At 45.4% G+C, this 69,338-nt stretch overlaps 4 protein-coding genes across 4 annotated transcripts; 3 read left to right on the top strand and 1 right to left on the bottom strand.

The window, feature by feature from the left end:
* The first annotated feature begins 12,392 nt into the window (after positions 1 to 12,392).
* Positions 12,393 to 13,150, top strand: LOC123115959 (calmodulin-binding protein 25). The gene has a single exon (XM_044536986.1). The coding sequence runs from the start codon at positions 12,441 to 12,443 to the stop codon at positions 13,017 to 13,019; it is 579 nt and encodes a 192-aa protein (XP_044392921.1). The 5' UTR covers positions 12,393 to 12,440; the 3' UTR covers positions 13,020 to 13,150.
* A 13,760-nt stretch (positions 13,151 to 26,910) lies between these two features.
* On the bottom strand, positions 26,911 to 30,650 carry LOC123111296 (protein sym-1). The gene is made up of 8 exons (XM_044532052.1): positions 30,327 to 30,650; positions 30,135 to 30,222; positions 29,234 to 29,328; positions 29,071 to 29,143; positions 28,875 to 28,967; positions 28,701 to 28,787; positions 28,470 to 28,558; positions 26,911 to 27,227 (listed from the first exon to the last, which is right to left on the bottom strand). Exons 1-7 carry the CDS (start codon positions 30,581 to 30,583, stop codon positions 28,478 to 28,480), a joined length of 774 nt encoding a protein of 257 aa, XP_044387987.1. The 5' UTR covers positions 30,584 to 30,650; the 3' UTR covers positions 26,911 to 27,227; positions 28,470 to 28,477.
* Positions 30,651 to 30,697: 47 nt separating this feature from the next.
* Positions 30,698 to 33,213, top strand: LOC123111297 (uncharacterized). Its single transcript, XM_044532053.1, has 4 exons — positions 30,698 to 30,973; positions 31,933 to 32,055; positions 32,519 to 32,621; positions 32,751 to 33,213. Exons 1-4 carry the CDS (start codon positions 30,879 to 30,881, stop codon positions 33,009 to 33,011), a joined length of 582 nt encoding a protein of 193 aa, XP_044387988.1. The 5' UTR covers positions 30,698 to 30,878; the 3' UTR covers positions 33,012 to 33,213.
* On the top strand, positions 33,158 to 33,950 carry LOC123114738 (uncharacterized). Its single transcript, XM_044536166.1, has 3 exons — positions 33,158 to 33,164; positions 33,320 to 33,468; positions 33,706 to 33,950. Exons 1-3 carry the CDS (start codon positions 33,158 to 33,160, stop codon positions 33,913 to 33,915), a joined length of 366 nt encoding a protein of 121 aa, XP_044392101.1. The 3' UTR covers positions 33,916 to 33,950.
* Positions 33,951 to 69,338: the final 35,388 nt, after the last annotated feature.

Here is a 69,338-nt window from a genome sequence, read left to right as displayed (position 1 = left end):
TCCCTCTCCCTCTCCTAATAAGAAAGGGGGGAGTCCTACTCCCGGTGGGAGTTGGACTCCCCCCTAGGGCGCGCCACCCCCCTTGGTCGGCCCCCTCCTCCACTCCTTTATATGCGGGGAGGGGGCACCCCATAGACACAACAATTGATCCTTGAGATCTATTAGCCGTGTGCGGTGCCCCCCTCCACCATAGTCTTCCTCGATAATATTGTAGCGGTGCTTAGGCGAAGCCCTGTGACGGTAGAACATCAACATCGTCACCACACCGTCGTGCTAACGGAACTCTCCCTCGACACTCTGCTGGATCAGAGTACGGGGGACGTCATCGAGCTGAACGTGTGCAAGAACTCGGAGGTGCCGTAGTTTCGGTGCTTGATCGGTCGGGCCGTGAAGACGTACGACTACATCAACCGCGTTGTGCTAACGCTTCCGCTTTTGGTCTACGAGGGTACGTGGACACACTCTCCCCTCTCGTTGCTATGCATCACCATGATCTTGCGTGTGCGTAGGAATTTTTTTGAAATTACTACGTTCCCCAACAGTGGCATCCGAGCCAGGTTTTATGCGTAGATGTTATATGCACGAGTAGAACACAAGTGAGTTGTGGGTGATACAAGTCATACTGCTTACCAGCATGTCATACTTTGGTTCGGCGGTATTGTTGGATGAAGCGGCCCGGACCGACATTACGCGTACGCTTACGCGAGACTGGTTCTACCGACGTGCTTTGCACACAGGTGGCTGGCAGGTGTCAGTTTCTCCAACTTTTGTTGAACCGAGTGTGGCTACGCCCGGTCCTTGCGAAGGTTAAAACAGCACTAACTTGACGAACTATCGTTGTGGTTTTGATGCGTAGGTAAGAACGGTTCTTGCTCAGCCCGTAGTAGCCACGTAAAATTTGCAACAACAAAGTAGAGGACGTCTAACTTGTTTTTGTAGGGCATGTTGTGATGTGATATGGTCAAGACATGATGCTATATTTTATTGTATGAGATGATCATGTTTTGTAACCGAGTTATCGGCAACTAGTAGGAGCCATATGGTTGTCGCTTTATTGTATGAAATGCAAGCGCCCTGTAATTGCTTTACTTTATCACTAAGCGGTAGCGATAGTCGTAGAAGCAATAGATGGAAAAACGACAATGATGCTACGATGGAGATCAAGGTGTCGCGCCGGTGACGATGGTGATCACGATGGTGCTTCGGAGATGGAGATCACAAGCACAAGATGATGATGGCCATATCATATCACTTATATTGATTGCACGTGATGTTTATCCTTTATGCATCTTATTTTGCTTTGATTGACGGTAGCATTATAAGATGATCTCTCACTAATTATCAAGAAGTGTTCTCCCTGAGTATGCACCATTGCGAAAGTTCTTCGTGCTGAGACACCACGTGATGATCGGGTGTGATAGGCTCTATGTTCAAATACAACGGGTGCAAAACAGTTGCACACGCGGAATACTCAGGTTAAACTTGATGAGCCTAGCATATACAGATATGGCCTCGGAACACTGGAGACCGAAAGGTCGAGCATGAATCATATAGTAGATATGATCAACATAGTGATGTTCACCATTGAAAACTACTCCATCTCACGTGATCATCGGACATGGTTTAGTTGATTTGGATCACGTGATCACTTAGATGATTAGAGGGATGTCTATCTAAGTGGGAGTTCTTAAGTAATATGATTAATTGAACTTTAATTTATCATGATAGTCCTAATAGTATTTTGCAAATTATGTTGTAGATCAATAGCTCGCGTTGTTGCTTCCCTATGTTTATTTTGATATGTTCCTAGAGAAAAACTATGTTGAAAGATGATAGTAGCAATGATGCGGACTGGGTCTGTGATCTGAGGTTTATCCTCATTGTTGCACAGAAGAATTATGTCCTTGATGCACCACTAGGTGACAGACCTATTGCAGGAGCAGATGCAGACATTATGAACGTTTGGCTAGCTCAATATGATGACTACTTGATAGTTTAGTGCACCATGCTTGACGGCTTAGAATCGGGACTTCAAAGACATTTTGAACATCATGGTCCATATGAGATGTTCCAGGAGTTGAAGTTAATATTTCAAGCAAATACCCGAGTTGAGAGATATGAAGTCTCCAACAAGTTCTATAGCTAAAAGATGGAGGAGAATCGCTCAACTAGTGAGCATGTGCTCAGATTGTCTGGGTACTACAATCACTTGAATCAAGTGGGAGTTAATCTTCCAGATAAGATAGTGATTGACAGAATTCTCTAGTCACCATCACCAAGTTACTAGAACTACGTGATGAACTATAGTATGCAAGGGATGACGAAAACGATTCCCGAGCTCTTCGTGATGTTGAAATCGACGAAGGTAGAAATCAAGAAAGAGCATCAAGTGTTGATGATTGACAAGAACACTAGTTTCAAGAAAAGGGCAAAGGGAAAGAAAGGGAACTTCAAGTAGAATGACAAGCAAGTTGTCACTCCCATGAAGAAGCCCAAAGCTGGACCAAAGCCTGAAACTGAGTGCTTCTACTGCAAAGGAAATGATCACTGAAAGCGGAAATGCCCTGAATATTTGGTGGATAAGAAGGATGGCAAAGTGAACAAGGGTATATTTGATATACAGGTTATAGATGTGTGCCTTACTAGTGTTTATAGTAGCCCCTGAGTATTTGATACTTGTTCGGTTGCTAAGATTAGTAACTCGAAACAGGAGTTACATAATAAACAGAGACTAGTTGAGGGGAAGTGATGATGAGTGTTGGAAGTAGTTCCAAGATTGATATGATCATCATCACACACTCCCTATACTTTCGGGATTAGTGTTAAATCTAAATAAATGTTATTTAGCATTTGCGTTGAGCATGAATATGATTTGATCATGTTTATTGCAATACGGTTATTCATTTGAAGTCAGAGAATAATTGTTGTTCTGTTTACATGAATAAAACCTTCAATGGTCATGCACCCAATGAAAATAGTTTATTGGATCTCAATCGTAGTGATACACATATACATAATATTGATGCCAAAAGATGCAAAGTTGATAATGATAGTGCAACTTATTTGTGGCACTGTCGTTTGGGTCATATCGGTGTAAAGCGCATGAAGAAACTCCATAAAGATGGACTTTTGGAATCACTTGGTTATGAATCATTTGATACTTGCGAATCGTGCCTTTTGGGCAAGATGACTAAAACTCTGTTCTTCGGAACAATGGAACGAGCAACAAACTTGTTGGAAATAATACATACTGATGTATGCAGACCAATGAGTATTAAGGCTCGTGGAGGGTATCATTATTTTTTGACCTTCACAGATGATTTGAGCAGATATGGGTATATCTACTTGGTGAAACATAAGTCTGAAATAGTTGAAAGGTTCAAAGAATTTCAGAGTGAAGTGTAAAATCATCGTAACAAGAAAATAAAGTTTCTGCGATCTGATCGTGGAGATGAATATTTGAGTTACGAGTTTGGCCTTCATATAAAACAATGTGGAATAGTTTCACAGCTCACATCACCTGGAACACCACAACGTAATGGTGTGTCCGAACGTCATAACCGCACTTTATTGGATATGGTGCAATCAATGATGTATCTTACTGATTTGCCACTATCGTTTTGGGGTTATGCATTAGAGACAGCTGCATTCACTTTAAATAGGGCACCATCAAAATCCGTTGAGACGATGCCTTATGAATTGTGGTTTGCTTAGAAACCAAAGTTGTCGTTTCTTAAAGTTTGGGGCTGCAATGCTTATATGAAAAAGTTTCAACGTGATAAGCTCGAACCCAAATCGGAGAAGTGCGTCTTCATAGAATACCCAAAAGAAACTATTGGGTACACCTTCTATCACAGATCCGAAGGCAAGATATTCGTTGCTAAGAATGGATCCTTTCTAGAGAAGGAGTTTCTCTCGAAAGAAGTGAGTGGGAGGAAAGTAGAACTTGATGAGGTAACTGTACCTGCTCCCTTATTGGAAAGTAGTTCATCACAGAAATCTGTTTCTGTGACACCTACACCAATTAGTGAGGAAGCTATTGATATTGATCATGAAACTTCAGATCAAGTTACTACCAAAACTCGTAGGTCAACCAGAGTGAGATCCGCACCAGAGTGGTATGGTAATTCTATTCTGTAGGTCATGTTATTAGACCATGATAAACCTATGAACTATGAGGAAGTGCTGATGAGCCCAGATTCCGCGAAATGGCTGGAGGCCATGAAATCTGAGATAGGATCCATGTATGAGAACAGAGTGTGGACTTTGGCGGACTTTCTTGATGATCGGCAAGCCATAGAAAACAAATGGATCTTCAAGAGGAAGATGTACGTTGATAGTGGTGTTACTATCTACAAAGCTAGACTTGTCGAAAAAGGTTTTTGACAAAGTTCAAGATGTTGACTACGATGAGTTTTTCCTCACTCGTATCGATGCTTAAGTCTGTCCGAATGATGTTAGCAATTGCCACATTTTATGAAATTTGGCAAATGGATGTCAAAACTACATTCCTTAATGGATTTATTAAAGAAGAAGTTGTATATGATGCAACCAGAATGTTTTGTCAATCCTAAAGGTGCTAACAAAGTGTGCAAGCTCCAGTGATCCATCTATGGACTGGTGCAAGCATCTCGGAGTTGGAATATATGCTTTGATGAGTTGATCAAAGCATATCGTTTTATACAACTTTTGGAGAAGTCTGTATTTACAAGAAAGTGAGTGGGAGCACTACAACATTTCTAATAAGTATATGTGAATAACATATTGTTGATCGGAAATAATGTAGAATTTTCTGGAAAGCATAAAGGAGTATTTGAAAAGAGTTTTTCAAAGAAAGACCTCGGTGAAGCTGCTTACACATTGAGCATCAAGATCTATAGAGATAGATCAAGACACTTGATAAGATTTTTCAATGAGTACATACCTTGATAAGATTTTGAAGCAATTCAAAATGGAACAGTCAAAGAAGGAGTTCTTTCCTATGTTGCAAGGTGTGAAGTTGAGTAAGACTCAAAGCCCGACCACGGCAGAAAATAGAAAGAGAATGAAAAGTCATTCCCTATGCCTCAGTAATAGGTTCTATAAAGTATGCTATGCTGTGTACCAGACCTATTGTATACCTTGCTCTGAGTTTGGCAAGGAGGTACAATTTTGATCTAAGAGTAGGTCACTGGACAACGGTCAAGAATATCCTTAGTGAGGACTAAGGAAATATTTCTCGATTATGGATGTGATAAAAGAGCCCGTCATAAAGAGTTACATCGGTGCAAGCTTTTACACCGATCCAGATGACTCTAAGTCTCAATCTGGATACATATTGAAAGTAGGAGCAATTAGCTAGAGTAGCTCCGTGCAGAGCATTGTAGACATAGAATATTTGCAAAATACATACGGCTCTCAATGTGACAGACCCGTTGACTAAACTTTTCTCACGAGCAAAACATGATCATACCTTAGTACTCTTTGGGTGTTAATCACATAGCGATGTGAACTAGATTATTGACTCTAGTAAACCCTTTGGGTGTTGATCACATGACGATGTGAACTATGGGTATTAATCATATACAGATATGAATATTGGTGTTAAATCACATGATGATGTGAACTAGATTATTGACTCTAGTGCAAGTGGGAGACTGAAGGAAATATGCCCTAGATGCAATAATAAAGTTATTATTTATTTCCTTATATCATGATAAATGTTTATTATCCATGCTAGAATTTTATTAACCGGAATCATGATACATGTGTGAATACATAGACAAACATAATGTCACTATTATGCCTCTACTTGACTAGCTCATTAATCAAAGATGGTTATGTTTCCTAACCATGGACATGAGTTGTCATTTGATTAACGGGATCACATCATTAGTAGAATGATGTGATTGACATGACCCATTCTGTTAGCTTAGCACTTGATCGTCTAGTATGTTGCTATTGCTTTCTTTTTCATGACTTATACATGTTCCTACAACTATGAGATTATGCAACTCCCGTTTACCGGAGGAACCCTTTGTGTGCTACCAAACGTCACAACGTAACTGGGTAATTATAAAGGAGCTCTACAGGTGTCTCCAAAGGTACATGTTGAGTTGGCGTATTTTGAGATTAGGTTTTGTCACTCCGATTGTTGGAGAGGTATCTCTGGGCCCTCTCGGTAATGCACATCACTATAAGCCTTGCAAGCAATGTAACTAATGAGTTAGTTACGGAATGATGCATTACATAACGAGTAAAGAGACTTGTCGGTAACGAGATTGAACTAGGTATTGAGATACCGACGATCGAATCTCGGGCAAGTAACATATAAATGACAAAGGGAACAACATATGTTGTCATGCGGTTTGACCGATAAAGATCTTCGTAGAATATGTAGGAGCCAATATGAGCATCCAGGTTCCGCTATTGGTTATTGACCGGAAACGTGTCTCGGTCATGTCTACATAGTTCTCGAACCCGTAGGGTCCGCACGCTTAAAGTTTCAATGACAGTTATATTATGAGTTTATGAGTTTTGATGTACCGAAGGTTGTTCGGAGTCCCGGATGTGATCACGGACATGACTAGGAGTCTCGAAATGGTCAAGACATGAAGATCGATATATTGGATGACTATATTTGGACACCGGAAAGGTTTCTGTGAGATTGGGACAATACCGGAGCTCCGGGAGGTTATCGGAACCCCCCGGGAGGTATATGGGCCTTATTGGGCCTTAGTGGAAAGGAGGGGAAAGGAGAAAGGGAGGGGGCACGCCCCCCCCCCAGCCCAATTCGAATTGGGATGGGGGGCGGCCCCCCCTTTCCTTCCTCCCTCCTTCCTCTTCCTTCCCTCTCCCTCTCCTAATAGAAAAGGGGGGAGTCCTACTCCCGGTGGGAGTTGGACTCCCCCCCTAGGGCGCGCCACCCCCCTTGGCCGGCCCCCTCCTCCACTCCTTTATATACGGGGGAGGGGAGCACCCCATAGACACAACAATTGATCCTTGAGATCTATTAGCCGTGTGCGGTGCCCCCCTCCACCATAGTCTTCCTCGATAATATTGTAGCGGTGCATAGGTGAAGCCCTGCGATGGTAGAACATCAGCATCGTCACCACACCGTCGTGCTGATGGAACTCTCCCTCGACACTCTGCTGGATCAGAGTACGGGGGACGTCATGGAGCTGAACGTGTGCAAGAACTCGGAGGTGTCGTAGTTTCGGTGCTTGATCGGTCGGGCCGTGAAGACGTACGACTACATCAACCGCGTTGTGCTAACGCTTCCGCTTTCGGTCTACGAGGGTACGTGGACACACTCTCCCCTCTCGTTGCTATGCATCACCATGATCTTGCGTGTGCGTAGGATTTTTTTTGAAATTACTACGTTCCCCAACAGTCGCCAACACTGACCGGCTGTCAATCTCCGTTGCGAGGAAGGGAATTCCAAGATCGCCAAGGTCTCATGGACCCGCTTCAGAGCTTGAACAGGGTCGTAGCCATCGCGCTCATGAGTCTAGCAATTGCGTGAAGACCAAATGTTGTGCATAATCATAATTATCTTGCATCTTTCCTCATCTGTGAACATGTGGTCAAGCAAGATATCACGTGCCCAAGTATCCCGATGCAGCCATGGGAGATGTAGCTGGAATCTGTCCTGAGATGCAGTCCAGAACTTATTTGCATGTGAGCAATGTACCATCGCATGTAGCATGTCTTCCTACATCGCCTTGCAGATGTCACACAAGCCAAGATGCTTGATGTATCGATGTCGCAAGGTTACAAAATCAGGGAGTATCCCTCGGAGTATTCTCCACCAAAAAACTCGGACCTTGGGGACAACTTTAAGTCTCCGCAAGGCAGTCCACAACTGCGTATTAGCTGATGATGTTTTCGTAGTCGCCCCTTCCTCTAAAGAGCAAAGCTCGTTGTGAGTCACAAGAGAATGATACGCTGATTTTACAGAGTAGATGCCCGAGTTCTCCAAAGCCCAAGCCAAAGTATCTTCACCGCCCGAAGGGTTCAGAGGTATATTTAAAATTACCACCACAATCGGATGCAAGAAATTCTGATGGACAATCTATTCATTCCAATTCCCAGTATAATCATCAATGAGTTCAGAAACTCTAGTGAGTGGAGCTGTGCTGAGGCGGACCCTAGGTTTCAAGGTGTGCTTGGAATCCAATTGTCTGTCAATGTTGATATGGTCGTTTCGTCGCCAACTCGGCGAATAAGACCAACAATGAGAGCGTCTCGCCCTGCTATGATGGCCTTCCAAGTCGCCAATGCTCGAGACGGGGTTGTGGCATTCAGAAAATCCATATGAGGGAAGTACTTGCCCTTCAGCACCGAGTCCGGTTTTGTGAGAAGGCACCATCCATGTTTTTCAAGCATCGCAAGTTAAAAAACTGCAAATTTTGGAAACCCATGCCGCCCTTCACCTTTGGTGTCGCAAGTTTGTTCCATGATAGCCAATGGAGAGAACGCTTGTCAATTGAGCTCCCCCACCAATATTTTGCCATGCGTGAAGTAACACTCTTGCACACCTTTTTTGTTAGAAGGAAACAACTCATGCTGAAAGTTGGAATAGACTGGATAATTGTCTTGAGAACCTCTCTCGCAGCGCAAGCCATGTTCCGCTCTGACCAGCCTCGCATTTTATCACGACATCTATCCATCATATGAACAAATGTCCCACTCGTGATTCTACCAATAGCAGTTGGGAGTCCCAGGTAGCGTTCTGAAAATGCTTCTACATGAATCCCGAGAGACTGTTTAATAGTCTGTCGTAGGGGTTGTCTCATATTGCCACTGAAGTAGATGGAGCTTTTCTCCCAATTTACCGCCTGTCTAGAACATTCAGCATATATCCGAATAATCTCATTAAGCCTCTCTATACTTTGGGTTTTTGCACTAAGAAATATTAAGCTGTCGTCAACAAATAGAAGACGATTAACCCAAGGTGCATGCGGACTCACCATGATGCCTCTATCAATGTATGCACCGCCAAAATTATTCAGAAGTGAAGTAAAGCCCTGGGCACAAAACAAAAAACAAGTATGGCGACATGGGACATCCTTGATGGAGCCCCCTCGAAGGAGTGAAGTAGGGGAGAAGCTCTCCATTTTCCATGATTGTGAACCTCACCGAGGTCACACACTTCATGATTAAGTGAACAAAGTTATCACCGAAACCCAACTTAAGTAGCATCGCTTCGAGATAGTGCCATTCCATTCTGTCATAGGCCTTGAGCATATCAAGCTTCACCGCGCAACATGCATTCTTGCCTTTCTTGCGTCTTTTGATCGCATGAATGCTTTTGTACTCCACAAGTACATTTATCCATGATTAATCGTCCCGGAACAAATGCACTTTGATCTTCTCCAATCACCTCATCCAAAATCCCTCAGACTCTATTGGCAATTGCTTTGACTGCAATCTTGTATAGAACAGGGCATAAGGCAATTGGTCGGAATTGAGATATTTTTGTGGATGTCGTACCTTTGGGATCAAAGTTATGGATGTGTCATTCAGTCCCAATGGTAATTCCCCTCCGTTCAAAAACTCCAGGACGGCCACTGTGATGTTCTCTCCAAGAACTTCCCAATGTCGTTGATAAAAACCTGTGTGAACCCGTCGACCCCCGGGGTCTTTGACGGTGCCATGTCAAATAGAGCCTTCTTTACTTCTTCCGCAACATATGGTTTGTTGACATGGTCGTTCATTTGATTAGTGACACTCAGTTGCACACAGTTTAGTAATTTTTGCATCAAGTTGAAGCCTAGTGTATGATACAAGGCGTGATAGAAGTCACTGATTTCCTTCTTCACCTCCTCCGGGTCTTGCAAAATCCGACCATGTATGTTCTCCAGATAAGTGATTCGGTTGATTCCTTTACGATGATGAGCGGCTTGAGCTTGAAAATAACCAGTATTGTGATCTCCCTCCCGTAACCAAAGCACTCGCGATCTTTGCGTAAGCCAGATTTCTTCCTGTCTCATGGCTTCTCGCAGTTGCGCTGCAAGAACGAGCTCTTCCTCCGTAGGCCCTCGACCCATTGAGACGCTCCTTAGATGTTCTAGGCGCTTCCGTAGCTTGCGTACTTTCTTTGATAAGTTTCTGAATTCTCGCTCACCCCAGGCACCAGATCCTGTTGGACGACTGCCAGCGCATGCACGACGCCCTGCAAGCCTCCTCGACCAACCCCCGCATGCCACAAATCGCGTACAATCTAGTCATACTGACCATGGGACTGCCAAACGTTTCATATATGAAACTCCGTTGGGCTTGAGGCTAGTGATTAGCCATGCTAGTTCTGAACTCAACTGCAACATAACAATGATCTGATTCCACGCTGCTGATATGCTTGATAGCAATGTATTGGAACATATTCAAAAATCGGCCGTTAGCAAGGGCCCGATCAAGGCGAGCCTTTATGTTTGTCGATCCGGCCTGCCGATTATCCCATGTATAGGGTATACCTCTCCATCCCAAATCCTGTAGGGAACAGTCATCAACCGCATCCCGGAATGCTCTCATGTGGGGCTCCGGCCTAGCATTGACACTGAAGTGCTCGTCTGCCTACATTGTCTTGTTAAAATCTCCCATGCAGATCCATGCGCCATGCGGGACAACAAATAAAGTGCTAAGAAAATGCCAGTTGTGGTGTCTATTTTCCACCCATGGCTCTCCGCAGAAACCAGTGAAACGCCAAGTTTTATTGTCTTTCTCAACCGATACATCAATGTGTGACCGATTGTAATTTTCCAACTTGACTTCAACATCTTTTGACCAAAACAGGCCAATACCACCACTAAGCCCATCACTATCGATGGCAAAACAACCAGAAAAGCCTAAAGAAAATTTCAATTCTTCCACCCTTTTGCCCTTGATTTTGGTCTCCATTACGAACAGAAGGGCGGGACCTTCTTGCTTCACAACCTTGCGAAGCTCTCGAACTTTCTAGGGGTTCCCAAGCCCCCGACAGTTCCAACTGATAGTACTCATTGCGACGGGCAACGCTGACTAGCAGCCGCTGCCGAGGATTCAGACATTGGTGGTGTCGGTTTCTTCTTCTTTGGTTCTCTCTCAACAAATATATCACCCAAGTTTTAAGTCTCTCTCTCTCTGGAGCCGAACCCAGCACACCATATGTGCTCACAGGCCCTTCTCCTTTCTCTGTAATGGCCAGAGGAGTGGGCGCCACTTTTCGGTAGACTTGGATCAGTGGCCCTCCTTTCCTCTTGTTCTGGACTTGATTCTTGGCTGGGAACGTCACCTCGACCCCCTCCTTCTGCTTGGAGCTTGACGAACGTGATTCACGTGTGCTGCGCTGCGTATATTGCTTTTCCTTTGTCGAGTTCTCACCAGAAAAACCTTTCTTCCGTTCCTCAGCAGCCCGAAGGCTAGCCTTGAAGGGAAGATCACCATTAGCATCCCGTGTCCCTGGAGTGGGACAGAAGAGACCGAAGTGGCCCAATCTTCCACAAGAGAAGCAAAAGCGGGGGATCTGTTCATACTCGATGTCATAGCAGTCCACCTTGTCTCTCTTGGTTGATTCAATGACAATCCATCTACAGAGGGGTTTGAGCACATCAATAGCGACTCTCGCTCTCAAGAAGCCCCCCACCGGATCAATTTGGACGATGGATGTGTGCTCGTCAATTTGTCGGGCTATCGCCAAGCCCCGTGTGTCGTTCCTCAAGTTATATGGTAGATTAACTACCCTTACCCAGACTGGCAGCCGGCCAAACTTGAGCTCAAAAGGCTGGATGTGTTCTTCAAAATACTCCAAGATCACCGCGTTTTTGCTGATGTGCCAGGGTGCTCCTTCCCAAACACGGTCTCGATCTCGCTTGGATTCAAACTCAGCATCAAACATATTCTCTCCTAGTGGGCGGAAAGTCGGGCCCCTAGGGTTTCCCCAAGCAGGGTGAAGGGCATTGCAGATCGTCTGGATGTGAAGAAGATTGCGTTGCAAAACCTTCCCTGCTAGCAGCCACTTTGTCAGAGCATCGTCGTTGGCGTCGTCGATCACCAGGGGTGTCGCCTCCTCCTTGGAGATGTCCAGCTTGCCGAGCGTTTCCTCCATCTGCGCTCGCACGGAGCGAGGGGAGAGAGCGCCGCTGCGCTTCCAAAGCTGTTCCCAACACACCATCAAGGCATCAACACAAGTTCGACTCTGGTCACATACTCTGATTCTTCTTGGTGCATCGCCGGTCATCGTGAGGAACCCCATGCCTCCCTTCTCATTGCCACGTAGCAGAAATTGCAGACCCGGGTGTACCTGACAGTCTGGACCCACAGGTCAGCGCGCTCGCTGACCACCGAGCCCATCGGCCCGTCCACACCCACGTCATCCTTCCTCTCTCTATATCAATCCTGCGAGCCTTCTTCCTCTCAGTTCAAGCCACGGCCGCAGCAACAGCAAGCAAACGCAGCCTAGCTAGCTCTCACATCACACACGCATGATGCTCACGGCCATGCAGCACATGGACTCCTCCGCCTACGCATCCTCGCCCTCGGCGTCACCGTGGCAGCAGCTCCTCACGGCCCAACGCGGCCACCTGTTGCCCTTCGACTACGAGGATCTCGCGTCCGTCCCCGCCGCGGCGCACGCGCCGGCGGCGCACCAGCAGCACAGACCCGCGCGCCGCGTCGCCAGGCGGCGGCCGCGCCCGTCGCGGCGGCTGCCCACGACCTACATCAGCGCCGACCCCGCGGAGTTCCGCCGCATGGTGCACCAGGTCACGGGCGCCGACGAACTCCTCCTCCCGCCGGCCCAGCAGCAGACGGAGGGGCCCCTTCTCCCCGCGCTCGCCGCCCGCGCAGCGCCTTCGTCGGCCGGCGGGGCGCTGCTGCTGCCGACGCTGGACACGTCGGCGTTCCTGCTCGGCGGGTGCAGGGCGAGGCCGTCCACCGCGCGGACGGATGCGATCCTGATGCCACCGCCGACGTCTCGCGACGGGTCCCTCCCGCTGGACAGCACTAGCGGCAGCAGCAGCAACTGTGGTTTCCCGACCTTAGAGTCGTGGGATCTTCTCTGAACCCACCCGCTCTGCCCTCTCTGCGCACATATGCATGGTGCTTCTGCCTTCTGGTTGTGACTAGAGCTTGATTGTTGGCAACCATATATGTGTTCGTCTTGTTGTTAATCTGAGCTTAATTATTCCGTTTATGTTGTGATTGACTCATGCTGTGTCTCTCTGGACGGGTTTCAGTTTCATCATAGATATTCTCTTTGCTCTAGGAGCAGAATTCAGAATCGAGGACATGGATTGTTTCTTCTCTTTTCCTACTCTCAAACCCGTCTTGTCTTCACCAACCATATTCTCTTCCGGTCGGGTCAAGATCAACCGTCTTTTGTTGGGTGCTCAGTGCATTCAGCGCAATTAACCAGCTGAGTGATTAGTGCGCCAAAGCAGCCATTAATTATAAAGCAGGGGGAGCATGTAATGCTACTTAGACCCTACGACACGTCGAGATGAAGCCAAATACGACTGAGACGTAGTACGTCACGTGCATCAGCCCTTCGCTTCAATAATCTACCATAACCTGTGAAATCGGCTAGCACTTAGGCCAACTCCACCGCGCCAGCCAGCCATCCTGTCCCGGTGCGTCTGTTTTGGCTCAAAACGGACATACCAAACGGTCCAGCGTGTGGGCGTAAATGGACTTTTATCCGTTTTCTGACCGCTTTCGACCCATCACCGGCCTAAGTTTGGGCCGCTTTTAAGGTGAAAACGCGCAGACGGGCGAGACACGTGCGCTTATCCTTCCCTGGCCCGCCCGTCAGTGGCACAAAGCACCCGCCCGGCGCCTCATTTCGTGCCATTTCCCCCCAAACCCTCTCCCACGTCCCGCCCACCACCTTCCCACCATGGCCGATGCCCCGCCGAATTCCAGCGGCTAGGCCGCTGACCCGCCCGGAAAGGTGAAGAAGGCGGCGGCCAAGGGTCCGAAGAAGCCTAGGTCGGAAGCCACGCCGGCAGAGCTCGCAAAGATGGACGCGGAATTGGCCAAGAAGAAGAACCGGAGGGCGGTCGTCAAGGGCAAGAACGCCGCAGCCAAGTTCGCCGTCGAGCGCGCTGCGTTGGAGGTCGCGCGGCGCAAGGTCGACGTCGACGAGAAGGAGGACATCATCAACAAAACGCATGGCCCTCCTCATGCTTGCGATTCGCCGTCCAGCGAGTTTCTCGCCAGCGCACGTCGGCCCAGCGAGCACAGGCTCGTGGTCGCCCGACCTCCGCAGTGCCCCTCGCCGACGTCGCGGACCACGTCTTTGTCGCCCTGTTTTCCTCCGGCAAGGTGCGAAGGCCAGACCCGTTTCTCGGGGTCGCCGAACGTTGGCGTGATCGCGCCGTCCAGCCCGCGCCCCTCGGCCGTCATCGACCTCAACGTCACGCCGGGGTCCAGCAGCGGCGGCCGGCCGTCCGTTGAGATGCAAAGAAAGCAAGCACGGCCGACGTCTATGGCCACCATGCCGCCGCCCCGCGTCCCGTTCGACGAAATGCCAACACCAACACCAACGGTCGACGACCCCTACTACAACCAGTTCATGGAGGATGTCATCTACGAGGGCCATGGCGAGGCCTTCCAGATGGGTGGGCATGGCGATGCCTACGATCCCGAGGAGACCCAGAGTCAGGATGGTCGCGGCCAGTACGTTGCCGATGAAGACATTGAGGCCCATGACCATGCTGAGTACGACCATGGTGACTTGTGGCATGAAGATGATGACATCTATTGCGAAGGTGATGGTGATGAAGAAGAAGGAAGCACAAAGAGTGGAAGCATAAAGAAGGAAGAAGAGCATTCGTACGGGATCATACTCACAAGAGGAGGACAAGTTGATTTGCCAAAGTTGGATGGAGATTGGCCAAGATCCGAGGACCAGTGCGCAACAAAACGGGCTTGTTTTTTGGACAAGAGTTCACAAAACATTCCATGAAAGAAAGTTGTTTTCGCCCTACCAATTTACGAGCGACCGTGGCATCACCTCAATTCAAAAGAGGTGATTGTTCATCCAACAAGAATGCAACAAGCATGTCCCGTGAGTGGTCTCGGCATTGGGGACATGGTATGGTCTCTTATCTTTTCGTTGCTACGGCCATGACTTTCGGCCTTCTATATGTTTGCATGTTCAATTCTTGTTGATCATGTAGGCATTTCAATCTTTGAAAGCATTCAAGGCCTGGCACAATGACAAGTCATTCACTCTTACGCATTGTTGGACGCTCATCAACAATTACCCTTAGTTCAAAGATCAATACCGTGAACTTCAAAGGAAGAGAGGCAAGAAGACTGCCGTGTGTTGGAAATATGCCCTAGAGGCAATAATAAAAGCATTATTATTATATTTCCTTGTTCATGATAATTGTCTTTATTCATGCTATAATTGTGTTATCCAGAAATCATAATACATGTGTGAATAACAGACACCAACATGTCCCTAGTGAGCCTCTAGTTGACTAGCTCGTTGATCAACAGATAGTCATGGTTTCCTGACTATGGACACTGGATGTCATTGATAACGAGATCACATCATTGGGAGAATGATGTGATGGACAAGACCCAATCCTAAACATAGCACAAGATCGTATAGTTCGTTTGCTAGAGTTTTCCAATGTCAAAGTATCTTTTCCTTAGACCATGAGATCGTGTAACTCCCGGATACCGTAGGAGTGCTTTGGGTATGCCAAACGTCACAACGTAACTGGGTGACTATAAAGGTAGACTACGGGTATCTCCGAAAGTGTCTGTTGGGTGACATGGATCAAGACTGGGATTTGTCACTCCGTATGACGGAGAGGTATCACTGGGCCCACTCGGTAATGCATCATCATAATGAGCTCAAAGTGACCAAGTGTCTGGTCACGGGATCATGCATTACGGTACGAGTAAAGTGACTTGCCGGTAACGAGATTGAACGAGGTATTGGGATACCGACGATCGAATCTCGGGCGAGTAACATATCGATAGACAAAGGGAATAGCGTACGGGATTGATTGAATCCTCGACATCGTGGTTCATCCGATGAGATCATCGTGGAGCATGTGGGAGCCAACATGGGTATCCAGATCCCGCTGTTGGTTATTGACCGGAGAGTCGTCTCGGTCATGTCTGCTTGTCTCCCGAACCCGTAGGGTCTACACACTTAAGGTTCGGTGACGCTAGGGTTATGAAGATATGTATATGCAGAAACCCGAATGTTGTTCGGAGTCCCGGATGAGATCCCGGACGTCACGAGGAGTTCCGAAATGGTCCGGAGGTAAAGAATTATATATATGAAGTGCTGTTTCGGGCATCGGGACAAGTTTTGGGGTTATCGGTATTGTACCGGGACCACCGGAAGGGTCCCGGGGGTCCACCGGGTGGGGCCACCTGTCCCGGGGGGCCACATGGGCTGTAGGGGGTGAGCCTTGGCCTAGATGGGCCAAGGGCACCAGCCCCTATAGGCCCATGCGCCTAGGGTTTCCATCATGGAAGAGTCCATGTGGTGGAAGGCACCCCTAGGTGCCTTGGGGGGGAGGGAAACCTCCCCTTGGCCGCCGCCCCCCTAGTAGATCTCATCTACTAGGGCCGGCGCCCCCCCCCCCCCATGGCACCCCTATATATAGTGGGGGGAGAGGAGGGATTTCACACCAGCCCCTGGCGCCTCCATCTCCCCCCGTTACGTCTCTCCCTCGTAGTCTCGGCGAAGCCCTGCTGCTGTGACGCCCTGCATCCACCACCACGCCGTCGTGCTGCTGGATCTTCATCAACCTCTCCTCCCCCCTTGCTGGATCAAGAAGGAGGAGACGTCTCCCGTCCCGTACGTGTGTTGAACGCGGAGGTGCCGTCCGTTCGGCGCTGGTCATCGGTGATTTGGATCACGTCGAGTACGACTACATCATCACCGTTCTTTTGAACGCTTCCGTGCGCGATCTACAAAGGTATGTAGATGCATCTAATCACTCGTTGCTAGATGAACTCTTAGATGATCTTGGTGAAACGAGTAGGAAAATTTTTGTTTTCTGCAACGTTCCCCAACAGTGGCATCATGAGCTAGGTCTATGCGTAGTTCTTCTTGCGCGAGTAGAACACAATTTGTTGTGGGCGTAGATTTGTCAACTTTCTTGCCGTTACTAGTCCTTTCTTGCTTCAGCGGTATTGTGGGATGAAGCGGCCCGGACCAACCTTACACGTACGCTTACGTGAGACCGGTTCCACCGACTAACATGCACTAGTTGCATAAGGTGGCTGGCGGGTGTCTGTCTCTCTCACTTTAGTTGGAGCGGAATCGATGAACAGGGTCCTTATGAAGGGTAAATAGAAGTTGACAAATCACGTTGTGGCTATAACGTAGGTAAGAAAATGTTCTTGCTAGAACCCTAATTCAGCCACGTAAAACTTGCAACAACAATTAGAGGACGTCTAACTTGTTTTTGCAGCAAGTGGTTTGTGATATGATATGGCCAAAGTTGTGATGAATGATGAATGATCTATATGTGATGTATGAGATGTTCATGCTATTGTAATAGGATTCACGACTTGCATGTCGATGAGTATGACAACCGGCAGGAGCCATAGGAGTTGTCTTTATTCTTTTTATGACCTGCGTGTCATCGAGAAACGCCATATAAATTACTTTACTTTATTGCTAAACGCGTTAGCCATAGTAGTAGAAGTAATAGTTGGCGAGCAACTTCATGGAGACACGATGATGGAGATCATGATGATGGAGATCATGGTGTCAAGCCGGTGACAAGATGATCATGGAGCCCCAAGATGGAGATCAAAGGAGCTATGTGATATTGGCCATATCATGTCACGTTTATTATTTGATTGCATGTGATGTTTATCATGTTTTGCATCTTGTTTACTTAGAACGACGGTAGTAAATAAGATGATCCCTCACAATAAATTCAAGAAGTGTTCCCCCTAACTGTGCACCGTTGCGACAGTTCGCTGTTTCAAAACACCACGTGATGATCGGGTGTTTTATTCAGACGTTCACATACAACGGGTGTAAGACAGATTTACACATGCAAACACTTAGGTTAACTTGACGAGCCTAGCATGTACAGACATGGCCTCGGAACACAGAAGACCGAAAGGTCGAGCATGAGTCGTATAGAAGATACGATCAACATGAAGATGTTCACCGACGTTGACTAGTCCGTCTCACATGATGATCGGACATGGTCTAGTTAAACTCGGATCATGTAATACTTAGATGACTGGAGGGATGTCTAATCTAAGTGGGAGTTCATTAATAATTTGATTAGTTGAACTTAATTATCATGAACTTAGTCTAAATATTTTACAATATGTCTTGTAGATTAAATGGCCAACGTAGTCCTCAACTTCAACGCGTTCCTAGAGAAAACCAAGCTGAAAGACGATGGCAGCAACTATACGGACTGGGTCCGGAACTTGAGGATCATCCTCATAGCTGCCAAGAAAGATTATGTCCTACAAGCACCGCTTGGTGACGCACCCGTTCTCCCTGCAGAACAAGATGTTATGAACGCTTGGCAGGCACGTTCCGATGACTACTCCCTCGTTCAGTGCGGCATGCTTTACAGCCTAGAGCCGGGGCTCCAAAAGCGTTTTGAGAGACATGAAGCATATGAGATGTTCGAAGAGCTGAAAATGGTTTTTCGAGCTCATGCCCGGGTCGAGAGATATGAAGTCTCCGACAAATTCTTCAGCTGTAAGATGGAGGAAAACAGTTCTGTCAGTGAGCACATACTCACTATGTCTGGGTTGCATAACCGCTTGACTCAGCTGGGAGTTAATCTCCCGGATGATGCAGTCATTGACAGAATCCTCCAGTCGCTTCCACCAAGCTACAAGAGCTTTGTGATGAACTTCAATATGCAGGGGATGGAAAAGACCATTCCTGAAGTATTTGCTATGCTGAAATCAGCAGAGGTAGAAGTCAGGAAGGAACATCAAGTGTTGATGGTCAATAAAACCACTAAGTTCAATAAAGGCAAGGGTAAAAAGAACTTCAAGAAGGACGGCAAGGAGGTTGCCGCGCCCGGCAAGCAAGCTGCCGGGAAGAAGCCAAAGAATGGACCCAAGCCCGAGACTGAGTGCTTTTATTGCAAGGGAAGCGGTCACTGGAAGCGGAACTGCCCTAAGTACTTAGCGGATAAGAAGGCCGGCAAAACAAAAGGTATATGTGATATACATGTAATTGATGTGTACCTTACTAGTGCCCGTAGTAGCTCCTGGGTATTTGATACCGGTGCAGTTGCTCACATTTGTAACTCAAAGCAGGGGCTGCGGAATAAGCGGAAACTGGCAAAGGACGAGGTGACGATGCGCGTCGGGAATGGTTCCAAGGTCAATGTGGTCGCCGTCGGCACGCTACCTCTGCATCTCCCTTCGGGATTAGTTTTAAACCTTAATAATTGTTATTTAGTGCCAGCTTTGAGCATGAACATTGTATCGGGATCTCGTTTAATTCGAGATGGCTACTCTTTTAAATCTGAGAATAATGGTTGTTCCATTTTTATGAGAGATATGTTTTATGGTCATGCTCCTATGGTGAATGGTTTATTCTTTATGAATCTCGAACGTGATGCTACACATGTTCATAATGTGAGTACCAAAAGAAGTAAGGTTGATAATGATAGTCCCACATACCTGTGGCACTGCCGCCTTGGTCACATAGGTGTCAAACGCATGAAGAAGCTCCATGTTGATGGACTTTTAGAGTCTCTTGATTATGAATCATTTGACACATGCGAACCGTGCCTTATGGGTAAAATGACCAAGACTCCGTTCTCAGGAACAATGGAGCGAGCAACCGACTTATTGGAAATCATACATACTGATGTGTGCGGTCCAATGAGTGTTGAGGCTCGCGGTGGCTATCGTTATGTTCTCACCCTCACTGATGATTTAAGTAGGTATGGGTATATCTACTTAATGAAACACAAGTCTGAAACCTTTGAAAAGTTCAAGGAATTTCAGAGTGAGGTTGAAAATCAACGTGACAGGAAAATCAAGTTTCTACGATCAGATCGTGGAGGAGAATACTTGAGTCACGAGTTTGGCACACACTTAAAAAAATGTGGAATAGTTTCACAACTCACGCCGCCTGGAACACCTCAGCGTAATGGTGTGTCCGAACGTCGTAATCGCACTCTATTAGATATGGTGCGATCTATGATGTCTCTTACCGATTTACCGCTATCCTTTTGGGGCTATGCTTTAGAGACTGCCGCATTCACTTTAAATAGGGCTCCGTCAAAATCCGTTGAGACGACACCGTATGAATTATGGTTTGGGAAGAAATCTAAGCTGTCGTTTCTAAAAGTTTGGGGATGCGATGCTTATGTCAAGAAACTTCAACCTGAAAAGCTCGAACCCAAGTTGGAAAAATGCATCTTCATAGGATACACAAAAGAAACTATTGGGTACACCTTCTACCTCAGATCCGAAGGCAAGATCTTTGTTGCCAAGAATGGGTCCTTTCAAGAGAAAGAGTTTCTCTCGAAAGAAGTAAGTGGGAGGAAAGCAGAGCTTGATGAAGTATTACCTCTTGAACCGGAAAATGGCGCAACTCAAGAAAATGTTCCTGAGGTGCCTGCACCGACTAGAGAGGAAGTTAATGACAATGATCAAGATACTTCTGATCAAGCCCCTGCTGAAATTAGAAGGTCCACAAGGACATGTTCCACACCAGAGTGGTACGGCAACCCTGTCTTGGAAATCATGCTGTTAGACAACGGTGAACCTTCGAACTATGAAGAAGCGATGGCGGGCCCGGATTTCGACAAATGGCTAGAAGCCATGAAATCCGAGATAGGATCCATGTATGAAAACAAAGTATGGACTTTGACTGACTTGCCCGTTGAGTGGCGAGCCATAGAAAATAAATGGATCTTAAAGAGGAAGACAGACGCGGATGGTAATGTGACCATCTATAAAGCTCGGCTTGTCGCTAAGGGTTATCGACAAGTTCAAGGGGTTGACTACAATGAGACTTTCTCACCGGTAGCGAAGCTGAAGTCCGTCCGAATCATGTTAGCAATTGCCGCATTCTATGATTACGAAATATGGCAAATGGACGTCAAAACGGCATTCCTTAATGGTTTCCTTAAGGAAGAATTGTATATGATGCAGCCGGAAGGTTTTGTCGATCCTAAGAATGCTGACAAAGTGTGCAAGCTCCAACGCTCGATTTATGGGCTGGTGCAAGCATCTCGGAGTTGGAACATTCGCTTTGATGAGATGATCAAAGCGTTTGGGTTTACACAGACTTATGGAGAAGCCTGCGTTTACAAGAAAGTGAGTGGGAGCTCTGTAGCATTTCTCATATTATATGTAGATGACATACTTTTGATGGGAAATGATATAGAACTCTTGGACAGCATCAAGGCCTACTTTAATAAAAGTTTTTCAATGAAGGACCTTGGAGAAGCTGCTTATATATTAGGCATCAAAATCTATAGAGATAGATCAAGATGCCTCATAGGTCTTTCACAAAGCACATACCTTGATAAGATATTGAAGAAGTTCAATATGGATCAATCCAAGAAGGGGTTCTTGCCTGTGTTACAAGGTGTGAAATTGAGCTCAGCTCAATGTCCGACCACGGCAGAAGATATAGAAGAGATGAGCGTCATCCCCTATGCCTCAGCCATAGGTTCTATTATGTATGCCATGCTGTGTACCAGACCTGATGTTAACCTTGCCGTCAGTTTGGTAGGAAGGTACCAAAGTAATCCCGGCAAGGAACACTGGACAGCGGTCAAGAATATCCTGAAGTACCTGAAAAGGACTAAGGAAATGTTTCTCGTTTATGGAGGTGACGAAGAGCTCGTCGTAAAGGGTTACGTCGACGCTAGCTTCGACACAGATCTGGATGACTCTAAGTCACAAACCGGATATGTGTATATTTTGAATGGTGGGGCAGTAAGCTGGTGCAGTTGCAAGCAAAGCGTCGTGGCGGGATCTACATGTGAAGCGGAGTACATGGCAGCCTCGGAGGCAGCACATGAAGCAATATGGGTGAAGGAGTTCATCACCGACCTAGGAGTCATACCCAATGCGTCGGGGCCGATCAAGCTCTTCTGTGACAACACTGGAGCTATTGCACTTGCCAAGGAGCCCAGGTTTCACAAGAAGACAAGGCACATCAAGCGTCGCTTCAACTCCATTCGTGAAAATGTTCAAGATGGAGACATAGAGATTTGTAAAGTACATACGGACCTGAATATAGCAGATCCGTTGACTAAACCTCTCCCTAGAGCAAAACATGATCAACACCAGAATTCCATGGGTGTTCGATTCATCACAATGTAACTAGATTATTGACTCTAGTGCAAGTGGGAGACTATTGGAAATATGCCCTAGAGGCAATAATAAAAGCATTATTATTATATTTCCTTGTTCATGATAATTGTCTTTATTCATGCTATAATTGTGTTATTCGGAAATCGTAATACATGTGTGAATAACAGACACCAACATGTCCCTAGTGAGCCTCTAGTTGACTAGCTCGTTGATCAACAGATAGTCATGGTTTCCTGACTATGGACACTGGATATCATTGATAACGAGATCACATCATTGGGAGAATGATGTGATGGACAAGACCCAATCCTAAACATAGCACAAGATCGTATAGTTCGTTTGCTAGAGTTTTCCAATGTCAAAGTATCTTTTCCTTAGACCATGAGATTGTGTAACTCCCGGATACCGTAGGAGTGCTTTGGGTATGCCAAACGTCACAACGTAACTGGGTGACTATAAAGGTAGACTACGGGTATCTCCGAAAGTGTCTGTTGGGTGACATGGATCAAGACTGGGATTTGTCACTCCGTATGACGGAGAGGTATCACTGGGCCCACTCGGTAATGCATCATCATAATGAGCTCAAAGTGACCAAGTGTCTGGTCACGGGATCATGCATTACGGTACGAGTAAAGTGACTTGCCGGTAACGAGATTGAACGAGGTATTGGGATACCGACGATCGAATCTCGGGCGAGTAACATATCGATAGACAAAGGGAATTGCATACGGGATTGATTGAATCCTCGACATCGTGGTTTATCCGATGAGATTATCGTGGAGCATGTGGGAGCCAACATGGGTATCCAGATCCCGCTGTTGGTTATTGACCGGAGAGTCGTTTCGGTCATGTCTGCTTGTCTGCCGAACCCGTAGGGTCTACACACTTAAGGTTCGGTGACGCTAGGGTTATGAAGATATGTATATGCAGAAACCCGAATGTTGTTCGGAGTCCCGGATGAGATCCCGGACGTCACGAGGAGTTCCGGAATGGTCCGGAGGTAAAGAATTATATATATGAAGTGCTGTTTCGGGCATCGGGACAAGTTTTGGGGTTATCGGTATTGTACCGGGACAACCGGAAGGGTCCCGGGGGTCCACCGGGTGGGGCCACCTGTCCCGGGGGGCCACATGGGCTGTAGGGGGTGCGTCTTGGCCTAGATGGGCCAAGGGCACCAGCCCCTGTAGGCCCATGCGCCTAGGGTTTCCACCATGGAAGAGTCCATGTGGTGGAAGGCACCCCTAGGTGCCTTGGGGGGAGGGAAACCTCCCCTTGGCCGCCGCCCCCCCCCCCCCTAGTAGATCTCATCTACTAGGGCCGGCGCCCCCCCCCCCATGGCACCCCTATATATAGTGGGGGGAGAGGAGGGATTTCACACCAGCCCCTGGCGCCTCCATCTCCCCCCGTTACGTCTCTCCCTCGTAGTCTCGGCGAAGCCCTGCTGCTGTGACGCCCTGCATCCACCACCACGCCGTCGTGCTGCTGGATCTTCATCAACCTCTCCTCCCCCCTTGCTGGATCAAGAAGGAGGAGACGTCTCCCGTCCCGTACGTGTGTTGAACGCGGAGGTGTCGTCCGTTCGGCGCTGGTCATCGGTGATTTGGATCACGTCGAGTACGACTACATCATCACCGTTCTTTTGAACGCTTCCGTGCGCGATCTACAAAGGTATGTAGATGCATCTAATCACTCGTTGCTAGATGAACTCCTAGATGATCTTGGTGAAACGAGTAGGAAATTTTTTGTTTTCTGCAACGTTCCCCAACACCGTGTTGGCGGGAGGTGGAGATGGTGAGGCGTTGAAGAGACCGAGGGGCAAGACCAACTCTATGGTGGACGATAAGCGTGATGGGTCATCCATTGCGTTGCATGAGACTTTGCACGGCATGATGTCTCAAAAGGATGTGAGGGACGAGAAAAAGCGACAAAGCAAGGACGAGCAAATGAAGCAATACCTCGAGTTTCAAACGAAGAAGCTTGAGATGGAGGAGGCGGCCAAGAGGAGGAAGATCGACATGGAGGAGGCGTCCCGGCAGAGGCAACTCGACATCGAGGCCGCCAATGCCGCGGCCAGGCAGAGGCAGCTCGACATCGAGGTCACCAATGCCGCAAATAAAGCAAAGGAGGTGGCGCTAGCGATCATGAGCGTGGACTTGAGCAAGATGAACGACAAGGCGAGGAGCTGGTTCGAGGCCCGGCAGAAGGAGATGTTGGACGCCGACGGGCTGAACTAGGTGGTCTGTTCGGCCGTGGCCGTCCTTTTTGGAGGCTGGCATTGGTGTCGGCCGCTGACTTTGTGCCGGCGAGAAAAATATTCATTTTAAAGGGTGGTTGTGTTGCAGGCCGCTGGCTGTATTGCTGGCTACAAAATTATTTATTTTGAAGGCTGTCTGTATTGCCGGCTGCTGGTGGTGTTGCCGGCAAGGTCGTGTAGACAGACGTTTCTTTGGAGTTGTGCGCTGGAGTTGCCTTATGCTCAAAACAATCACTTTCATGTCACCGCCCCTTGTCTGCCTGAAACAATACCCAAAAAAGGGAAAGAGAAGAAGATACGTTCTATTGATAGAGAAGAGAATTCATGTAGTAACTCACACAACTGGGGCCTCGATGAGAGTACGGGTACAGTGCATACATGGAAGACACAGACAGGGCAGCAGAGTTGGTCGGCGTTGGGCCCTGTGCTGGCCGCCGGCCGGCCCGGCCACGCGGTTGACTCTTCTAGCCTCGGTTGGAATTTCCTCTCGCATCCATGTGCCTATGCTGCTCGTGATACTATCGACAGTCGGAGAAAAGGACTTAAAACTGTTTTCGTCGGACTTTGGCACCCTCCCCACACACGTGCTTCCTCACGACCAACCTGCCGGCCGCCGGCCGGCCGCCTGTTCCTGTTATGTTCGGTCCCACTTGCTAATGACGCAAGCGTTGCGCAATGATCACGTCAGTAACTTAGCTTCTCTGCAAATATTACCGAGACACAGTTTGTTACCCAGTACACAGCCCTACCGGTGGCTCTTCAAACTGACGGTTTGCTTCAAGTGCAACTGTGATGCTGTTTATGAAGCCGTGCTCTTTGCGATTAAAGAGGACGTACGGTTTGCTACCCAGCACACAGCCCTGCCGTGTTAGCATTTTCACAGGACAAAGTGAGCCTTGCATACACTATTGAGGACACGAAGGAGTTTTTTCAGGGTACGCTAATAACATACCTTAACTTTATAAAAGGAAGAAAATATGTACCCTCCGTTCCATAATGTAAGACGTTTTTCGACTTTAGTGTAGTGTCAAAAAACATCTTACATTATGAAACGGCGGGGAGTACAAAAGATTACATATGCGCTATAGCTAGGTGTCACAAGTTGACCCTAACCAAGCCTTCACACCACTCCCTAGCTCTACTCGACTACTCTAATACAAGTTGTCCTCCAAACGCTCCTTCTCTAGCCCAGGTCCTCAGATCATCAAAGATCATATCCACCGTCTCCCACTCGCTCTTGATCATTCCGGTGCCGAATACTCGCGCGTTCCTTTGCTTCCATAGCGTCCAACAGATTAGCATCACGAAAGTGTCAAAGCCTTTCCGAGATTGCTTATCTATTCTTTTTCTAGCTTCTGTCCACCACTGCACCAATCTTGAGTCGATAGATGGGCATAGGTCCGTCGTCAAACCCATTCTAGTAATGCAGCGGAACCACACCTGCATCCAGCAGATAATGTACCCGTAAAACCATTAAAAAAAAGTTTAGGCCAAAAAATATCTCTAACAAATCCCGTAAGCGTGGAATAAATTTACAGGACTTAACTTTAGCTTTCCTCTAGTTTAGAACAAGTTTCGCTTTCATTAACTTTTGGCGGCAAGGTAACCGCCTGGAACGACCGCCGCAGCTCGCCTTCGTGCGCCGCCGCACCACCACGCCGCCCCATCATATGCCTCCGCTCCACCCCGACGCCAAGCCGCAGCTCCAGTGTGCCATCCCACCGCCTCCCCGTTCCCCGTCGTGCCACAGCTCGCCTGTGTCACTGACTTGCGGGCCCTAGACTTGTTTAATGGAAAAGTTTAAGAAAAAAACAAAATTTAGGGGAAGCAATCTACGGAATCTGACAAAAGTTGCTCTCAGTAAACTTTCCCCAAAATTTACAGTCATCGGGTTTTTAGGGCAATGGTTGGAGTTGCTCTAAGATTCCTTTTACAATACGAACAAGCGTACACATATCATATCTCTACTATTAACCGTTGTAGATTCGTCTTTGCCCCACCTCTCCTCACACACACTCATTCCTCACGTCATGCATTAACCCAATCAAATCAAATGAAATCTTGTCAAAAACTCAACTGAATCAAAACTCCGGCCATTTCTTTTCATCATCTTCTTTACCTGGGGTTCAGAATTATTCAGTCAAAGTTAGCTGCTCGAGAGGCTGTCATCTGCGGTTATTCACAGCCACAGGAGCCTTGGTCGAAGTTCCTACGGACAGTGAAGCAGACTCAGGACCATGTCTAGTCGACGGATAGATGGATCAGTGAAGCAGAGGCAAAGAAGCACCGTGAAGCGATGTGCGCCATCGGAACACCCAACCACAGCAGTTTTTCCAACTCTCCCGTGTCGGCCGCCGGCGAATCGGTGATCAACTGCGACACCATCATGCCAATAACACCCCCGGGGCCTGAGTTTTGATTTGCTAGGAACACCAGAATTTTACACTATGTAATTCTGCGGAAACCAAGAACAACCTCCCATCACAAACAGTTATGTAGATTATACAACGCATGCTTAACCGGCATTGCGGGCTGCACTCGACAGACAAGATGGACATTAATTTACAATACTAAGCAAGTTTTTCATCGGTAGGATAACACAGAAGAGACGCCAAGATAATTGATAGTAGGTTTATTCTTTCAGCCTTACATCGCCACATGTTGCAACCGGCTAGGTACCCCGCCCTAGAGTCTACTCTCTCACCTGAAACAACAAGTGCGGTGTCAGCAAAAAGATCAGGTAAGAAGCACAAGCTAATCAACGGCGCAGAAGCGATGGAGCACCAAGCACAGAAATATCTAAACTCTGCACAAGAAGAACTTCAGCACCACACGCCTATATTACCAGCTTAAAATGAGAGTCATAGTCCTATGCTAAACTTACAAGTCAAAGGGACAGTGTTTTGAGCAGATGCTCTGTTTCATTTACTCACTTGCGTTTTGCCTCTAAGCTCAGCCACAAGGTACAAAAGAACAAAAGGCACCTTTAGCACCAGTCAGCATCATGTTAAATAGCAAAAGTTTTATTGAAGCTGACAGGTCTGACTTTGTGAAGATCAAGTCACAATCATTCTACAACAAGTCCACAAGGTAGCTTTCAAGGCTGGCAGAAATTAAGTCTAAGATACTGACTGGTGCACAACACATTACCAGTCAAAAGGAAAGAAAGGGAAAAGGAAAACTCAAGTAATGCAAGACCACAAACGCAATTGCTTCAACCACATCGGCATGAGGCATCATCTGACTTGACCCAACAGATTAAGTAACCGATAAGAAAAAGTCTGTCATACTAGGGTCTGTGAAACTCCCATGCAATAAATTCTCGGCTAGCTCGCAACAAAGCAGTAAAGTCTTGGATATCATAACAGATGGCCACCTCAACTCAAAAGTGCATTGAATTGCAGTGTCACCACATACAGTGATCCGGAAAGACACCGTCGAAGATATGTTCTTGGAGAAGTCTCTCCCATGAAAATTACCACAGAAATTTCATATCTGCCATGGCTAATTTCTGTTGTCAAAGTAGTTTGTTTCAGGAAATATTTGCTTGTTGCACAGTTATTGATAAAAGGCTGCTATGCTGACTGGAAATAGTAGGCAGACAAAGTGCACTTTTGTTACTATGTGGTGAAACTGTATATATAAAAAAAAATTGAAAAACTGTTTGATAACAAAATTTATGCAACAGGACTGAAGAACTATAGGCAGGACTGTTACATGTACAGATATAGAGGCTAATTGGTTCGCTGCCAAAGTTTGGCATTGCCAATATTTGGCAAGCCAACATTTGGCAAAATCAAAAGTTGCCAAAAATTGGCAAATTTTTGATAGGTGGGCAAGAACCAATTGGTAGCAAACCAATTAAGCGCCAAATTTTAGATTTGCCAACAATTGGCATGCCAATTATTGGCACCAAACCAATTAGGCTCATAGATTTGAAGATTACCTATTTGATTACTCCGCGATAACCTTCTTATGAGCTTTGTATGACAAAATCACGTTCCATGCAAGGGCTACAAAATTAGCGGCAAGAACCTGGAAAAAGCAGCAGTTAGGTGAGAGCAATACTCAGAGCATGCCAAAACTATATAAAGGGGCAGAAAATAGCTAAGCTAATTCATTTCACATATACTGAACATTGTAGTAAAGACTGTCGAAATGTGCAACTTTTTTGGACCTGGAGCTTCTGTGGGACAAAATAGAAATTCAAAAACTGGAACGGTATCCACAATTGCCAATTCGCGATCAATGAAGAGAACCACTCCTGTAATAGTTGTAAATGTTCTTCATCAGTAAATGACACATACACAGTGTCAGGGAAGGGTTTTGAGAGGGTTGATATCCTTTTCACCTGCTTAAGCTTTGGCACTACAAGAGATGGCTTTCCCTCCAAGGTTACGAGTAAGCTCATGAAGACACCAATGAAAACAGGAGAGAAGATGAACTGGGCAAGGAGACAATTAAAAATTAACATGTCAAACAGGAATGCAATGGACATAAAAACAACTCAAGAAGGTAAAACAGGATATGAAGGAAATGATGAAAACCTGGTCAAGTAACAGGCGAGAAATGACACCAGATGTCCCGCTGATCGTCACTAATTTACTCAAATACAAGTACCTGCATATGGAGGCAAATTATCAATCAAACAAGAATATACACTAACTACTGATCACCATAATTTCTGCAGAATAGACAAGACAAGATTACCAGAAATGCAACGTTGGCCCCACCAGGACAAGTCCCAATAACGTGAACACAAATGTTCTCTTCAGGTCTAGCTCTGGCACTTTATCAATTACAAGCTTCAACAAAAGAAAAAGTAGATAAAGGGTTGTCAATTACACGTCTGCTCGTCCTAAATTTCACATCAAAACTAAGAAGGGATGGTACTCGTGCATGATCAGACTTACACAAGCATGCATCACGCAGCACAAAGTGTGGGTTTTCTCTTTAGTGCTAAACTACATCTGCACTTAACTACATATATGGAATAGAAGGCAAACATGTAGATAATTTACAATACAAGACATATGGCAAAATCGCGATACTGGTCCATTCTTGAATGAATAATAGTTCCCCCTTGCCATTACCAGACTACATTACGATTACCTCCGTCCGGGTTTATTAGGCCCTCTTTATTTTGGGCTAAAGTTTGACCATAAATTTAACTAATAAAATGTAATTGTATGTCACAAAAAATATACTATAGGAAACCTCTTTCAAATACAAATCAAGCAATATACTTTTTATATCATATAATTTGTATTTTGTTAGTTTTACATATGGTCAAAGTTTGGCTCAAAATACGAGGAGGCCCGATAAACCTGGACCGAGGTGGTACATGCATGTGACTAAATTGCGTTCAGCATGTCTAACATTCAGACTCTTTTTTCTTGTGCAATATTACATTGACTGATCTAGTTCCTGAAGAATTGTCAATGGTGGGGTAATCATTCACTAGTACAAGAAGATCCAAACAGAACTGAACAAGAGGTCGTATCTTGCAACCAAGGCTCGGCAATTAACCAACTGACGACTACCGAACCCATGCTGCATTGCATAATACCACACTCTAAGGCAGCAACTAATAGCGTTGGCATCAACGAACCTGGCAGATGAGGTCCCCGGCCAGAGTCAGCACAGCAGAAGTGACAGCCTTGGTCGCCACCGGATGCTTGTCAAGAGACAGAAGGTACCTGTCGCGGCCATTTCAACACACCCAGTGTGAGTATTCTACTGAAGCATCAGAACCCACACGGGAAAATTTCCAAGGAATGAAGAAGAGGTCCAACGGAATCACCAGGCCACGAGCTGCAAGCCCTTCGCCCGGGCCGCCTCCACTCCTCCAGATGCTGCTGCGGGGGCGGAGTTGCAGCAGGAGGCTGCGTGGAGCGTCTGGAGCCGCGCGAGGCGGCCGCCGCCCTTCAGGGGCTCGACGGGGGCAGGGGCGGTGGACAGGTGAGCGGAGCTGGAGAGGAAGCGGCCCGTTGCAGTGGGCCTCGGAGAGATGATGGGGCGGGGGCCGAGGAGGAGCGGGAGCGCGGACGCCATCGCCATGGAAGAGGATGAGGAGGAGCTTTGGGTTTTGGGAATCGTGCTAGGGTTCTAGAAAATTCCAGAGCCAAAGAGGCAGTGAATGAATAAACTAAACCTGGGCTCATTTGGGCCCATTCGTCTTTCGCGTGAGAAGGAAACGGACCGTTCGCCTTCAGCCCGGCCCATTTAGGTGGTCTTCTTGACCTAGCCACGAAGGCGAGAAGGAAAACGATCCCGCCACCATCTCGCCGGCATTTCCTCCCACTTGCGGCTGCAGCGGCGGCGGCGGCCACCGCCCACCGGGTGTGGAGGCGAGATGTCGTACATGCGAGGCGATCTGCTGACGAAGACGCGGAAACTGGTGAAGGGGCTGGCCAAGCCCGCCCCTGCCTGGCTCAAGGCCATGGAGCAGTAAGTACTCCCCTGATCCCTAGCTCCGCCTCTCCACTTCCGCTATCTTTTGCTCCGGCCGTTTGATGTTGGTGCGGTGAATTGTGTGGAAATGAGAGATCCAACCTTGGTGATCTACTCATCGCATTTGTCCTCCATATACGGTTGATTATCAGTAGTTGGTAAAACTAGATTTGGTATTGTCCACAACATCATCTATCGGTGGCTCGATATTCTGATTTACGCTCTTACAATCCATATAGATGATTGCATTTCCTTTATCATTTGGTTCTCATGGTTACTTATATTAGATGAAAGAAGGCAGAATTGTTGAAAATCAATGTAGTCCCATTTTCTAGAGCGAGCTGTGCTCTGTTTTGCTTTTCAACCAGACTAACATGTTTTTTACAGTTTATTTATTTGCACTGTGTAGCAAACCCGCATACATTTCCTAGGCAAGCTTCAAACTAAACACCAAAATGTTAAATTTGTCAAATCTTGTTTCAGTTATGCTCGATCCAATTATCCCACATTTTTTACGTTGATCATTGGCTGTGAGTGGTTTGTGTGAAACAGAACGAACTCTGCCCTACCTTTTCACCTGACACATTTGTGGACTGATCACACTATGCAGTGCCATAAGGGTAATTTTACATCATCCACTTGGTCCATGATTTATTTATCTTGGCGTTATTTATCGATGTGCTCCATTTAATAGTTAGGTGAACGGGTTTCCTTGGCCGTATTGTTTTCTTCCTTCATGATCTTGATCAAATCTCCTATCTGGGGAAGGCAGAAGATATTTGTGGCTGAAGGGTTCCTGCATTAAGTTTGTCTAATTGGGTTTAATTGCCATTTGCTGTAAACTCGAATATTTGTGAACTGAAGATGTTTGTCCTATTCTTCTATGCGCTAATTCTCTCTACATTATATTCATGTTGCTTGTTTTTTCTTTGAAACACATGTTGCTTTTTTATTAGGGCACCTCCAGTCACATTCCCTAGAACTGATGGTAAAATCGAGAAGATAGAACTGCCAGAGGATGTCTATGTCAAGAGGTTCTTCAGAAGGCATCCTGATTCACTCTACCATGATGCAATAAAGTAATTTTCTTGTTATATCTATCATTACAATCATGACTGTAAAGTATACAAGTTTGATAAGGTTCCAGAATTGAGGATGTGAATGTGTTTGGCCTTTCTTCCATTTTGTTTACAATTTCCTTTTGAGAAGTTAATGAGGAATCATTTCAAATTTGAACTAAAACCATGCAATTTGAACTAAGACCACGCCACCTATTTCTGAACGGAGGGAGTAGTTATTTTGATACTTGATGCTCGCCTTATTTTTCCTTTGAACTGATTAATACAACTACATAATGATGCATTAGTCTAAAAAAAGCTTTTGTTTGAAGGAGGTACAATTGTACATGTACAGACTAGCAACTCCTTTTTCTGACTGTTGATGGTGTCAACATTGCCCTTCTGTTTCACTCCCAGATATTGTCTTACCCCACTTTTTGTGTCATACTGTACACAAAATTTAATAGCTAGCCAATTCTTTCAGGATAAGCGGGTTTGATCCACCGCCAGCAAGAGTTTTTGCTTGGTGTGTCTTAGAGTTGAAAGAACAGGGAGTCAATGAAGATGATGCAATGGCTGTAGCAGATGTAATTTTCCTCTTCTAAAATATATCATTTGTTTCTCTGATGGAGCAGTAATCCAATTATTGGTCCTGCTCTGTCCAAATCTCAAGGTATAGAGTTATAACTCCTTGCATGACTGACATCCTTTGGCAGATGGAGTATGGAGCAGAGAAAAAAGCAAAGAAGCTAGCATACAAGGAACTGAAACAAATTGCACGCAGAGAAGGAAAGCCACCACCTCCAAATCCATATCCAAGCGCTATCAAAGAAATACAGGCAGAGGAAAAGAAGTATGTTAGGGACCGTTTCCATAACCCAAAGGTACTCGAGATCGTGAATAAGATGAAAGAGGACAGACAGATGTTTCTTCAAGATAGAGCGGCAGCATCAGGTGCATCAGGTGAAGGACAGTAACTAGTTGTGTGGACTGGCCTACTAGTTGCTGTTGCTTATGACATCAACCAACTGATATTTAAACTCGATGTTTAGTTTTTCTATAAAAATAAAGTTGTGTGCACATTCAGAAGTTAGTTAAAGAACTAGCTGTAAGGGTTCGAAACATGTTTGGTGAGATAGAGCATTGTTTCTTTCTCATATATTTTTACTATTTTCCTCATACTTACTGATTTCATCTCCCATATTGGTTTAGCCTCAATGCTGTATGAAAGTTTCTCCGACATTGTGCAGCTTGATTGAAATAGAAATAGCATCTTGACATGTAGTTTCCATCTGTCCCTGTGACGAGCATTTTAGTAATCTGAGCACTGGTTCAATTGGTGCTCCCTCGTCAGTACTCTGCTGTGAGGTTGAAGGGGCCAATAGATCCACGTACACTGTTGAGATATGGCATTCTGAGGGACATGATGGAAACTGACATTTTTTGTTGCTTGCTCTTTCTTTGCATTAGCACCTCTTTACTCTTTTTTTGTAAAATAGTTTCCTTCCGTTGGAGTTGTAAGTTATTCTTTTGCCTGCAAAAATAGTATGGAAATATATTAATGGATCAAAATATAGAACATTATTTCTTTGTCACAACTTATTTCTTTATTTTCTCTGTTATTGAGTTTAATTTCCCATGTTCCTATATCCTTAATGCTGGGTTCCCAAACAATTTACAAGCTTTATTAATTTGCCAAATATTGACAGGATGGTACTATCCTTGTTCTTCACTTTTCTCTCCTTATTTGTGATTCGTGTAATTTCCATCTGTCCCTGTGATGAACATTTTAGTAATCTGAGCACTGGTTCAATTGGTGCTCCCTTTCAGCCCTCTGTTGTGAGGTCGAAGGAACCAATGTTTCCACACGTGCACTGTTGAGATATGGCATTCTGAGTGACATGATGGGGGACACTTTTCTTGTTGTTGGTTACTCTATATTCCCTATATAGGTTTTCCTCTCTTAAGATTTATATGTCTTCTCATCTTCTGCTATTCATCCAGCACTGTAATTGCAAATCTTTGCTATCTTGAAATTTGATGTGTCCCCTCTGCAATTTGTGATTTGTTTTTGCTTTTTGGTGAGGAAGCAGACCTGGTGAATGAAGGAATTTTATTATTTTTTGAACGCAGAGGCAAAAGATTTGCCTCATTCATTAATTAAGGGAGGAGACAAGGTTTAAGTCGGAGCCACATGAGGCCCACTGAATACAAAGACATTACTCTCGTGGCATCAAATTACTCAGGCGTTTCGCACTCGCTAGCACCCAGAGCCTAGCTTCCTCCAAATTTCGCAAGATGATTTGGGGGGGCCGTCGATTTCTTCTGGAAGACCCTTGCATTTCTCATTCCAAATGGTCCAGGTGATGAGCAAGGTGAGGATCGTCATCGCCTTGTTGCGCCTGGCCATATGAGTTCACCAACTACTGAGAGAGTGATGAGCCGCCCATTGGTTGGTGTTGATACCGCCAATTTGCAACCAATCTTTAATCAGCCTCCACAACCGCATAGTGTACCGACATTTGTAGAAAAGGCGAGTGGCGGACTCAAACTCCCTCTTGCATAACGGGCAGAGACCACAATTTTGCAACCCGCGCCGTCCACACCCTATTTTGGATAGGTAGCCATGCGAAGAATTTGACCTTGGGGGTGCCTAGACTTTCCAAATAACCTTGTTCATGGGCGTGAGGATAGCTCCGATGAATTGCGCCTTATATGCTGATTTGGCCGAGTATTCCCCATTAGGGGAGAGCTTCCAAATGATGGTGTCATGGACGTCTTGGGAGATGTTTATATGAGAGAGCAGAGACCACAGTTCAATGAATTGAGTCACATGAATCCAAGTCAGCTCACAATGCATGTCAATGGCCTTGATCCACGCATCATCGTGCAAGGCCCCACTAACCTTCCAACATTTGAGCTTCGAGATCTTGTATATGAGGGATGCAACATCAATTGGCTTCTTGCCTCTGAGCCACGGTGCGTCCCAAAATGGCGTCCTTTCCCCATTGCCAACTTTGATGGTGGTGAGAGCATAGAAAAGATCCATGTCCTCTTTGTCGCACGGGTTTCACGAACCAACCCAAATCTTCGTTGGGTCATTGCCACTCATACCATGGCCAACGCAACCGGAGAGCTCTAGCAAATTTGTCAAGGTGTAGGACCCCTAATCCTCCCGGGTGAGTAGGTCTACAGACCGTTTCCCAGTTAATCGAGCACTTACCTCCGGAGACCTTTTTCGTGCCCGCCCAAAGGTAAGCATGCTCAATCTTGTTGATGCTCTGGAGAACGGGTGCTGGCACAATGAGCGGGGTGAGGTGGTGGATGGCCTGGGAGGTGAGGACCGACTTCACAAGAGCCCCACGTCTGATGGAGGTGATATGCATGTCCTTCCAAGGCACAAGCTTGTTCGCAATTTTGTCATCTAGGTGTTGATAGTCCACTCGCTTAAGTTGCCAAACGGAAAGCGGTAATCCGAGGTATCTCATGGGGAAAGAAGCTCGAGTGGCTGGCATGTCCTTAAGTATGGCATCCAAATCCAAGTGTCGACACCGAATCGGCACCAAGGAGCTCTTGCGAAAGTTTGTGTGCATCCCTGTGACCTCACCAAACCCCTCCAGGATGTCGGCCAGGTTTCTAATATCCTCCTAAATTGGCGCCACAAAGACAGCCGCGTCGTCAGCATAGAGTGATGTCCGAATAATGGTGCCACGCCCTCTAATCTTGTGTAGAAGTCCAATCCGTGTTGTTGAGTTGAGCAGTTGTTGTAGCGGGTCACGTTCTTGTGTTTGGATTGAAATACGATAGGAACCTACGAAAAGCTTCTTTGATGCACTGCATCTAGTGGCATGCATATCCTCACCATTCGGTTGCATGTGGATCATGACCGAGCATTTATGTAACAATGTATAAGAGCGACGCGTTTGTTATTCACCGGGCTGTATTGGCCGTGTAATTCAACAAGCTTGGTCCTGGATTCCTCCAGCATAAGTAGTAGATGTCCCGCGAGCCAGCACAAGCAGATGTCCCACGGATTCACTACAAGGCGGCAGCGACCTGATCCTCTATGGGAGACTGTTACAAGTTGATTGTAAAGGAACGAGAGAGACAACCATCAGAGAGACAAATGAATCGAAGTATCCTTTATTGATGTTGGATTGTACATATATATACAGGGTGAACAGTCGCCTCGAAGGGATACGTCGGTTCCTAGAGGCGTCTTTCCAGGGAGCAACCGTCGGAGACGGTTACCATAAAACGTGAGACATCACGTGCGGCAGGAGCGGGGATTCCCCTAATAATCGTCAGATTATTATTTTAACACTCCCCCTAATCACCGCTTGACATCTGAATCCATCATCATCATCTTGATTAAAGACTCCTCCAAAAACCCTGTGGGAAAAAATGGAGGGAGTAGAGTAGGATATGTTGGTAAAACTCCTTCAAACCCAGTGGGAAAATAAGGAGAAAATGATCCAACATATAATAATTATTGACTCTGTTTACTCAATGTGAAGTAATTCCACAGAATATAGAGGTCAATAAATATGTCGTATATACCTCCCTAAAAACCCCGGTGGGGAAAACAGACAGTATGACATATGACCTTATGTTGATATTACCTCATTAAAAACCTTTATGAGAACATATATAGTAAACTCATGAAGGAAAAAAGAGTATAATATGATGCATTGAGCAGGAACAATTCAGGAAGATACTCCCCCTGATTCTTGCAAATTCCGAAGTCGTCATATACCAATTCCATTTACACATTCCTGGAATGTAAAAACTGGTAGAGACTTGGTGAACAAATCAGTTGCATGATTTGACTTGCAAGATATGCAATATAGTGATATTGCTTATTATGTAACCTGTTTGCATCCGGGCAACACAAGAAACATTATCATTGAGATAATGGTTGGTGGATGTAGCCATGAGGTCTGTTTCAAAGACTTTTCATGAGAGGGCTACCACACCTAGTAGGAACACTAAGCTTGTCTACGATCTGACATAGTGGGGATCTGATCGATGTATCCAATGATATCGGTGTTCACATTTCTGTGAAACTGAAAAACCAGGACAAGATGTTTGATGCCTTGGAGATATCGAAAGATATTCTTGAGTACCAACCAATTTTGTTTGGTGGATCCAGTGGCACTATGGAACATTGAGTCCCAATATCTCATTTCCATCATCTCTTGGTCTAAATAGATCTTTCTCTACGTCTAGAGAATGAACTACCATGAGTTATGGATGGATAATATTTGTCCACAATGAATTTTTCCAATATATTTTGGATATAGACAACATAGCATACCATAATGTACGAATGAAGGTGCTCAAGTTGCAGTAACGAGCGGTGTTTTGGTTTACCCAAATCCTTCATTTAAACTTCATCATTAGATGATTACATGTGTCGTCATTGCAGACATACAAACATGGATAATCATCTTTGCAGGAGTAATCCTTTTGTATAAGGAACTCACTATGTCGGTTGTACCATATGTACCGACCACAAAAAGTCGTATGGTGACTTACTAGTTTTACACAATGTATGTTGCATTTTGTATTTCGATTCAGAATTGAGATTCCATCAGAAATCAATCATATATGTCTGAATCTAGTGATCCACATGCATATGTAATCACTACATCTATCAACTGCAGAGATAGACGATTTTGTACTGCCAATTATATAAGTTATCGGAATGAGATTCCACCTCCGGAGAATAGTTGGGTATCTGCGTGAACCCTTGTGCTATAATACTTGCTCTTTGTTTCACCACCTCATTGTTCTCAATTATGTTTCCAGAAGAAAACTGGTGTAGGTATTGCTTATGAATACCTTCCCATTATTGAGCAAGATCATTTCTATCTAGACTATACCCTTTGCTTGAGTTCAGTCCGAGTGTTGTTCACACTTTGCCATGGCCATGGTCTTTGGATCTGAATCATTTGAAAGGTTTTTGCAATCTAGTTGAGAAATGTATGTCGACAATTGTAGACTTCCGGTTATATGATTCTCCAGAATCTATATATCAATATATAGTTGACGAAAATATCGTTACCCATGGTGACTGCTCGCGATTTCCCAATGCGATTGAGTCGGGTATTCCGATGTCCCGGTCATTGTGTGCACTATGACCTGGGTTGGTGGAGGTTTTCCGTCCACTAGGTGTATACTACCCATTAGGTGTCTGCCAACATGAAGTTGACTTGCATTTACTGATTCACAGGCCTTGATATCCTTGCTTGTGATAAGCTGAATCCCGACTTACTTCTGCCATACATCTCCCCCTGTTGCTTTGAACGGGGAGTGGAGTGGATTTTATTGGTACCTCCACTCTTTCAGGCGTACTTTTGTAGGATTGTAGGATTGTGTGACACCTTTATAGTCAGTAAATGAATCTGGCAGGTTATTTGCAATGTGTTGCAAATCTTCTGAACGCATAGTTCAGATCTTTGAATACATGGATTTGAGGTAGAAATGTGTTGAACATTCCACTAATTTCTTGGCATTCTTTATGGTACTTGAAATCTCCCCCTAATGCCTGGAAATATTCCTCATTAAATCAGCATACTGACCTTGAATAACTCCCCGTGCGGGGGCTTGAGGTATTGACGGAAATACAGTTATTCCTCACATAGATCCCAACTATATGTTGAGGGGCCAATGATGTATGCCGGGGTGGTGATATCGGTATGCAACCGAATTACCGCAGATAGGAAATACTTGATAGATATCCACATATCAAAGATAGAGGGGAATAATATTATGCAGTTCTGTCATGAGCGTGTAAAACTGCATGACTCCAACGTAAAGTTGGCAAGTTGCAATTCCAAAGTAAAGATAATGCAATGAGCTTAACTCTTTGGATAGGAGTCTACCAAACCATTTTGAGTCTATACCTTAGGACAAATTGCTACTCAATCCAAGGGCCATAGAGAATGCACTCAAGGAGAATTCTGCAATGTTATCCATTCGATTTGCTTGAAATCGATGTCAGGATAATGAGCCAATGGTTTCGTGTGAATAAATCACACATTTAAGACCATCATGTAGATATGTCTTTTAAAACCATGGAATACCTGAACAGTCTAGTCAATGGATGGGAAGAGCCACTTACCTCAACTTGATGCATTCAAGGAGTCTGAGTGGTTCAGCATAGACTTTAAGGTGTGCGAGCCTTAAAATTAGCTTCCCTTGTGTCACTTGTAGTGCACATAAAATCCAAATGATGTTAGAATTTAGCATCATAATAATCATAAACTATTGGAATTGCTGATAGTTTCTGTTTCAACCCAATGTCTCGATGACCAAGGCGAGTATGCCAAGTTTGTCATGTACAAGACACTCTGGAAAACTATCTCGTACACAACATGTGCTACGGGTTGAGTCTTATGTGTAGTACAATCCAGATGATACACATAGAATGTGCTTGCCATATCCGTTGCATATGGTAAAGAGAGGTTATTTCTCTTTGTTGTCATCATAAGTTTCGCTATGGAAACTATTTTTGACGGATACCTTCATAGTAGGGTACGAGTTAAACCTCATTGCGTCCAGCGATTTAAATATCTCCTTTCTCTCAATGAGAATGGAAAAATTGGACTTCCCTGAGTATAAAGTTTGTGGTGCATATGTCCACAAGGCACATATCATTTTTCATCGGATTGACTCCCGTAGAAATCTATATATAGACATGAAGATTCTCAATATGAAAATCACTGTCAGATATATAGAATACATACAAATGTATTTGTATCAAAGTGCTGATACAATATATTGTGATATACAATATATGATGACAACAATAATCATGTTCTTATTAGAACATCATAAATGGACATAAATAAATAGATCACTAAGAAGACTAAGGGACTAAATGTATAGTCTCCAAACATGTCAGTTGATGCATATTCAACCATCATGCTCTCCATGCTCATAGGGTCTCATGACAGCTTGATGGTGTCCGGTTGAGGGTTTGAAGTGAGTTTCAAACCATTACCCTTGAGGTCCTTTGCATCCCGGTGGCGTGTCTTGGATTGCACGCGCTATCCCATGGGATGCAAGACTGATCTTAATGTCCATGACCCGCTTAAGTAAGTTGTGGTCATTGAGGGCAAGTGCCTCAAATTGTTAGCCATCAATTACTTATAGGGGCAAGCCAGAGATAATTAATTTACAAGAAGTAAATTAAAAACCATCATGGTTTTGTAATAAGAAAGCAAAAATTTGACTCAAGTGTATAACTTGAAAATGCTCAACCTCAATTATGGGAACATAACACATTGAAGATCACTTAGATCTCATAGTAATAGGTTGCATGGCCATTACCTTGTGTATGCTACAATTTAGATATAAGGAATACACGTTGAAGGTAATCGCTTGTCGAGTTTGACAAAGCGTAGACCTCAGAGTAAGAGGGGATAGTCTGCAAATGAGCAGTAGATCCCAACTCATTACCTTATGATTCCAAATATAATGAGGGAGAAATATTCAAAATTTTGCAAGTTTGATATTGCGAGAGAAGGTGATCTCAATCGCAAAAACATGTTCAAGAGAACTTGATATGTGGTAAACACATAGAACATGCCATTATTCCCAGATGGAAATTTGGTACTCAGCAGAACAGTACTGATGTACTGAATTTGTCTTTGCAAGAGATTAAAAATCTCAATTGCAAATGGACGTAATAAATCTCGACACATGATAAACGTGGAAAAATATTACATCAATTTAGGATCTGGAATACATCTGTACTCAACAGAAAACAATACTAAAATAGTTGTACTGAATTTAACAATCTAAACAGGAATAAAACTACTGCTTGAATTAGTGTTATTTGCTCACATACTGAACTAGTACTAATGCATCGATCAAGCAAGTAGCAAATAAAGAAATCCTGTTGATGCCTACTGTCGGCAGCACATGGGTGCCCAGCGACAACACATGGGCTCCAGGCCACGTAGGGCAGTCCGGTGCTAGTCAAAAGAGTGGATAAGGAGAGCCAACCGAAGGACAAAAAAATCCCAGCGATTCATCCCCAAACTCCCGATAGCACCGAGACAGACATCACCATAGCCGCATCACATGCGACGGGAGGAGCTCCCACCGCGCCTGTCCTCGTCGGAGGATCCTCCGGGAAGTGGAGTGCCCGGCGCGACGCTGTTGGAGACGCCTTTCGCGAGCCCAAGCGCGGCCGGGCTCCACGCGCCGGCACGGCGGCCTCGGCCGCGGCCGCTTGAAGGCGAAGCCGACGGCGGGCTGGAGAGGGTGGCCGGCGTCAGGGACGGTAGACGCGGTGCTTCGGCATCAATAACCCCGTGGTTGGAGGAGCCAGAGGCCAGCGCGTCGCGGGCGGCGACCTCGACGACCGCGGGGTCGGAGATGGCAGCAGCGGTGGCGCGGCTTCCTCCACGACCGGCTCGGTCCTGACGTCCAAGTTGTACTGATGCAGGGGGCATACGACCCAGCCGTGTACCGAGCACTAAAACGGCGGCGGCGGCGCGGCCAGCGCCGGGTCATCCTCGAGCCTTGGTGCTGCCGGACCGGCGAGAAGCCAGGCGGGCACATCGGGCTGCAGATGCGCAGGTGGCTGCACAGGCTGGTTCGACGGCCCCACGCCGTTTCGGTGGTGGCGACGAAGATCCTGGTGGCGCTGGTTTCGACCTCCACGCCGGAAACGGCGAAGGTCGCGCACACGACGGTGGAAGCGGCGACGTCCGCCCACACCGTGGCGACAGTTGCGTGCGATGAAGCGGCGGCGACGGCTGGCGTCGCGAGCCAGGCGAAGAAGAAAAAAGACAGGAAACCAGGCATTTTTCTTCTCACCTTTTGCCTGTTCTTCCGCTTCTTCTCATCGGAATCGCTCTCGCGAGCAGTGCTGATAACGTGTTACAAGTTGATTGTAAAGGAACGAGAGAGACAACCATCAGAGAGACAAATGAATCGAAGTATCCTTTATTGATGTTGGATTGTACACATATATACAGGGTGAACAGTCGCCTCGAAGGGATACGTCGGTTCCTAGAGGCGTCTTTCCAGGGAGCAACCGTCGGAGACGGTTACCATAAAACGTGAGACATCACGTGCGGCAGGAGCGGGGATTCCCCTAATAATCGTCAGATTATTATTTTAACAGAGACCATGACCTGATCTACTAGGAGGCAGCGGTGACCTGATGTACCAGGTACGGCGGTGACCAGGGATCTTTTGAGGCGGTCGTGATTCCCTCGTGAGCTCAGACGGCCACCTATCCCACGCGACCACTGCCCCGCCTCTGGCTGCAACAGTTCCAAGCCACCTATCCCGTATTGTTGTTTTTCATCTATGAGAATTTTCTTAATTGAAATCCAATTTAATTTAAATAGTCAAAATTAACCATTCCATTCTATTTTATCCGAGTTAATTGCAAGGAACTACCAAACTTCGGCACGTCGTAACGAATCAATACCATTAGTCACCTTTTTTGCAGTTCAGTACCAACAGCCATATAAGCACATATTAACCTTGTATCTGACCGACCGGGCCCACGTGTTAGGTGCCACGGTGGGTACCCGCACCCACCCCCACCCGGCTTGGTCGCTGTATCTGGCTTGAGGCTAGGTCGGGTCGAACCGGAACGGGACGAACCCTAGCTTTCCTCTCTCCTCTCTCTCTCCCCTCTCAGGCGATGGCGGCGGCGACTCCCAGCGGCAGTGAGGTTGCGGGTGGGTACGGAGACCTTCCCGGCCTCGGGAGCGAGGATCACTTAGGTCTAGACGACGACGGCTCCAGTTCGTACTACTCCAGCGCCGCCGACGAGGATTTGGAGGAGGAGGCGTTGTCCATGGAGGACAGGGTGAGGCTGGCAGAGATATGGGTGGCCAACCCTACCAATAGCCATCACTGGACGTGTAAGTTCCTCTCTTCTCTCCTTCTTTCTGCATATTTCAAAACTAGGGGCTAGGGTTAGTTGCTCATGATAGTTTGGATGATGTTGTTTGGGATGTTCGGATTCACTTTGATGCACAACATAATTTGGATAGGAAGATATGCAGCTCAGACGTGACATTTCTGAACCTATATGCACTAATGCAAACACAAGGTTTTTCTTTGTCTGATGAACTGTACCACATGAAGAATTTAGGCAAAGGAGAGGAGAGAAAGAGATCATGGCTTAGAATTGATTGACACAAACATCAAACTGCAGCAACTAAAGAAGGAATATGAGCATAGTTTAGTTCTGAATTTGCTAGTGAGGGCAACACCTTTTGTATGTCAAATAGAAGAAGATCCAGTGACACCAAATTTCAGTAATGTCTGTCAAAGAGAAGAAGATTTAGCAACTATATTGTATGAACCAGTTGTGTGTATGATCTCAGTGAGCCTGCAGTTCTTGTTGTTGATGAAGAAGGTGTTGTTTTTCATAGTCGGTGCAACAGCAGTCTAACTCAGCCTACTGATGTGTGCACACAAGAGAGCAGAAACTTTAGAAAGGAGAAGCTCAAAGTTGTAATGGAGGAAGAGCCGGTGTTAGAGGAGGCACATAATAGTAGTGATGACTCTGAGGTTGCATACGACAGTGATAACAAGCCTTTCTGCATGGAGAAGTACATGATTTTTGAAGACACAGAGATAATAGAGGGGAATATATTAGCAGAGCAAGAAGTTGAAGATGAAGATGAAGATTCAGAAGAGGAACAAGTACATTATGAGGGTGACACTGAGGTTGAGAATTTGTTTGAGATGGAGGAGGTGGAGCAGGATAAGGAGGAGGAGGTCAATGTTGTTGGAAGAGAAGAACCACCAATGGAAAAACCTACAAAAAGGAGGAAGAAGCTAGCAGTTAGGAAAGGTCCCACTAGTAGGTCACATTCAAGTGTGTTGGAGGAGGTGAAACCTGATTTCATTCCTACATCAGATGAAGAAGATGATGGGTTGTTTGAGGATGAAGATGATGGACATGAGCCATTGTCATTTGTTCTCACTAAAGGGAGGAAGAGTAGGGACCAAGAAAAGGAAACCAAGGATCTGGTACAATGACAAACTTGAGCAACCACATCAGCAGTTATGTTTGTACATGTGCTTTAAGGATCAGCAGCAATTCAAAGATGCTTTGTTGAGCTTGCACATCAGACAGGCTAGAGACTCCACGTATCACAGAAACTCAGACCAAAGGATCATTGCCTGTTGTAAGCAAGAGCACTGCCAGCTTGCATAGTTGCTTCAATTATCAAAGGGGAGAAGACTTTTGCTATTAAGAAAATAAGGCTGGAGCACACTTGACCTAGCAGCACAGAGACATCAAGGATTAGTGCAAAGTGGCTTGCAAAGACCTATGAGTCATTGTTCAGGTCTGATCCAACCACTAGCATACACACTTTGATTGGCAACTGCCAGGAGAAGTATGGTGTTGAAGTGACAAGGCACATGGCCTATAGGGCCAAAAACCTTGCTGTAGAAGTTGTGCTAGGAGAGCACAAGAAGCAGTATCCCATACTTAGGGATTATGCTTAGACCATCATGGATACAAACCCTGGCAGTAGAGTTGCAGTTACAAGAGTTACTCCAAAACCTACTACAAAAATTCCACATCTAGGACCAAGGTTTTATGCTATGTTCTTCTACATAAATGGAGCAAGGGAGGGATTCTCAATGGATGCAGACCATTCATTGGTTAGTTATGCCTTCCTTGTACTATATCACAACTTTTTAAATCTTTGTTATTGTACATCACAAATTTTCATTGTTTAGTAGTGCTTTATAGTGACTTAAATATATAGTATTGTTAGGTGTTGATGGACTAGCAGTGGGACATATATAGTGACTTAAATTGTTCTTTGCTTGCAACAATAGGTGTTAATGGATGCTTTATTAAGCTGACCACTGGTGCTCAAATCCTTGCTGCCACTGGAAGAGATGGCAATAACAATATTTTCCCACTTGGATTTGCTATTGTTGGACAAGAGGACACAACTAACTGGTGTTGGTTTCTGCACCAACTAAACATGTGTAGGAGGAGAAGTTGGGAAATTTGGCCTTTATACTATCATGTCTGATAGACAGAAGGTATGCATGCATCTTCCTGTTATGTTCTTCTGCATTAGAGTTACTCTATGCATTAGCATGTTATGTTCTAGATGCAGTAGTACAACAGCTAAGTCTTGCATGCTATGTGAACAGGGGCTACTAATTGTAGTAAATCAAGTTTACCCAAATTGCCATCAAAGACTTTGCCTTAGACACCTCTATGCAAATTCCAGAATGCTGGGTTTAGGGGGGAAGATCTTAAGAAATGCATAGATAATGCCAGCTATGCTTATAACCAACACAAGTTTTAACATTGCCATGAATGACCTAAAAAATGAGAGTGAGGAAGCTTGGAAGTGGCTAAGTGGAATACCTAAGCACACATGGGCTAGGCATGCTTTTGACACTAACCGCAAGACAGACTTGGTTGTTAAAAACCTGTCTGAGGTGTTCAACAAATACATCTAGATTTTAGGGGAAAAACCTATTAGGACTATGATTGATGGTATTAAGGACAAGCAGATGGTGAGGTGGCATAGGAACATAGAGAGAGAGGAAAGGCAGCTCTGTATGAGATCACACCACATTATGCTGAGAAGCTAGAGGTGGAAAAGGAAAGGGCCAGATTCTGCAAACCTATTCAAGCTAGTGTAAATCTTTGGCAAGTGACCAGTGGGCAGCAAACACATGTTGTAAACTTGGAACTTTATACATCTGGCTGCAGAAAGTGGGACCTGTCTGGCATATCATGCAATCATGCAATATCAACAATTAACAGGGGGAAATATTTCCAGTGGATTATGTGTGCAATTTCTTCAAAAAAACCTTTTTACCTAGCTGCATATGAACCAATGATATATCCTGTTCCTGGTGAAGATGATTGGACAAGGACAAGTGGACCAGACATAGAGCCACCCAAATTTTATGTGAAGAAGGGAAGAAAGAAAGAGAAGAGAATAAAGGGCAGATATGAGGTTCCAAAACCAAAAGACAGTTCAAGAATGGACACTATAACATGCAGCAACTGTGGGCTCCAAGGCCATAGGTACATCAACTGCAAGCAACAATTGAGACCAGAGTTGGCTATGAGGAAAAACAAGCATGTGGTAAACCCTTGTTAATACTACTTGTTAATTGGTTTGCATCATTCAAATTTTATGTGGTAAACCATTGTGACTAACTACCATGTTTCCTTTTATGTTTGCAAGGCACCTGCAAGATCAAGGAATGAAGCTACTCCACCAGCAAGATCACAACAGCCACCAACAAGATCACAGTAGCCACCAACAAGATCACAGCAGCCACCAGCAAGATCTGCTACTGCAAGATCTACTACTACCAGATCAGCAAGAAGGTCAACTAGTGCAAGTGTTCCAAGGCCTTTCACTGCCCCAAGATTTGCTGCTGGAGCTTCATCTTCTGGTCCTTCTACTTCTAGTGCTCCTCCTTCTAGTGTCCCAAGGAGTCATTCTGGCTGGATGGCATTCTTTACTGCCAGTGGTAACACTTGAGTGATAGAATGGTGCAAGTTATGCTTCTGGGCAATGAATGTTTCAAGTTTGGTCTGATGTGTACCAGAAGATGCTTCTGGGTTTTGCTTCTGAACTAAGTTATTTGTGCTTCTGAACTATGTATGTTCTGATGGAGTACTAAGTTGGGTCTAATGTGTACTAAGTTTCATATGAGCAATGTTTAATGTGTACTAAGTTTGACACTTGCATATGATATTTGTTTGTTTCTAGTTTCATATGATATTTGTTTGTTTCTAGTTTCATATGATATTTGTTTGTTTATAGCTTCATAAGATATAAGCACCCAACTTGTCTGCTTTAGGGTGGCTCAGTGTTGAGGGAACCCTAACCACCAAACTTGTCTGGTTTAGGGTGGCTCAGCATCGAGGGAACCCTAACCACCCAACTTGTCTGGTTTAGGGGTGGCTCGGCGTCGACGGAACCCTAACCACCCAACTTATCTACTTTAGGGTGGCTCGGCGTCAACGGAACCCTAACCACCCAACTTGTCTGCTTTAGGATGGCTCGGCGTCGACGAAACCCTAACCACCCAACTTGTCTGCTTTAGGGTGGCTCGGCATCGACGGAACACCCTAACCGCTCAACTTGTCTGCTTTAGGGTGGCTTGGCGTCGACGGATGAAGGTAATATGCCCTAGAGGAAATAATAAAGTTGTTATTTTATATTTCCTTATTCATGATAAAGGTTTATTATTCATGCTAGAATTGTATTGATCGAAAACCTTAATACATGTGTGAATACATAAACAAACATAGTGTCCCTAGTAAGCCTCTACTAGACTAGCTCGTTGATCAAAGATGGTTAAGGTTTCCTAACCATAGACATGAGTTGTCATTTGATAACGGGATCACATCATTAGGAGAATGATGTGATGGACAAGACCCACCCATTAGCTTAGCATAATGATACTTCAGTTTTATTGCTATTGCTTTCTTCATGTCAAATACATATTCCTTCGACTATGAGATTATGCAACTCCCGGATACCAGATGAGTGCCTTGTGTGCTATCAAATCTCACAATGTAACTGGGTGATTATAAAGATGCTCTACATGTATCTACAAAGGTGTTTGTTGAGTTGGCATAGATCGAGATTAGGATTTGTCACTCCGAGTATCGGAGAGGTATCTCTGGGCCCTCTCGGTAATACACATCATAAGCTTGCAAGCAAATGACTAAGGAGTTAGTCATGAGGTGATGTATTATGGAATGAGTAAAGAGACTTGACACGAGATTGAACTAGGTATGAAGATACCGACGATCGAATCTCGGGCAAGTAACATACCGATGGACAGACGGAATTACGTATGTTATCATAACGGTTCGACCGATAAAAATCTTCGTAGAATATGTAGGAGGCAATATGGGCATCCATGTTCGGCTATTGGTTATTGACCAGAAAGGTGTCTCGGTCATGTCTACATAGTTCTCGAACCCGTAGGGTCCGCACGCTTACTGTTCGATGATGATATAATATTATATGAGTTATGTGATTTGGTGACCGAATGTTGTTCAGAGTCCTGGATGAGATCACGGACATGACGAGGAGTCTCAAAATGGTCGAGAGGTAAAGATTGATATATAGGACGATGTCACGATGGTATTCGAACACCGGAAGTGTTCCAAAGGGTATCAGGTACATATCGGATCACCGGAGGGGGTTCCGGGCACCCCCGGTAAAAGATATGGGACTTATGGGCCAAGAGGGGAAACGCACCAGCCACAAGGGGCTGGTGCGCCCCCCATATGGGTCTGCCAAGGTGGATAAGGAAAGGGGGAGAAGGAAAGGAAAGAAAGGGAATAGGATTCCCCCTTCCCCCTCTTTCCTTCCCCCTCCGACAAATATGGCAGGGGGCGCGCCACTTGGGAGGACCCCAAGTAGGATTCGACCTACTTGGGGCGCCCTCCTGGCTGCTCCCTCCTCCCCCCCACTTATATATATGTGGGAAGGGGGGCGCCTAGCACACCAAGACAATTGCCTAGCCGCGTGCGGCTCCCCCTCCACAGTTTACACCCCCGGTCATATTCCCACGGTGCTTAGGCGAAGCCCTGCAAGGATCACTTCACCATCACCGTCACCACGCCGGCGTGCTGACGGAATTCATCTACTACCCCGATGTCTTGCTGGATCAAGAAGACGAGGGACGTCACTGAAAGTGCAACTAATCCCTGGGTAGTTTTGGTAATTCTTAACAACATATAGCTCATTGAACTAATAGTCTTTCAAGATGATCATTTTAGAAAGTTCAATGATTGGCATGGCATGGACTAGAGATGTGGACCCCTCAAAATGCTAAGGACACATATTGGCAAAAGCTCAAGACTTTACATTTTCATTGAAGTGATCCAAGATCACATTGAGTCCATAGGAAAAGCCAATACTATTAAAAGGGGATGAGGTGTTGCTTAATGGCTTACTTGCTCAAAATGCTTAGTGGTATGCTCCAAAAACCCTCAAACAATTTGTCATATCCACATATGTCCTAAACGTAAAGTCAAACTCGGCACCACCGATTTGATCTATCCGGAGCCACCGGGTTCATTTGACATAGCCACTGCCATAAACCCTAATCACTTCGGTCTCACCGATAGGGATCTCAGTCTCACCAAGATGGGATTGCAAACTCTCCGTTTCCCTTTGTAACGTTTCTGTCTCACCGAAATGAGCGATCGATCCCACCGACTTCGCAATGCAAACTCTCTGTTTCCTTTTCGTAACGTTTTGGTCTCACCGAAATGAGTGATCGGTCCCATCGAGTTTGCCTGACCAACTCTTTGTCTGTCTATTACTGAAATCGTCCCACCGAGTTCATGTGATCGGTCTCACCGAGATCAAGTTATGCCCTAACCCTAGCACATCGTTCCCACCGAGTTGATGTTGCCGGTCCCACCGAAAATCCTAACGTTCACATTTTGAACTGAATCGGTCTGACCGAGTTTCACTATTCGGTCTCACTGAGTTTGGGAATTTGTGTGTAACGGTTAGATTTTGTGTGGAGGCTATATATACCCCTCCACCCATTCTCCATTCATGGGGAGAGCCATCAGAACGTGCCTACACTTCCACTACTCACTTTCTGAGAGAGAACCACCTACTCATGTGTTGAGACCAAGACATTCCAATCCAACCACAAAAATCTTGATCTCTAGCCTTCCCTAAGTTGCTTTCCACTCAAATCATCTTTCCACCATAGCCAAATCTGTGAGAGAGAGTTGAGTGTTGGGGAGACTATCATTTTAAGCACAAGAGCAAGGAGTTCATCATCAACACACCATCTATTACCTTTTGGAGAGTGGTGTCTCCTAGATTAGTTAGGTGTCACTTGGAAGCCTCCGTCAAGATTGTGGAGTTGAACCAAGGAGTTTGTAAGGGCAAGGAGATCGCCTACTTCGTGAAGATCTACCCAAGTGAGGCAAGTCCTTCGTGGGCGATGGCCATGGTGGGGTAGACAAGGTTGCTTCTTCATGGACCCTTCGTGGGTGGAGCCCTCCGTGGACTCGCGCAGCCGTTACTCTTCGTGGGTTGAAGTCTCCACCAACATGGATGTACGATAGCACCACCTATCGGAACCACGCCAAAAATCTCCATGTCTACATTGCGTTTGCTCCCTCCAAACTCCTCCCCTTTACCTTCATATGCAATGATTTACATTCCGCTGCTATACTCTTAGATTTGCATGTGTAGGTTGATTGCTTGACTAGTGGTAAGTTGCTAAAATCTGCCAAGACTTAAAATTGGGAAAAGGCTAGATTTTTATTTGGTCAAGAAGTCTAATCACCCCCCTCTAGACATACTTTCGACCCTACAAGTGGTATAAGAGCTTTGGTCTCCATTTGCCTTGATTTCCATAGCTTTGGTGATCATAGCCTTGGTTTCACAACCTAGAAGAGTATGGCGTCTAGCGAGGGAAATTACCACCATAGAGGTCCTTACTTTGATGGTACTAATTTTGCTAGTTGGAAGCATAAGATGAAAATTCATATTCTTGGACATAACCCCGCCGTTTGGGCTATTGTGTGCATTGGTTTGCAAGGTAAATTCTTCTATGGGAGAGAACCAAATCGTGAAGCTACCACGGAAGAATTGAAGATGTTGCAATACAATGCTCAAGCTTGCAATATCCTCTTCAACGGATTGTGCCCCAAAGAATTCAACAAAATCAGCCGTCTTGAGAATGCAAAGGAAATTTGGAATACTTTGATTGATATGCACGAAGGTACCGACTCCGTCAAGGAATCCAAGTGGATGTGCTTCATAGTCAGTTTAACAAGTTCAAAATGAAGGATGGTGAAGGTGTCGCTGAAATGTACTCTAGGCTTGCTCTCATCACAAATGAGACTGCCGGCTTAGGAAGTGAAGAGATGGCCGACAAATTCATCATCAAGAAGATCCTAAGAGCCTTGGATGGAAAATATGATACTGTGTGCACTTTGATCCAAATGATGCCAAGCTACAAAGATCTCAAGCCAACCGAAGTCATTGGAAGAATTGTTGCTCATGAGATGTCACTCAAGGATAAAGAAGAGCTTCACAACAAGTCTAGTGGTGCTTACAAAGCCTCATGTAATGCTTCTACATCATCAAGTGAGAAACAAGCCTTAAATGAAGAATTGATCTTAATGGTGAAGAACTTCAACAATTTCTACAAGAGTGGAAGCAAGGAAAGGAGTTCCAAGTCAAGGTCCTACAATGACAAAAGATCTTCTAGTCGTGAGCGAAATTGGTACAATTGTGGAAGACCCGGACACTACTCCAATGAGTGTACGGCTCCCTACAAAATAAGAGAAGACTCACCTAAAAGAAGAAGCAAAAGGGAAGAATCACCTCCAAGGGAGATAAGCAGTAGAGATGATCGCTATGAACGAAGAACCTCTCACAGAATCAAGGATTCGGAAAGGAAGGACAAGTCATCAAGGAGCTACACAAAACGAACACATCAAGCTCATGTTGGTGAATGGGTATCTGGTTCCGACTCCGATCACCACTCCGAGAGAAGTTATCACTTCGACTCTGAATATACTCAAGATGAAGGTGTTGCCGGTCTAGCACTTGTGTCAACCAACTCCTATGACATATTTGAGTCACCAAATGAAGGAATTGGAAGATGCTTCATGGCTAAAGGCCCCAAGGTATCACACCCCGAGTATGTTGATTTCAATAGTGATGAAGATGATTTGCTAGGCGATGATGATTTACTTGTTGACAACTCTAGTGATGAATACTATGATGAAATTGCTATTAATCATGCTAATCAAGATGAAACGAATGACAATGATAAGAAGGAGATTGAACGTCTAACTAAAGAACTAAACACTCTTAAGTTAGCTCATGAAACTACTTTAGAAGATCACCGAGAACTTTTAAAAACTGATGAGAAGCTACGCTTCGAGAAGCTCAAACTAGAGCAAGAACATGGGTTCTTAAAAGCCATCAATGATGATCTTCTGAAGAAAAGTTCTTCTTACATTGCCAAGCGTTTACTCTTGTCTACTTACATGCCACAAGTAAAATCTAGCAACAAGAGTAAGAAAGATTCTTCTTCTAGTAGTAACAATAATCATGCTAAATCCAATATTGTTGCTTCTAGTAGTTCTCTTGATTCCACTAATGATTCTCTTAGCCAAGTTACACTTGAGCAAGAAAATAGCTTATTGAAGGGAATTATAGAGAAAGGTGTTTACAAGAGCCTCGCCGGAAGTAAGAAATTTGAGGAAATTGTACGCAAGCAAGGAAGGCACCGGAAGAATCAAGGTGTTGGTTTTGAACAAAAGTTCAATGCCAATGGAGTTGAGTGGGAAGAAGATCAATACCCCAAGACAAAGTTTGTTCCTCAACAAGAGAAGTATGATCCTATTTCCTTCAAGGGGACACAAGCTCAAGATGATCTTCCACCACAAGACCACAAGCTAAAAGGCAAGGACAAGCTTCAAGAGGAGATTGATGCATTTGAAGAAGCTCCAAAGGCCTTGGTCAAGTGGGTTCCCAAGTCTACATCAAGTTCTACTTCATCAAGTACATCTACCACCCCAAGGATTCCCATCAAGATGATGTGGATCCCAAAGAAGAAGAACTAGAGAGTTCTTGAGGGTGACTCCGCCAACATACTTCACTCATATTCATTTTGGCAAGGACAAGTGCAAACAACTTCCACATCTTGCACTAGTTCAAGGAGTCACAAACCCTCTTGTTGGTAAGACAAGGGACAAGGTAACCTAATGCTTTCATGGACATCAACTTGTGTGTACTTCACTCTATGTCTATGGATATCCTTGTTTGTTCCTTGTGGGACTAACCCATGTAGGTATTGAAAGTGCAACTCACTCCAATGGATTGCTCCAAATGATCTACATCAACAATGAGCATCCACATCTTCAACACCTACATGAAGTCATCATCGACAAAACCCAAGGTTAGTTCATCCCTCTTAGGGGGGATATCACATCTAGGGGGAGCTTTACTCTAAGAATTGGGCTAAAGCAACTCTAATGGTGTGAACACAACAATGCTTTATGTAAAAGTGGTAACCCCACTTGTGCTTAAACGATGAGTATGACCTATGATCAAATGTTCTCCTTTGAATCCTAAGTCAAAATACTCATACATAGATGACCTAGTCATCGCCAATTGCTTGATAGATGCTAGAGTGATTGTGCATGCTTTGCCACATACTTCATTTGCCACTTTATTATGTGAGCATGTTGATTGCATATTTTTCTCATTCGGGGACATCCATTTGTTGCTTTGATTGTTTGGCTCATTTTCTTTTGCCAAATGGATGGACAAGAATTCCTAAGGACTCTCTCTAGCTATCTATGTTTTTCTCGTCTAAACTCTATTCATGCTACATCACAAAGTTTGACCAAGTCAGATTCGAACCCTCTGGGTGAGGAGCAGTCAGAGTCACTAATTCGTCATAGACTTAAACTTCCAAAACCTCTCCATGCATTTCGGTCTGATCGATTCATTCCTTTCAGTCAAATCGAGTTCATTGAGTTGATCTAGGTTTTCAAACTCGGTGCAACCGATTTGAACAATTCGGTCACACCGAGTTGTAGTAACCGCTTGCGATTCTGCATCTCGGTGCCACTGAGTCGTTCCACTCGGTCACACCGACAGGGTCAGGATATATATACCCCACGGGTCAAATTTAGGAAATTCCTCTGAAAACCCTTCGCCCACACATATCCTGCTCTGATAACTCAGGTCTCCAGATCATCTCCTCGTCTCCAGCGACCTCCTGCCGCCGGTCTCCGCCGCCGTCAACGGAAATCTCTGTCGCCGTTGCCGCCGTAGTGAGCTCATCACCAAATTAGGGCATGAGTTGATCCTCTGTGTTTTCTCACTCCGATTCTTAGCACAGAGACAATGCCATGATTCTTGACAAGTTTGAGAATATCCTATCCAGCAAAAACTTCCTTTAGTCTAGATTTGATTCGAAAATTTAGGGTTAGGTTTCCGCCGAACTCATCTCGGACCGACCGAGTTGTAGCAATAGGTCTCACCGATTTGGCTTAGGCCATTGCACTTGTGATTTTTGGTCTGACCTAAACTTACGAATCGGTGTGACCGAGTTCAGAACTTTGTGAAACCCTAGCAATATCGGTGTCACCGAACTATGCCTCGGTCTGACCAAGATCACTAGTTTAGACACAGAATGTTGCTTCGGTGTCAGCGTGTTTACAAATCGGTAGCTCCGAAATGCTTTCTGTAGAAAACTAAAACTAAGTTTTTAACTCAATTGTTTTGCAAAAACTCTGCACTTTGTGATGCTCATCCACTGTACCTCATCTATAACTACTCACAGGGTCAGCTGCAGTGTCAGCCATGTTAGATCAGAGTGATAGCCAGAACAAGTTTGAGGAACAAGTCAACATGAGTGAGGGCACTAGTCCCTCTGACAGCTATGAAGATGGAAGCAGAAATACTCCTAGCAACCTGCCTAAGGCTACTACTAGGCAGAGGAGCAAGAGAAACTCAGACTCTGAAGATGAAGATTATGTTGCTGCTGAGGAGGAGGTCAGCTCCAAAAAGAAGGTTGTCAAGAAAGAGTTTGGCACAGCAGCTTCAACCAAGCCAGACATGAAGAAGAAAGCTCCTGCCAGAAGGATTCCCATGTCCAAAGCCAGAGCATCAACACAAGAAACTATGGAATTTACTCTTGAGCCAAGAGAAGATGCTGATGGAAAGAAAAGAAAGGAAAGGGCCAGGAAAACCATTGCCAGAGTGATTGGAAAGCCATCTATGGCTAGACATTCTGAAGAAGAGGAGGAGGAAGAGCAAGATGCACCTCCTGCCAAGTCTCAGAAGTTGATGGGGGATGCCATCAAATCTGGGGCTGCTCCATCAAAGCCCAAGCCTGCCCCCAAAGCTACAGCTCAAGCTTCAAAGTCTGCGCCAAAGATAAGCACCAGAAACATTCCTGCTGCAGAAAAGAACAAGGCCCTAGTGCCTAAAATTGAAGAAGAAGAAGAGGAAGCCCAAGTGCTAAGAAAGTTGAAGCCAAAAATTCCTGATCATGATGATAATCATCCAATGGCTGAAAATATGAAGGAGAGAAAGGATGCAGGTCTCAGATTGTGGAGACAATCAGACCCTTATGCTGTGAGGAGAAGAACTGATGTCGACTACAAATTTCACACTAAGCAACGATAGGACTTCTATGAGACTATGCTCTTAGATAAGAAGCCCATTGTGTGTGACATGAAATGGATGGACTGGAAATACACTGATGACAATGAATATCATTTCCCTGGAGTACATGAGAGCTTCATACTCAATGGACTTGACACCTTTGTGGGTCAGAAATTGACCAAGTGGAATGATGAGCTTATCATGCAGTTCTATTCAACAGCTCACTTCTACCCAGATGGGAAAATTGTTTGGATGTCTGAAGGTACTAGGTACCAGTCTTCTGTTGCTGAATGGGTCAAGCTCATTAATGCCCCTGAAGAAGCTGAGGATGATATTGATGAAGGAAATATGCCCTAGAGGCAATAATAAAGTTATTATTTATTTCCTCATATCATGATAAATGTTTATTATTCATGCTAGAATTGTATTAACCGGAAACATGATACATGTGTGAATACATAGACAAAACTATAGTCACTAGTATGCCTCTACTTGACTAGCTCATTAATCAAAGATGGTTAAGTTTCCTAACCATAGACATGTGTTGTCATTTGATTAGTGGGATCACATCATTAGAAGAATGATGTGATTGACATGACCCATTCTGTTAGCCTAGCACTTGATCGTTTAGTATACTGCTATTGCTTCGTCATGACTTATACAAAGTTCCTGCAACTATGAGATTGTGCAACTCCCGTTTACCGGAAGAACACTTTGTGTGCTACCAAATGTCACAACGTAACTGGGTGATTATAAAGGTGCTCTACAGGTGTTTCCGAAGGTACATGTTGGGTTCGCATAATTCGAGATTAGGATTTGTCACTCCGATTGTCGAGGAGGTATCTCTGGGCCCTCTCGGTAATACTCATCACCTAAGCCTTGCAAGCATGTAACTAATGAGTTAGTTATGAGATGACGTATTACAGAACGAGTAAAGAGACTTGCCGGTAACGAGATTGAACTAGGTATTGGATACCGACGATCGAATCTCGGGCAAGTAACATACCGATGACAAAGGGAACAAAGTATGTTGTTATGTGGTTTGACCGATAAAGATCTTCATAGAATATGTAGGAGCCAATATGGGCATCCAGGTCCCGCTATTGGTTATTTACCGGAAACGTGTCTCGGTCATGTCTACATAGTTCTCGAACCCGTAGGGTCCGCACGCTTAACGTTTCGTTGACGATATAGTATTATATGAGTTATGCATGTTGGTAACCGAATGTTGTTCGGAGTCCCGGATGAGATCATGGACATGACGAGGAACTCCGGAATGGTCCGGAGATAAAGTTTGATATATGGGATAATAGTGTTTGATCCCCGGAAGGGTTCCGGAATTCACCGGAAGAGGTTCCGGATGTTTCCCGAAATGTTTGGGTACGAGAACATGTTATTTGGGCCAAAGGGGAAAGCCCACAAGGTTTTTGGAAAGCGCAAAAGGAAGTTTTGCGGAGTCCAGGGGCCAGACGCCAGGGTCCCTGGCGTCTGGGTCCAGACGCCGGGAACCCTGGCGTCTGGCCCTGGAGTCCGAGAAGGACTCTTGCCTTTTGGGTGAAACCGACTTTGTGGAGGCTTTTACTCCAAGTTTCGACCCCAAGGCTCAACATATAAATAGAGGGGTAGGGCTAGCACCAAAGACACATCAAGAAGCACCAACCCGTGTGCCGGCAACCCCGTCCCCTCTAGTTTATCCTCCGTCATAGTTTCCGCAGCGCTTAGGCGAAGCCCTGCGGAGATTGTTCTTCACCAACACCGTCACCACGCCATCGTGCTGCCAGAACTCATCTACTACTTCGCCCGTCTTGCTAGATCGAGAAGGCGAGGACGTCATCAAGCTGAACGTGTGCAGAACTCGGAGGTGCCGTGCGTTCGGTACTTGGATCGGTCGGATCGTGAAGACGTACGACTACATCAACCGCGTTGATAAACGCTTCCGCTTAGCGATCTTCAAGGGTATGAAGATACACTCCCCCTCTCGTTGCTAAGCCATCACCATGATCTTGCGTGTGCGTAGGAATTTTTTTGAAATTACTACGTTCCCAACAGTGGCATCCGAGCCTAGGTTTTATGCGTTGATGTTATATGCACGAGTAGAACACAAGTGAGTTGTGGGCGATACAAGTCATACTGCTTACCAGCATGTCATACTTTGGTTCAGCGGTACTGTTGGATGAAGCAGCCCGGACCGACATTACGCGTACGCTTACGCGAGACTGGTTTTACCGCCGTGCTTTGCACACAGGTGACTAGCGGGTGTCAGTTTCTCCAACTTTAGTTGAACCGAGTGTGGCTACGCCCAGTCTTTGCGAAGGTTAAAACAGCATCAACTTGACAAACTATCGTTGTGGTTTTGATGCGTAGGTGAGATTGGTTCTTGCTTAAGCCTGTAGCAGCCACGTAAAACTTGCAACAACAAAGTAGAGGACGTCTAACTTGTTTTTGTAGGGCATGTTGTGATGTGATATGGCCAAGACATGATGCTATATTTTATTGTATGAGATGATCATGTTTTGTAACTGAAGTTATCGGCAACTGGCAGGAGCCATATGGTTGTCGCTTTATTGTATGAAATGCAAACGCCCTGTAATTGCTTTACTTTATCACTAAGCGGTAGCGATAGTCATAGAAGCAATAGATGGCGTAAATGACAACGATGCTACGATGGAGATCAAGGTGTCGCGCCGGTGACGATGGTGATCATGATGGTGCTTCGGAGATGGAGATCACAAGCACAAGATGATGATGGCCATATCATATCAGTTATATTGATTGCATGTGATGTTTATCCTTTACGCATCTTATCTTGCTTTGATTGACGGTAGCATTTTAAGATGATCTCTCACTAAAAATTATCAAGAAGTGTTCTCCCTGAGTATGCACCGTTGCCAAAGTTCGTCGTGCCCAGACACCACATGATGATCGGGTGTGATAAGCTCTACGTCCATCTACAACGGGTGCAAGCCAGTTTTGCACACGCAGAATACTCAGGTTAAACTTGACGATCCTAGCATATGTAGATATGGCCTCGGAACACGGAGACCGAAAGGTCGAGCGTGAATCATATAGTAGATATGATCAACATAAGATGTTCGCCATTGAAAACTACCCCATCTCACGTGATGATCGGTTATGGTTTAGTTGATTTGGATCACGTGATTACTTAGATGACTAGAGAGATGTCTGTCTAAGTGGGAGTTCTTAAGTAATATGATTAATTGAACTTTAATTTATCATGGACTTAGTCCTGGTAGTATTAGCATATCTATGTTGTAGATCAATAGCTCGCGTTGTTGCTTTTATATGTTTATTTTGATATGTTCCTAGAGAAAATTGTGTTGAAAGATGTTAGTAGCAATGATGCGGATTGGATCCGTGATCTGAGGTTTATCCTCATTGCTGCACAGAAGAATTATGTCCTTAATGCACCGCTAGGTGACAGACCTATTGCAGGAGCAGATGCAGACGTTATGAACGTTTGGCTAGCTCAGTATGATGACTACTTGATAGTTTAGTGCACCATGCTTAACGGCTTAGAATCGGGACTTCAAAGACGTTTTGAATGTCATGGACCATATGAGATGTTCCAGGAATTGAAGTTAATATTTCAAGCAAATACCCGAGTTGAGAGATATGAAGTCTCCAACAAGTTCTATAGCTAAAAGATGGAGGAGAATCGCTCAACTAGTGAGCAAGTGCTCAGATTGTCTGGGTACTACAATCGCTTGAATCAAGTGGGAGTTAATCTTCCAGATAAGATAGTGATTGACAGAGTTCTCTAGTCACCATCACCAAGTTAGTAGAACTTCGTGATGAACTATAGTATGCAAAGGATGACGAAAATGATTCCCGAGCTCTTCGTGATGTTGAAATCAACGAAGGTAGAAATCAAGAAAGAGCATCAAGTGTTGATGATTGACAAGACCACTAATTTCAAGAAAAAGGGCAAAGGGAAAGAAAGGGAAACTTCAAGTAGAATGGCAAACAAGTTGTCACTCCCGTGAAGAAGACCAAAGCTGGACCAAAGCCTGAGACAGAGTACTTACACTGCAAAGGAAATGGTTACTGGAAGCGGAAATGCCCTGAATATTTGGTGGATAAGAAGGATGGCGAAGTGAACAAGGGTATATTTGATATACAGGTTATTGATGTGTGCCTTACTAGTGTTTGTAGTAGCCCCTGAGTATTTGATACTTGTTCGGTTGCTAAAATTAGTAACTTGAAATAGGAGTTACAGAATAAAAAGAGACTAGTTGAAGGGAAAGTAACGATGAGTGTTGGAAGTAGTTCCAAGATTGATATGATCATCATCGCACACTCCCTATACTTTCAGGATTAGTGTTAAACCTAAATAAATGTTATTTGGCGTTTGCGTTGAGCATGAATATGATTTGATCATGTTTATTGCAATACGGTTATTCATTTAAAATCAGAGAATAATTGTTGTTCTGTTTACATGAATAAAACCCTCAATGGTCATACACCCAATGAAAATAGTTTGTTGGATCTCGATCGTAGTGATACACATATTCATAATATTGAGGCCAAAAGATGCAAAGTTAATAATGATAGTGCAACTTATTTGTGGCACTGCCGTTTGGGTCATATCGGTGTAAAGCGCATGAAGAAACTCCATAAAGATGGATTTTCGAAATCACTTGGTTATGAATCATTTGATGCTTGCGAACCGTGCCTTTTGGGCAAGATGACTAAAACTCCGTTCTTCGGAACAATGGAACGAGCTACTGACTTATTGGAAATAATACATACTGATGTATGAAGACCAATGAGTATGAAGTCTCGTGGCAAGTATCGTTATTTTCTGACCTTCACAAGATGATTTGAGCAGATATGGGTATATCTACTTGATGAAACATAAGTCTGAAATAGTTGAAAGGTTCAAAGAATTTTAGAGTGAAGTGGAAAAATCATCGTAACAAGAAAATAAAGTTTCTGCGATCTGATCGCGGAGACGAATATTTGAGTTACGAGTTTGGTCTTCAATTAAAACAATGTGGAATAGTTTCACAGCTCACGCTACCTGGAACACCACAACGTTATGGTGTGTCCGAACGTCGTAACCGCACTTTATTGGATATGGTGCGATCTATGATGTCTCTTACTGATTTACCAATATTGTTTTGGGGTTATGCATTAGAGACAGCTGCATTCACGTTAAAAGGGCACCATCTAAATCCGTTGAGACGACATCATATGAACTGTGGTTTAGCAGTAAACCTAAGCTGTCGTTTCTTAAAGTTTGGGGTTGCGATGCTTATGTGAAAAAGTTTCATCCTGATAAGCTCAAACCCAAATCGGAGAAGTGCGTCTTCATAGAATACCCAAAGGAAATTGTTGGGTACACCTTCTATCACAGATCCGAAGGCAAGATATTCGTTGCCAAAAATGGATCCTTTCTAGAGAAGGAGTTTCTCTCGAAAGAAGTGAGTGGGAGGAAGTAGAGCTTGATAAGGTAATTTGTACCTTCTCCCGAATTGGAAAATAGTTCATCACTGAAATCAGTTCCAGTGATTCCTACACCAATTAGTGAGGAAGCTAATGATGATGATCATGAAACTTCAGATCAAGTTACTACAGAACCTCGTAGGTCTTCTAGAGTACGGTCCGCACCAGAGTGGTACGGTAATCCTGTTCTGAAAGTCATGTTACTAGACCATGATAAACCTACGAACTATGAGGAAGCGATGATGAGCCCAGATTCCGCAAAATGGCAGGAGGCCATGAAATCTGAGATAGGATCTATGTATGAGAACAAAGTGTGGACTTTGGTGGACTTGCCCGATGATCGGCAAGCCATAGAAAATAAATGGATCTTCAAGAGGAAGACGGACGTTGATAGTAGTGTTACTATCTACAAAGCTCGACTTGTCGCAAAAAGGTTTTTCGACAAGTTCAAGGTGTTGAATACAATGAGATTTTCTCACTCGTATCGATGCTTAAGTCTGTCCGAATCATGTTAGCAATTGCCACATTTTATGAAATCTGGCAAATGGATATCAAAACTGCATTCCTTAATGAATTTATTAAAGAAGAGTTGTATATGATGCAACCAGAAGGTTTTGTCAATCCTAAAGATGCTAACAAAGTGTGCAAGCTCCAGCAATCTATCAATAGACTGGTGCAAGCATCTCGGAGTTGGAATATACGCTTTTATGAGTTGATCAAAGCATATGGTTTTATACAGACTTTTGGAAAGGCCTGTATTTACAAGAAAGTGAGTGGGAGCACTACAGCATTTCTGATAAGTATATGTGAATGACATATTGTTGATTGGAAATAATGTAGAATTATTTTGCAAAGCATAAAGGAGTGTTTTAAAAGAGTTCTTTAAAAGAAAGACCTCAGTAAAAGCTACTTACATATTGAGCATCAAGATCTATTGAGATAGATCAAGATGCTTGATAAGATTTTCAATGAGTACATACCTTGGCAAGATTTTGAAATAGTTCAAGATGGAACAGTCAAAGAAAGAGTTCTTGCTTGTGTTGCAAAGGTGTGAAATTGAGTAAGACTCAAAACCCGACCACGGCAGAAAATAGAAAAGAGAATGAAAGTCATTCCCTATGCCTCAGTCATAGGTTCTATAAAGTATGCTATGTACCAGACCTATTGTATACCTTGCTCTGAATTTGGCAAGGGAGTGCAATAGTGATCTAAGAGTAGATCACTGGACATTGGTCAAGAATATCCTTAGTGAGGACTAAGGAAATATTTCTCGATTATGGAGGTGATAAAAGAGCCCGTCGTAAAGAGCTACATCGGTGCAAGCTTTCACACCGATCCAGATGACTCTAAGTCTCAATCTGGATACATATTGAAAGTGGGAGCAATTAGCTAGAGTAGCTCCGCGCAGAGCATTATAGACATAGAATATTTGCAAAGTACATACAGCTCTGAATGTGACAGACCTGTTGACTAAGCTTCTCTCACGAGCAAAACATGATCACACCTTAGTACTCTTTGGGTGTTAATCACATAGCAATGTGAACTAGATTATTGACTCTAGTAAACCCTTTGGGTGTTGGTCACAAAACGATGTGAACAATGGGTGTTAATCATATACAAATATGAATATTGATGTTAAATCACATGGCGATGTGAACTAGATTATTGACTCTAGTGCAAGTGGGAGACTGAAGGAAATATGCCCTAGAGGAAATAATAAAGTTATTATTTATTTCCTCATATCATGATAAATGTTTATTATTCATGCTAGAATTGTATTAACCGGAAACATGATACATGTGTGAATACATAGACAAAACTATAGTCACTAGTATGCCTCTACTTGACTAGCTCATTAATCAAAGATGGTTAAGTTTCCTAACCATAGACATGTGTTGTCATTTGATTAGTGGGATCACATCATTAGAAGAATGATGTGATTGACATGACCCATTCTGTTAGCCTAGCACTTGATCGTTTAGTATACTGCTATTGCTTTCTTCATGACTTATACAAAGTTCCTGCAACTATGAGATTATGCAACTCCCGTTTACCGGAAGAACACTTTGTGTGCTACCAAACGTCACAACGTAACTGGGTGATTATAAAGGTGCTCTACAGGTGTTTCCAAAGGTACATGTTGGGTTGGCATAATTCGAGATTAGGATTTGTCACTCCGATTGTCGGGGAGGTATCTCTGGGCCCTCTCGGTAATACTCATCACCTAAGCCTTGCAAGCATGTAACTAATGAGTTAGTTATGAGATGACGTATTACAGAACGAGTAAAGAGACTTGCCGGTAACGAGATTGAACTAGGTATTGGATACTGACGATCAAATCTCGGGCAAATAACATACCGATGACAAAGGGAACAAAGTATGTTGTTATGCGGTTTGACTGATAAAGATCTTCATAGAATATGTAGGAGCCAATATGGGCATCCAGGTCCCGCTATTGGTTATTGACCGGAAACGTGTCTCGGTCATGTCTACATAGTTCTCGAACCCGTAGGGTCCGCATGCTTAACGTTTCGTTGATGATATAGTATTATATGAGTTATGCATGTTGGTAACCGAATGTTGTTCGGAGTCCCGGATGAGATCATGGACATGACGAGGAACTCCGGAATGGTCCGGAGATAAAGTTTGATATATGGGATAATAGTGTTTGATCCCCGGAAGGGTTCCGGAATTCACCGGAAGAGGTTCCAGATGTTTCCCGAAATGTTTGGGTACGAGAACACGTTATTTGGGCCAAAGGGGAAAGCCCACAAGGTTTTTGGAAAGCGCAAAAGGAAGTTTTGCAGAGTCCAGGGGCCAGACGCCAGGGTCCCTGGCGTCTGGGTCCAGACGCCGGGAACCCTGGCGTCTGGCCCTGGAGTCCGAGAAGGACTCTTGCCTTTCGGGTGAAACTGACTTTGTGGAGGCTTTTACTCCAAGTTTCGACCCCAAGGCTCAACATATAAATAGAGGGGTAGGGCTAGCACCAAAGACACATCAAGAAACACCAAGCCGTGTGCCGGCAACCCCGTCCCCTCTAGTTTATCCTCCGTCATAGTTTCCGCAGCGCTTAGGCGAAGCCCTGCGGAGATTGTTCTTCACCAACACCGTCACCACGCCGTCGTGCTGCCGGAACTCATCTACTACTTCGCCCGTCTTGCTGGATCGAGAAGGCAAGGACGTCATCGAGCTGAACGTGTGCAGAACTCGGAGGTGCCGTGCGTTCGGTACTTGGATCGGTCGGATCGTGAAGACATACGACTACATCAACCGCGTTGATAAACGCTTCCGCTTAGCGATCTTCAAGGGTATGAAGATACACTCCCCCTCTCGTTGCTAAGCCATCACCATGATCTTGCGTGTGCGTAGGAAATTTTTTGAAATTACTACGTTCCCAACAATTGATATCTATGTTGAGTGCAAGAAAGATCACAACTCCATGGCCAACATGTACAAGGAGATACCTGACAAGGCCTTGGAGACACACAAGCTAGGCTCAGTATACTATCTGATGTCTGGACTAGCCACCATGAACACTATTTTTAGGCATACCCTGTTGCCCAAATTAGGAGACCACATGAGGATTAGAGGCCACTCCATCAACTTGCTTCAACTATTTGATTTGCCACAAAAATTCAAAGTGATGAGCTTGATAGTTGAAACCATCAAGAGAATAACAGCAGACCAGAAGAGATCAGGTGGGTATGCTCCACAGATTCAAATGCTCATAAACTCCAAAATGAGTAAAGGTGTGTATCTGTTGGATAAAGAGCACCTTCCCTTGAGACCTGACCTTGAGGACAACACAATTGTTATGGATGCTTCAGATCCTACTTCAGTAGAGCCTCGGGAGAAGAGAGCAAAAGCAAAAGCAGAGAAGGCAGCCAAGATGCCAAGTGTTGAAGAGGCATCTCAAGTTTTTCTCAAGTCCAAACAAGACTAACTTGGCTATATCATTCAAGCTACTTTGAGGAATGAGAAGGGATTGGCCACCCTGACTCAGAATCAAGAGAGTCTTGAAAGAATTTTTGAGACAAAACTTCATGACTTGGATGTCAAGGTGACAGAGATTCAGACTTCTATGGAGAAGATCCAAGAAGAGCTTGAGGACAAGAGTGACAAGACCACCACTGATGCTTATCAAAGGGTGCCCAGAAGACAGAGGTCTACAGCAGTGCCAGTGACAGACACTAGAGCTACAACTTCAGCTCCTATAGCCATAGCTTCAGTTGCCCCTCCGGTTGCAACTCCTCCAGCACCTAAAACCTCTCCAGAAGCATTTGTTGCAGGACTCCTCTCCACTCCACCTCCTGAAGATCAAGCTTAGAGAGCCGCATATCACTATGCATTTTCAAGCTTTTAGGTAACTTGTTGCCAAAGGGGGAGAAAGTGTATAGATCATAGGCTGAGAGAGAGAGAGAGAGAGGGAGGGAGCTTTGCTTCTTTTTGCCTCTTTTGCTACTTATTTGCTTGCTTGCTTGGGTGATACTTTATAGTTATGTGTGTGAGATACTTGTATGGTCATGTGTTTGATCATATCATACTTAAATGCTTGTGCTTGGATGATAATATTCTCTATCTCTTATGTATGATCATTCACACTTTGCCTCGATGATGAGTGCATATTCCATTTTCTATCATTTTGAGCACTCCACCAAGATGTATGTGACATGAAAGAGTAACCCATGATCCTAGTTGATTGTGCATTTGCATTCAAAAGCAAATTTTAAATAATGCACAAATTTAGGGGGAGCTCTTACTTATCACATACTTCTCAAAGCGATGATGTATTTCATTCTTATTATCATTTGTCGAAGCTTTGATCTATATGTTGTCATCAATTACCAAAAAGGGGGATATTGAAAGTGCAACTAATCCCTGGGTGGTTTTGGTAATTCTTAACAACATATAGCTCATTGAACCAATACTCTTTCAAGATGATCATTTTAGAAAGTTCAATGATTGGCATGGCATGGACTAGAGATGTGGACCCCTCAAAATGCTAAGGACACATATTGGCAAAAGCTCAAGACTCTACATTTTCATTTAAGTAATCCAAGATCACATTGAGTCCATAGGAAAAGCCAATACTATTAAAAGGAAATGAGGTGTTGCTTAATGGCTTACTTGCGCAAAATGCTTAGTGATATGCTCCAAAAACCCTCAACTACTTTCTCATATCCACATATGTCCTAAACCTAAAGTCAAACTCGGCACCACCGATTTGATCTATCCGGCGCCATCGGGTTCATTTGACATAGCCACTGCCATAAACCCTAATCACTTCGGTCTCACTGATAGGGATCTCGATCTCACCGAGATGGGATTGCAAACTCTCTGTTTCCCTTCGTAACGTTTCGGTCTCACCGAAATGAGCGATCAGTCCCTCCGAGTTCGTAATGCAAACTCTCTTTTTCCTTTTCGTAATGTTTTGGTCTCACCGAAATGAGTGGTTGGTCCCACCGAATTTGCCTGACCAACTCTCTGTTTGCCTATTGCTGAAATCAGTCCCACCGAGTTCATGTGATTGGTCTCACCGAGATCAAGTTTTGCCCTAACCCTAGCACGTCAGTCCCACCGAGTTGATGTTGTCGGTCCCACCGAAAAGCCTAACGTTCACATTTTGAACTGAATCGATCTGACCGAGTTTCACTATTCGGTCTCACCAAGTTTGAGAATTTGTGTGTGTCGGTGTACTAGAGTAGGGGTACCCTAGTATCGCGAACTTGTGCACGGGCAGTCGCAGCACCCCGCGGCAAGGCTTGCCGGGTGACCGCCAAGGTCCTCCGTGGTTCCTTTGAAGCCATTCAAGAACAAAGTATTCAAGCTAAGAAGACAAGACCCCGGCAAGAGGAGCTTGCCGGGAAGGCCAACCGAGGCATCTCAAGGAACTTGCCGCGACGCGCCACGCGTCCCGGCAAGGCCCGGCGAGCGACAAGCTTCCGGACGCAAGAAGACAACGACCGCGGCAAGGCACTTGCCGCGGCAAGCTACCACTCTGTACCCGCGCTCCAGCACATCCACCAACGTGTCGCCCTGGGACCTTTCCAGGCGCGCGTGGCGAGAGGCTGTGCAACCAGCGGTGCGAGGTGGCAAGCGACGCTGACAAGATTGCCATCGTGGCAAGCGGTGGCGCCCCTGACGGTCCCTTTTTGCACTGTTTGGGCGACACAGACGGGCATTTAATGCCTTTGTCCCCTGCCGTCAGGGTTAGGTATGATACACTGTACAAGTAGTTGTACCAATCGCAACTCCTTTTCCATTTTTGCCCTTGTCTACGTTGCCACCTGTCGGTGACCCCTTGAGCATATAAAAGGAGGCCCATGCGCAACGTAGAGGGGGGGTCGGAAACAAGAAAACACTCACGCTCGGTCTCGTTAGCAGCTGGCGTGTACTGTAGCATTCAGCGCTCCCGAGCAAGAACACAATACAAATCAGACAAGCAGCAGTAGGAGTATTATCTCTCCGGAGAGCTCCGAAGCTGGGTAAATCGCTCGTGTGCTTCGCCTCGATCTGCTCTTCGCGCGAACTCCGCCCCCCGCCGAACCGAAAGGGGCCCGGTCCGCCGGCCCCATAGGTGCTCGTTCCCAAGACATCTATGGCGCGGGAACCTTGCTTTCTTTGAGAAAGAGAAAGAAGAGAAAATAAAGATATGGAGCCTTAAGGCTCGTTATTGCACCACCGGAGCAAACGGGTGGTGGGGTAGACGCCGGCGGAAGAACGGGCGTCGACGAGGGAGCTCACGGTGCTGCCAGGTCCAAGGACAAGGCCCCGCAGACCTCGGCGTTCGTACATGCACCGCGCCTGTCCCAGGAGGCGTAGGACCGACAACGTCATGGTACTCGCGGTACCATATGTTCGTTGGACCAAGATCGAGCTGGTGGATCTCGGGGTGCTCAAGACCAGCATGCATGCCAATATGTTGGTACGATCAAGGGACGGTCGCCTGGACGGGATACTGCTCCTTCTAACATAGTTAGAAGTCCGAGCATATCCCGCTCCTCGCACCGTTCGCCAATGCCACCCACCACTCCAGCAGAAGCTTTAGCATGAGCTCAACTGCTCCTGGATTACCCTCCAACGGCGGACAAGATCGACGAATGGAGGGCCACCATTCAGAGTCTCATCGGCTTCGCCAACGGCGACACTCCACGGCAGCCGGGTACATCGCAGCCGTGGCAAGATTGCCAGGCACGAGCCGATGGCGACAAGACCGGTGGGGGTGCAACCACCATGCACTCTCCACCCCGAAGGCCAAGATCGCCGACTCGCCGGGTCAACCTCGACACTGACTCCACCGCGTCATCAGATCCACGAGCTCGTCGTGATCAGCGCCAAGTTCTTCACGAACACAGCAAGAAGACGCTCGTACTCGCATCGAGCGCCGAAGAGAAGCGCGGCGTCAATCAGACCAGCACGCTGGGCCCACTGTCGACATGCATGCGTCAGGGGAACCAGGCGACTTGCCGTACGCGGTAGGTTGCCCTGCGTTCACTCATGAGCTGCGACAAGTCCAATGGCCGAGCACGAAGAATTTCAAGCCAGACGTACTAGAGAAGTACGACGGCAAGACGCATCCGTCGGAGTTCCTCAGCATCTACACCATCGCGGTGCAAGCTACCGGGGGACGGGACGACAAGATCCTTGCCAACTACTTCCCGCTGGTGCTCAAGCCCAATGTCAGATCCTGGCTCATGCACTTGCCGGACAACTCCATATCCTCATGGGCAGATCTGTGCCATCAGTTTGTCGGCGCCTTTACAGGCGGCCACAAACCTCATGGCCAAGAGAGCGACCTTCATATACTCGTCCAGAAGGAAGGAGAGTCCCTGCGCAAGTACACTCAGAGATTCAGCCATGTACAGCACACAATCCCAGATGTCCACCCCGCCGCGGTCATCAGCGCGTTCCATCAGAACGTGCGTAACCGCAGGATGCGGGAGGAGATGGCGATGTGCAAGATCAGAGACGTCAGCGAGCTATATGCCCTGGCCGACAAGTGTGCACGTGCTGAAGAAGGGAGGAGACTCCCCGAAGAGAATATAGAAGCAGGAGGATCTGATAGTGAGGATGCCGCCCCGGCAAAGAAAAACCGGCGGCGGAACAACAGGAAGAGGAAAGGCAAAGACGTGCTAGTTGTTGAGCAGTCCAGCAACGGAGGTGGCGCCGAGAAAACCAAAGCTGGTACCTCCGGCGAGGCTGTGGCGGTCGCTGACAAGCAGGGTGGCACCGACAAGCAGTACTGCAAGATCCACCGCACCAAGGGCCATGACCTCTAGAGTTGCAAGAAGGTTGAGCAGCTTGTCGAGCAGCAGAAAGCTGAGTACGAGCGACGCGACTAGGAGAAGGCCCAAGAAGGTACTGGAGGATCCGGCAAGAAACGTCTCGGCCGAGGAGGACGCCGCGGCAAGGCCAAGCAGCGGCAAGGAGACACACCTCCCCGCGGCCGCGACAAGGATGAAGATGACGACGACGATGAAGATATGGATGATGACGAGGCCGACGAGCAGGAGTTTCAGAAAGCCACAGAGGTCCTGTTCGTTGACGGCGGTGCTTCTCTGCATACTTCACACCGCCAGCTCAAGCAGTGGGTGCGGGAAGTCAATGCAGTAGAACCACCAGTCAAGTCACGCAAGCCTCTGAAATGGTCCAGCACGCCTA

Source organism: Triticum aestivum, chromosome 5B, assembly GCF_018294505.1.
Source record: "Triticum aestivum cultivar Chinese Spring chromosome 5B, IWGSC CS RefSeq v2.1, whole genome shotgun sequence".
Lineage (NCBI taxonomy): Eukaryota > Viridiplantae > Streptophyta > Magnoliopsida > Poales > Poaceae > Triticum > Triticum aestivum.
This window is presented reverse-complemented; position numbering and strand designations above follow the sequence as displayed.

What these genes read in the sequence shown, in the direction of transcription:
- LOC123114738 (XM_044536166.1), top strand. An exon ending in CTGAGGGACATGATGGAAAC is followed by an intron (nt 33,469 to 33,705) that starts TGACATTTTTTG and finishes TGGGTTCCCAAA; the next exon opens with CAATTTACAAGCTTTATTAA.
- LOC123115959 (XM_044536986.1), top strand. Translation starts at nt 12,441, where the DNA reads ATGATGCTCACGGCCATGCAGCACATGGACTCCTCCGCCTACGCATCC.
- LOC123111296 (XM_044532052.1), bottom strand. Translation starts at nt 30,583, where the DNA reads ATGGCGATGGCGTCCGCGCTCCCGCTCCTCCTCGGCCCCCGCCCCATC. An exon ending in GGCTTGCAGCTCGTGGCCTG is followed by an intron (nt 30,223 to 30,326) that starts GTGATTCCGTTG and finishes TGGCCGCGACAG; the next exon opens with GTACCTTCTGTCTCTTGACA. An exon ending in TTGTCCCACAGAAGCTCCAG is followed by an intron (nt 28,559 to 28,700) that starts GTCCAAAAAAGT and finishes TGCTTTTTCCAG; the next exon opens with GTTCTTGCCGCTAATTTTGT.
- LOC123111297 (XM_044532053.1), top strand. Translation starts at nt 30,879, where the DNA reads ATGTCGTACATGCGAGGCGATCTGCTGACGAAGACGCGGAAACTGGTG. An exon ending in TGGCTCAAGGCCATGGAGCA is followed by an intron (nt 30,974 to 31,932) that starts GTAAGTACTCCC and finishes CTTTTTTATTAG; the next exon opens with GGCACCTCCAGTCACATTCC. An exon ending in CTCTACCATGATGCAATAAA is followed by an intron (nt 32,056 to 32,518) that starts GTAATTTTCTTG and finishes CAATTCTTTCAG; the next exon opens with GATAAGCGGGTTTGATCCAC.